Below are 60948 nucleotides of genomic sequence, written 5' to 3'. Positions count from 1 at the left end.
AGTGAAAAAGTGGGAACCCTGAAGTGAGTATGGGCGCACTTCCTGCTCCATCAACTCTGGCTTCAATTCTCTTTCTATTGAAAAAAAAAACATCAACATCTCTGTCCGTATCTGCTGCTGTCAGACTCTAATATTCTTCACTGCAAATTTCTCTGATCTGGCCAAGATTTTAAAACTTATGTCACATTATTCATCTTCTTTTCAGATTTATTATTGACTTACTACTTCTGAGATGCTTAATTCTAAAGAATTTTAATTTAGACCTAAAAGTCTGAGCAATTCTAGACTATTCTAGGGTGTTGTAAAGTCATGGAAAATTCACTTAAGGTCATGAAAGTTTTAATTTTGTCAACGAAAAAGTAAGAACCCTGAAGTGAGTATGGGTGCACTTCTGGCTTCATCAACTCTGGCTTCAATTCTCTTTCTATTGAAAAAACACCCAAAAAACACCTGTCCATATCTGCTGCTGTGAGACTCCAATGTTCATCACTGCAAATTTCTCTGATCTGGCCAAGATTTTAAAACTTATGTCAGGTTATTCATCTTGTTTTCAGATTTTTTATTAACTTACTACTTCTGAGATGCTTAATTCTGAAGAATTTTAATTTAGACCTAAAAGTCTGATCAATTCTAGACTATTCTAGGGTGTTGTAAAGTCATGGAAAATTCACTCAAGGTCATGAAAGTTTTAATTTTGTCAACGAAAAAGTGGGAACCCTGAAGTGATTATGGGTACGTTTCCCATCTCCATCGACTCCAGCTTCAATTCACTTTCTATTGAAAAAATGTCACCCCTCTCTCTGTAACTGCTGCTTTCAAGCTTCTCGTTTTGGTCTTAAAATGTTCATCACGGCAAATTTCTCTGATCTGGCCAAGATTTTAAAACTTATATCACGTTATTCATCTTGTTTTTAGATTTATTATCGACTTACTAGTTCTGAGATGCTTCATTCTAGTCTAGAGGCAGTTTATTTTAAGATAAATTCAAGTAAAATTGATCTTCCTGCATGGACAATTTCACTACTTTTAAGTCATTTTCTGATTTATATCTAAAATGTTGGCCAAGCTTTTGTGCAGTGTATTAACCCGCTCTACATGATCTTGGGGTTTATATTTTATTATTTTGTCTGTAAATCATTTCCTAATATAGAATTTGGCTCCAAAATTCGCTTCTATAACTGCAAGAATCATGAGCTTCATTTGACTGGAGCTGAACGATATGGGTGACATCGCTTTTTTAGTCCATTTCAGTAGAATTTAATACATTTAATTTGTGATTTGGCCCTCGGTTACTTTTTACAGAAAATGTCGAACCCCTGAGTTACATAGTGCACCTTTAATTTCTATCATTTATTAAATTATAGACGTCTGTAATGCTCAAAATGTCTCCGAAAAACATGTATTATGACTCCTCTTGTGGTTTTGCCTCTCCACGGATCTGACTTGTAACTTGCATCTTTAATTCAAACTGAAAAATAACATCTGCCTGAGTTTATTCAATTTTGTAGAGGGACGTGGATCCTCTTTCTCTATTACTGTAAATCAATCTAATAACTCACAGCTAGATTGATTTTATGCTTCACCAGAAATGTTCCTCAGTGCATCTTTAATTGCTTTAATCGCTTGAGTTATTAGATTATGAAGAGGGACGTTGATCTGCTTTTTCCATTACTTTAAATCGATCTAGTTGATTTCATGAAGTTTTTATTTGATCCATTAATTTTTGGTTTTGTTTTTACACACATACATATATTTTTATAACTTAAAGCCAAAACAAAAACAAAATTGACAAACATGTAAACTTAAACTGAGGCAGAGAATTATACAAGGGAATCAATACAAGAAACTGAGGAAGTGGTTAAAAATAAAATCCTAATTCTTCTGTAATATTGAGTATTTTGATTGATTTATTGTTAGAAATACTGTTTAGTGTTTGAAGATACTTCTTAATGTCTATGACGTTCATTTTAAATAAGGACCTGGAATTGGAGAATTTTGATTTTTTTTTATAAATAAGTAGCAAAAAAGAGCAAGAGACAGTTTTACAGTTGTAGGGAGTATTATCTGTTACATAAGTTTGAGTTGCTGTACAGTTGTAGGGAGTATTATCTTTTACATAAGGGTGAGTTGTACAGTTGTAGGGAGTATTATCTGTTACATAAGGGTGAGTTGTTGTACAGTTGTAGGGAGTATTATCTGTTACATAAGGGTGAGTTGCTGTACAGTTGTAGGGAGTATTATCTTTTACATAAGGGTGAGTTGTTGTACAGTTGTAGGGAGTATTATCTTTTACATAAGGGTGAGTTGTTGTACAGTTGTAGGGAGTATTATCTGTTACATAAGGGTGAGTTGTTGTACAGTTGTAGGGAGTATTATCTGTTACATAAGGGTGAGTTGTTGCACAGTTGTAGGGAGTATTATCCGTTACATAAGGATGAGTTGTTCTACAGTTGTAGGGAGTATTATCTGTTGTCGTACAGTTGTAGGGACTCTTTTTTTTTTTTTTTTGTTATGTAAGGGTGAGTTGTTGTACAGTTGTAGGGAGTATTATCTTTTTCATAGGGGTGAGGTGTTGTACAGTTGTAGGGAGTATTATCTGCTACATAAGGGTGAGTCGTACAGTTGTAGAAGTATTAGCTGTTGTTGTACAGTTGTAGGGAGTATTATCTGTTGTTGTACAGTTGTAGGGAGTATTATCCGTTATATACGGGTGAGTTGTACAGTTGTAGGGAGTATTATCTGTTCCATAATGGTGAGTTGTACAGCTGTAGGGAGTATTATCTCATACATCAGGGTGAGTTGTACAGTTGTAGGGAGTATTATCTCATACATAAGGGTGAGTTGTACAGTTGTAGGGAGTATTATCTCATACATAAGGGTGAGTTGTACAGTTGTAGGGAGTATTATCTGTTCCATAATGGTGAGTTGTACAGCTGTAGGGAGTATTATCTCATACATAAGGGTGAGTTGTACAGTTGTAGGGAGTATTATCCGCTACATAAAAGTGAGTTGCACATCCGTACGGCATGAATTAGACTACGCAGAGGGATGTTGCTCCGCTTTTTCCCACTACTTTAAATCGATCCAGTAGTTTTCTTGAGGCTTTTATTTGAACCTTTTTTTTTTTTTTCCCCCTTATTAATCCTTACGTCCAGTCCTGTTGCGTCATCACGCCAGATCCGGAAGCAGGGCGAAGGGAGTGAAGCCAGGAACGTCCAGGAACATCTTTAGCGATTTTTTTTGTTTTTTCTGACAGGAGAGAGACATTATCAGAGGACCTACGCTCTCTCACGCAGTCACCACGTTTGGACCAGGCCTGCTCTTTGTACGCGGTATGTATTTTGTCATTTCCCTGCATTAAAATCGCTCCCGAATGCTGATTTTGTCATTCAATTGGCTTTACATTTGGACGCATTAGCTTAGCCGCAGCAGCTAACGCGTTGGAAAACTAGAACAGGAAATGCCATCGCCAGGTAGGGAGCCACATCTACAGCCAATTTCAACACGAATTTGCTTTTAATACACATTTTAGAGATTTAAACGGACAAAACATAAAGTATAGAACATTATTGAGACGTGTTTTTAAGCGTAAAAGACGAACAAAGCGCAGATGGGTCCAATTTGGCACGCTTGGCAAAATTTCATCCTTTGCTTTTCCAGAAATCTAACCATAATTCTTAATAAAAATGTCAAATATCACACGATTTCGATTTAAATTCTTGCTAATGATTCATAAAATAATCTACAATATAATAAAAGATGAAAGAAAATGTGTGTAACAATTACTGGAATAGATCTATCGGTTTTTTTTTTACGCAAAATACGCAATAAAAACGTGAATTGTGCATTAAATTTTTTCCAAATATGCAGTTTTTTGCCAGATTATAAACGTGATATTTTTACTATTTTTTATTATTTTATAACAGTGCCGTTTACAGTGTGTTTTATTGTATTTCTTGATGTAAATAAACGCGTAAAACTGTCAAAATTGCATTGCGTAAAATTGCGTTGGATTTTTAATTGATCATTTCTCGTTATTGGTGTTTATTTCGTAGAATATTCTGCCTTGGATTAGTACAGAAGGGCGTGGTGCTGCCTGGTGCGTGTTGTTAGAAGAACTCCTAATAGTTTTGTAACTTGGGGACGTCGCTTCCTGGTTCTTGGTTTTAAACTCTGGTCCGACCTGAGGTGAATAAAGAGCCACGTACGAGTGTGTGGAGAGACCCGAGGCAGACCCACGGACAGACCCTCCTGATCCTGAGTGAAAAAACCACAGCACAAAGAGGGGAAAAGCTGAGTCAGGGCTTTTGGTTCATTGAAGACATGCCAGATACACAACAGCAGTGTGCCAGTTCTGATGTGAGGGTTTAATGGCTTACGAGATACAAAAGCACGCTGTCAAGTAATGATTTAGGCATTTAAATTATTTAAAAAATCAAAAATATAACCCCGTAGTGTTGTCAGGATGCTAAAATGTCAAATTATTTCGATATAATGGACTAAACTTGACACTCAGTATTGATTCTGATGCCACAATAATCATAAAAAGCACTTTATTTAGACCAGGCATGTCCAAACTATGGCCCGTGGACCAAATGCCACCCTCGGACAAATTTTGTTTGGCCCTCACGCTTCCAGGCGAATTGGCCCAAATTACTTGTCATCAATTAAAAAATATCCTTTTACGGCAAGTTTTTTTTGAAAATCTACCTTGATAAAGCTAGTATTTAATATTTAGGGTGTGGTTTTGAGGATCTTAGCATGATTAAAGGACTGATGGCTCATTCTTACATATTAAACATGCAAATATTAAAATTATTCACTGTATTGATGCCCAGTCTACAGCCCTCGATTGGCCCTCTGCTTCTTCTGTGTTTAGATATGTGTCCCTTGATGAAAAAAGTTTGGGCACCCCTGATTTAGACAACAGAAGGTGATTTTCAGCATTAAATCATAGTATTTTCTTTTATATTTCCACGTTTTCTTGTATCTGTGTAATTCCTCAATGGTCCAGGTAGGTTCCATAGTGGTCCATGGGCATATACTAGTCTTATACTTGTTCTAATACAGCTCAAAATCATTCTAAAGCTTCAGGAGAGGTTTATTTATGTCCTGTGTATGCGACTTTTTTAGTATTAATACCTGCTCAAATGACTGTGTACTTTCTATAGTTTTAGGATTAGGATATTAGCTTTAGGTATCAGATTTTTGATACTTTTGACAACTCTATAAACCAGCTCTTTCCAACCTTTTTCATTTCGAGTATCTCCCTAAACTCTGACATTTCTAGGAACCCCTTGTCAATATCTGCTCATGATTCTTTAGTATAATGAGTTACTTAGACCATAAACCAGACCTGGGCATTGCACAGCTCCATCATTTGGAATTACAAAATAAACATATTTTTTTATCATTTTACCTCATACATGGACTAAAGCTGCATTGTTTTTACTTAGAGGTGTTTTTTTTTTTTTTTAATGACCTTTCTGTAAAGCAACCTCACTTTTTCTTTGCTTAGTCATAATATAAACTCTTACCATCTCGTCAAAACAATGCTATTTACTGCTTTTGATAAAGAAATACAATTAATATTATGCAGAATAATATAAACAACTGCCCACCCTTGCCATAGACCATAAAACAGGGCTTCTCAAAATGAGGGTGCACCAGAAAAAAATGCCATGGATAAAAAAATAAACAATTTGTCAAATATAAATATTATTACATGAATCATCAGTGGCAATACCTTTGTACCATTAATAATAACAATTGCTTAGTTATGTACATATGGAAATGAGAGACCTGACAAGTGTTTAATTGAAGTCAAAACTTTAAGGCCTTAATTTGGGTATATACACCTTTTATTGAACAGTGCTGGATGCTGTTTCGCTTTTATTATTGTACTGAAAGCACGTAAATATCATGTAAATACAATAACAATAATCCCAGTTTTATCCCTTGTCCCAGTGCGTTTGGTGTGAGGAGAGACGATGTGGCGGGCCGCAGTCGGACAAAACGTGAGCGTGAATTTGGACGACGGAGGAGACGACTGGGAGACAGACCCAGACTTTGAGGTTCGGCTTTTGATTTAAGTTAATTCTTACAAGGATAAATAAATAAACACTGGGATCTAGTAACGATGATTGTTGGCTTGATTTATTTTTTATTTTTTTGGAATCAGACTAAATCAAATTAAAATCAAAAAGCCAAAATCTTTGTTGTCTGACTTAACTGACACTTTCATTGTCTCATTATTTCAGAAAAAAGACTTGAGGTTTCATAAATTTGCTTTGGAATTTTCACATATTTTAATATTTAAATTTAAAGCAGCACTCTACAACTTTTTAGAGGTGGCACGTCACATGTATGACTCTGTGGAAATGACATTAAAACCATACTTTAGAACATTTTCCATGGAGATTGAGGAGGTTTTTAGGCTGTGAAATAATAATATAGCCAAAAGTCGACAGGAGGAGGGGCCCCCATGTTGAATTGTATGTGTCTGTGTTTTACCATTATGTTTTAAAGACTGTGTTCCTTCATTGTAGCTATCAGAAATACTAAACTTATTTGCGATTTTCTTCCAGAACGATGTCTCAGAGAAGGAGCAGCGTTGGGGGGCAAAGACAGTGGAAGGTTCAGGACACCAGGAGCACATCAAGTGAGTTAAACTTTCCTCTCATTTTTATACAAACACTCATCCGATTTTCCCTAAACCTTTGTAAAATCCTGAGTCGTGTCTTACGTGTGTTTTTTTTTTTTTTTTTTTGTCTCAGTATTCACCATCTGCGTGAGACGGTCTCCACGGAGCACACCAAACTGAAGGAGCAGGAGCTGGACTCTATGCCCAAAGCCTCACACGGATACGGAGGAAAGTTTGGAGTGCAGCAGGATCGCATGGACAAGGTAAAAACATAAGTGAGATTTAAAAGAGCATTGATTAACTTTTCTGGTAGTGTCCACCACCTGCTTTTCTTCATGGAGATATTATTGCTTTGCCTGGAATGCTTCACAGTATGATATTAAAGCTTACTATTAGGGATCAAATTTCAATGCAATGCAATATTCGATATAATATTGAATCGTTTGATACTGATCTCACGATCCGATACACATGTCGATATGCGCACTGTGTTGTCATTTATTTTGGTCTGAAAGAGAAACGGTTATGGCAGCATCCTCCTCAGATGCATCAGAAAATAGCTTTATAGAGATTTACAGCTGAAATATTTTAACAGAGGTTGATTTTATCTTTCAGTCACTTTTTATTTTACGTCAATAAACCCAGGAATGACAAAAATATTCACTTTTAAATACTTTAGAATCACTTTTGGCTTCACATTGGCTTATCTTCACTGAATAAAAATTCAGAGCTGTAAATCACTAAACCAAACGAACCATCTATCATCATGGAGACCAAACCTGACCAAGTTACAGGTCAGATCTGTGGAGAAGCGACCCTGCTCACAATCAGACTGCCTGTTTTTGTAGGTATTTTTGAGCAATAAAACCATCAGTGATTGGATAAATGTAAAGTAGAGCTGTTTAATGTCATACTGTGGAACATGCCAAGCAGAGCAATGACATTTCCAGAGAAACAAGAAAGCGACGGACCCACTGCCAAAAAGTTACACAATGCAAATGCACTTTAAAGGATTTGAAACAGTTATTTTTGGATTTAAATATTGTGCTTTATAATGTTTTCAATGTATTTAATGTGTAGGAAAAACCAACCAGGGACAGGAGTTTAGACTTAGTACTAGGAATACACTTTACAAGTATCACTATATCAATCCAAAACCAATACCAATGTACTGAAACTTCTCTAGTCTCTATTATAAAGAGCTTTACATTGACATTATTATAAACTGATCCTAAACTGAACTATATGTTTGAAAAATAAACCAAATCAACTAAAAATGTACTAAAATTGCAATTTTTTGAGAGATGTTTTTTTTTAAATTGAGAATTCATACTTATTCTTCCTCAGTCACTATCGATTTATATCAGTATTTTGTATTGATTTGGCCATCACTACAGAGAAACAGTTCTGAAGTTTTTAACAATGGACCCATTATAATTATGATTATCTATTATTAAGTTATTTAAAATCAGTGCGACAGTTAACAACGAACAAAATGTAAAGTAATGATCTTTGTATGTGAAAGGTTTATTATGATGCAACGGAAAAAACTCAAAGTATGACACCTTTATGCATAGTTTTTTATTGTAGGGTTTGTTTGTCTTGAGCACATGTTGTATGGCCTGAGTTGCCCGTAAAGGTTTTATTGTCCTGATAGTGAGTGAGTTTATAACATCGTCGTCTCTGCAGCTCTGTCAAAAGTCCCTCCTCATTTGTGTTTATATAAATAGCCTGAGCCGACTTTTCTTTTCCAGTGTTGGCAGCACATTTCTCTCTCTCCTTTTCTCTTTTTTTTTTCTCTCTGTCTCTGTCTGTCTCCCTAACCCTGCTCTATTTTTCTCTCTCTTTCTTTTTTCCTCTTTTTTAGTCTGTCTCTTTTTCTCTTTCTCCTTCACTCTACCTCTTCTCTCTCTCGCTGTGAATGTGATGACAGGGTTTTATTTCTATCACACTGTGTTAATCTGTGATGAGTCAGAGGCCTGTGTTTCCCCCTACACTTGAGTTTAATCCTCTCGGGTCATTTAACCTGCTCATTTGTTTATATTTGTTTATATAACACGTATAAATACATGTAAGTACCTAAATAAAGACTGACTACTATTTTTTTGGACACTGAAATTGCACTTTTGTTTCTTGATTTTGTAACATCTCGTCTGCAGCTCTGTCAAAAAGTCCCTCTGGTGCTTCAGTTGTGTCGTTCTCTCTGTATCTACCACTCATTTCTCGTTTATTCGTATTTATTAGTGTGTTTATATTGTGTGTTTTCAGTCTGCGGTGGGTCACGAGTACCAGAGCAAACTGTCCAAGCACTGCTCCCAGACAGACACTTCTAAAGGGTTCGGAGGGAAGTACGGAGTGCAGGCGGATCGTGTCGACCAGGTATTTACAGGCTCATTTAGATCACACATTTCTGTATTCTTCTTTAAATGAATTTGATTTTTTAGAGATGGCATATAGTATGTTTTTTCACTATATACACTACTGGTCAAAAGTTTTAGAAAACCCAGATTTTTCCAGTTCAATTCAAGTCGTGTAAGTCCAATGAAGAGCTTGAAATGGTGCAAAGGTAAAAACTGAACAGACAGGTTAAAAAAAAAGAGAAAAGTTAACAAAACACAAGTCCAAGCTCTGACAAAACTACCTCAGGAAAAAAGAACAAGCTGGTAAAACTTGAAAACATGGAGTGTCCAGCAGCAGCACAGTGTCCAGACTTAAACCCCTTCGAGTTGATTTGGGATGAACGGGACAGAAGAGTGAAACAACCTACAAATGCCACACATTTATGGGAACGTCTGCAACAGACTGGGGAAGAACTTTCTGAACAATATTTGATTTCTATTGTAAAAAGAACGAGCTACAAGTGTGTTCAGCTGTTATATCTGCCAAAGGTTGACACTTTCATCAATTAAAAGTTTAGAATAGGTTTTGGTCAACAGGAAACTGTAAAAAACCTGAAAAAGTGTGGTGTTCTAAAACGTTTGACCGGTACTGTCTATTTGTAGCATGTATGGTAACCAGATACTCGAATACTTTTTCCCTGTAGGTCAAATTACACAGGAACTGCTGAGAATCGTGACTTTTATTAATTAGTGGCTCAGAGGAGAGAGCAGAGGTCTCGTAACCTGAAGGTCAGAGGATAGATTCCCGCTCATACCAAGATTGATGGTGGTCGGAGGGGAGAGAGGGAGAAGAGAGGAGATAATGTCCACTGTCCTCCCACATGTAGAAGGATGGAGAGAGAGAGAGTAGAAAAGAGAGAAGGAAATGTACAGAAGGATGGACGGAGAAGAGAAAGAGACTAGAAGAGAGAGGATAAAAAAATCCACTCTCCTCTTACAGATGGAAGGATGGGAAAGTGGGAGAGTAAGAGGTAATGTCCACTCCTACAGAAGAAATGATGGATGGAGAGAGGAGAAAGATAGATGAAGAGAGAGAAAAGAGAGGAGAAATTGTCCTCTGTCTTCTACAGACAGAAGGATGAATGGAGTGAGAAGAGAAAGAGAAGAGAGGAGGAGGTGATGTCCATTCTCCTCCTACAGAAAAAAGGATGGAAGAGAGACTAGAGAGAGAGAATGCATAAAGACGAAGAGAGAGAGAAGAGACTAGAGAGAGAGAGAGAGAGAGAGAGAGAGACTAGTCTCTCTTTCTTGTCTTTATCTAGTCTCTCTCTCTCTAAAGTCAAAAAGAGAGACTAGAGAGAGAGAGTAGATAAAGAAGAGAGCGAGAGACTAGAGAGCGAGAGACTAGAGAGCGAGAGACTAGATAAAGACAAGAAAGAGAGAGAGACTAGAGAGAAGAGAGAGACTAGATAAAGACAAGAAAGAGAGAGACTAGAGAGAAGAGAGAGACTAGATAAAGACAAGAAAGAGAGAGACTAGAGAGAAGAGAGAGACTAGATAAAGACAAGAAAGAGAGAGACTAGAGAGAAGAGAGAGACTAGAGAGAGAATAGAGAGAGACTAGATAAAGACAAGAAAGAGAGAGACTAGAGAGAGAGACTAGAGAGAGAGACTAGAGAGAGAGACTAGAGAAGAGACTAGAGAGACTAGGGAGAGACTAGGGAGAGACTAGAGAGAGACTAGATAAAGACAAGAAAGAGAGAGACTAGAGAGAGAGACTAGAGAGAAGAGAGAGACTAGAGAGAGACTAGAGAGAGACTAGAGAGAGACTAGAGAGAGACTAGAGAGAGAGAGACTAGAGAGAGACTAGAGAGAGAGAGACTAGAGAGAGACTAGAGAGAGACTAGAGAGAGAATAGAGAGAGAATAGAGAGAGAATAGAGAGAGAACAGAGAGAGAATAGAGAGAGACTAGATAAAGACAAGAAAGAGAGAGACTAGAAGAATAGAGAGACTAAAGAAAGAGAGAGACTAGAGAGAGAATAGAGAGAGACTAGATAAAGACAAGAAAGAGAGAGACTAGAGAGAGAATAGAGAGAGACTAGATAAAGACAAGAAAGAGAGAGACTAGAGAGAGAGACTAGAGAGAGACTAGATAAAGACAAGAGAGAGACTAGAGAGAGAATAGAGAGAGACTAGATAAAGACAAGAAAGAGAGAGACTAGAGAGAGAATAGAGAGAGACTAGATAAAGACAAGAAAGAGAGAGACTAGAGAGAGAGACTAGAGAGAGAGACTAGAGAGAGAGACTAGAGAGAGACTAGAGAAGAGACTAGGAGAGACTAGAGAGAGAGACTAGAGAGAGACTAGAGAGAGACTAGATAAAGACAAGAAAGAGAGAGACTAGAGAGAGACTAGAGAGAGAGACTAGAGAGAGACTAGAGAGACTAGAGAGAGACTAAAGACAAGAAAGAGAGAGACTAGAGAGAGACTAGAGAGAGAGAGAGACTAGAGAGAAAGAGAGAGACTAGAGAGAGACTAGAGAGAGAGACTAGAGAGAGACTAGAGAGAGACTAGAGAGAGACTAGAGAGAGACTAGGTAAAGACAAGAAAGAGAGAGAGAGACTGGAGAAGCGAGGAATGTCCCAGACAGAAGGAACCCCTAACCCTAACCTTTGTTAAAATCAGTCTGCCCCAGGACAGCTGTGGCTACATTAGTACTTTACCAGCCCAGAGTGTGAATGAATAATAACAACTCTCTCTCTCAAACCACATTACACAGTCTAAGTCATTATTAAACACATACCTATCTGTTCTACTCAGACTGTGTCAAATGTAAACAAAGGTTGTACCAGGACAAAGTACAACTGCGCCTGAATTTAGACGATTATAACAACAAGATTTAAGACGCAGTTTTTAAGCAGTAAATAAAAATAATTAAAGTAAAGTAAATAAGTGAATTGTTATGTTTTACAAGACAAAGGCAGTTTTTGTTTTCCTGACTGACCCATCCTTCTCTCTCTCTCTCTCTGTGTCTCGTTCCAGTCGGCTGTGGGCTTTGAATACGCTGGAAAAACGGAGAAACACGCTTCACAGAAAGGTACTGTCTCAACACGTCTGACATCCAAAAACACCTGCACACGCTCACACTTACAATTCTCTGAGATCTGTGACATTTCAGCACAAAAGTTTGGATGTTTATCTGTATTTATCTTCTATATTTCCATGATTATTTGCATCGCAGATTAACACTGTAGGTCTGAAAACTATGAATGAACAAACTAACCAGTGTTGGATCACTGCTCCGCACGCTTGGCATTTTTTGACCCTGACGAGGCGCAGCTGTGAAGTGAAAACCATTATAAGATTATCGAGAGAAGGTCAAGGGTCTGGAGCGCTGTCAACAAAGCCAGAGTCCTGCACGGGTCCATGTTTTGGAGACCCGCGCCCGTGCAGTACAACACCACACGCGCCTGTTTACCCGTGGTTATATCAAAAGTTAAATCTGCACCCGCCCGGATACCTGATAAATCGTGGTCAAGCCATTAAACCAGGACTATACCAGGACTATACCAGGACTATACCAGGACTATACCAGGACTATACCAGGACTTTACCAGGACTTTACCAGGACTTTACCAGGACTATACCAGGACTTACCAGGACTTTACCAGGACTTTACCAGGACTTTACCAGGACTATACCAGGACTATACCAGGACTAAACCACGATTGAACGTATGGTGTGTCATTAGCCGATTATAAATATATACATGCCGTAAACTGCAGAGACGATCTCCGGGACTGGACCGGGACTGGACCGGGACTGGACCGGGACTGGACCGGGACTGGACCGGGACTGGACCGATGTTATTAGCATAAATATAATACACGCCGCAACTGCCATGTCGATCGCCAGGTCTAAATCAGGACTAGACCAGGACTGGACCAGGACTGGACCAGGACTGGACCAGGACTAGACCAGGACTGGACCAGGACTGGACCAGGCTGGACCAGGGCTGGACCAGGGCTGGACCAGGGCTTAACCAGGGCTTAACCAGGTCTAAACCAGGTCTAAACCAGAAGTGAACCAGGACTTAACCAGGACTTAACCAGGTCTAAACCAGGTCTAAACCAGGATTTGACCAGAACTGGACCAGGTCTAAACCAGGTCTAAACCAGAAGTGAACCAGGACTTAACCAGGACTTAACCAGGACTTAACCAGGTCTAAACCAGGTCTAAACCAGGTCTAAACCAGGTCTAAACCAGGTCTAAACCAGGTCTAAACCAGGAGCACATTCGCCGGGCCAATCGCCTCCGCTGATGGTTTTATGTAATAAATACACTAAATTCTCTCAGTCTGGTCCATCGTTCCGGGAAAAGACCTGGAATGGCACTTGTTTCCAGGGCCACGTTTTTTTTTTTTTTTTTCTCTTGTTCGTCGTTCATTTGATTCACCTGATTCGCACGTAAAACTCCAGAACGTTAAAACCCCCCCATTTCAGCAACTATTTCTGGGTACCCGACAGGACCCGATGCAGGACTCTGAACAAAGCAAAAGGAGGATACTATGAGGATTTTGATATGACATAGAAATATTTATCTAATTCCACACATCATACTTCTTATATTTGATGTTTTTTTGTTGATATATAAAATTTTGAAAGTGTTAAATGTAAATAAAGGCATAAACTGAAACATAATTTGTCGTGTCTTTGTGTGATTTTCAGACTACGCGACTGGTTTTGGCGGGCGGTACGGCGTTCAGAAGGACAGAGTGGACCAGAGCGCGGTGGGATTCGATTATCAGGGAAAAACTGAGAAACACGAATCTCAGAAAGGTTTGTTCACACTAACTTAGACTTAGATTTAGACAAACTTTATTGATCCACAAGGGAAATTATTTGGACACATCTTTATCCTCTGATACTGTCTGAAAACTGCTCTAAAAGGTGCAGGGAGAGAGGGACCTGCTTGTTTCTATGGACATGTCATTGCTCTGCCTGGAATATTCCACAATATGACATTAAACAGCTCCACCTCACATTTATTCAATTACAAGTGGTTTTATAACTCAGATATCTAGAAAAACAGGAAAAACAGATCTGACCTGTAACTTGGTCTGGTTTGGTCTCCATGATGACAGAAAGGTTTAAAGCCATACTGTGAAACATTCCAGACTAAGCAATAACATCTCCATGGAGAAAAGCATTTGACAGACCCTCCACTAGAAAAGTTACACAATGTAGCATTAATACTAAGTGGAATTAAACACTAAATAATTTTTTTTAGCTATAAATCTCTGCACATGCTGTTTTAATAGCAGTGTAATTCATGTATTATTCGTTTTTCAAAATAAAACAAAAAATAAGAAAACGAAAAAAACAACCATTTTCTTCATTACCGAGATCAGATTTAGTCCTGGTGTAGTCCTGGTCTCAGTCCCAATCCCGGTCTGGTCCCGGTCTTAGTCCTAATCACCCGACAGTCTACATGGGTGCACCTCCGGGCCTGTCCTGACACTTAGTTTACAGTCCGGGTTCAGTCCGGGTTCAGTCCGGGTTCAGTCCGGCATCACAGTTTAAGTCACGTAAACGCGAAACAACCATTATCCGTTTTTTTCCATTATTCATTTAAACACAAAATCGAAAACTGAAAAAACAAATCGTTATCTGTTTTTTTCATTTTGGTTTTGGAGACAAATAATGAGGAAAATAGTTGTTTTTTTCATTTTCTTATTTTTGGTTTTATTTTGAAAAACTAATGATCGAATGATACATGGATTCATTGTCTACACTGATTAGTGTTTTTAGGCCAATTTTAGCGCAAAATAAGTACATTTCCAGCTTTGTCTTCAAAAATTAGGTTCACAAAAGCTGAGAGTGTGCTGCCCCTGGTGGCCACTGCTATTTCAAGTACTACATGACATCCCTCAGGACTGTCCTGATCACAGCCACGTGCTTCTGATACATTTCTGATGCACTTCCGATAAAATATTTTGTCGTTTTTACCCGCAAGTGTTCTCGTGTAAACATGCCCTTAGTCCTCGAGGTACTGCCCAGTTTAGCGACTCTATTTAAAATGTTGTTGTGGGCGGAGTTTATGTGTCTAATTTTAGTCCCACTCTAATTTTTTGTCTTTTTGAAATCCGTTTGATCACTTGAACTCTTAATTTGACATGTTTCTAACCTGAAATAATGCTTACTAGAAATAAATAAATTGCTTTGACACGTTTTCAATCTTGACACAAAAAATATTATTACGTCTAGTAGAGGATGCATGGACTGTAAATAAGCAGTTTAAATAAGGTCGAAAACAATAGCTGCCTGGTGCCAACAGTACTTGCAGTCTTTATTCTCTTAATAGGAAAAACATGTCTTTAGGGGTATGTTCTTGGCTCAGACACTTGGATGATTTAGACAAGAGCCGTCCTGTTCCAGAGGTTTATTTTTGCTTTAAGTTTTGTGAGTACAGCCCCACTCAGTTCTTATACTAAAAACTTGATACTCAATACTGATTCTGTAATAATAGTACTTTCTTTTATATTCCCATGTGCTCTTATCGATTTTGTATCTGATTTTCGATGCTTTTGACAGCCCTAGTTCATTATTGACCTCTTTTATTTCAGATTATTCTAAAGGATTCGGAGGGAAGTTTGGCGTGGAGACGGACAAAGTGGACAAAAGTGCTGTGGGCTTCGAGTATCAGGGAAAAACAGAGCGCCACGAGTCCCAGAAAGGTAAAGTATTTCAAGGTATTTCAAACTGCAGTTCCTCACTACAGGTGTGTGTTTAATGCTGTTGTCGTCCACCCTGCTTCACTTCAGTTCAGTATTTTTCGGTAAAGTATACATCAAAACTGTTAGGGGTGGGATGAGATAAAATTTTCACAAGATGAGACATGAATTTGGGTCCATATTTTGACATTTTTATAGTAAATTGTATGATTCAGTTTACAAATTTGGCTCATTTTTTGTCAGTTTAGTATTGTCTTTTTTTACACAATCTTGTATTAATTTTACATCACAAGATTAGACTATTCTAATACTCTAAATTCTAAAAAGTATAAAGAGAAGGGGTGTGCAAAAATATCGATATATCGTATAGTTTAATGTGATGATACAGTATCGATATCATGGGCGGCTGTATCGATATATCGCCAAGAGTATTTTTTGGTATATTTTACAAAATTATTGTGTTACAGTGCTACAGTTTTGTTGCTTATTTAGAGGAATGAAACTCATTTATGCAGCACATTTGATATTTTCACTGTTTTGATGATTAAAATGTTTGTGTTTCATATGAATTTGGCTCAAGAAGTGGTTTAACAAAGATTTTTTAGTATCGCTGCCATGATTTAGCCTTTATTTTTTATTGAACTGAACCATTTTGAAATATATCAAATCGAAAGTGCACTGTATTGAGTTATGTATCGTATCGTGGCCAATGTATTGAGGTATGTATCGTATTGGCAACTTCTTCGTGGTACCCAGCCCTAATAAAGAATATTCTGATTACAGAATATTTCTGATAACAAAACAAATATGCAGTGATGATATGGTTTGTTTAATGTGGCTATTTCTGTGAATTTCATGGAAACGTATAAAATATTAGAGATTGGGAGACCAAACAATCACATCGCAGCATTGAGGTTTGTGCAGAAGCCAAAAGCCAAAACCAAAACAAACATGACGACACTTGCAGACAAGCTTCAGCCAATTTTAGCATCAATACAGACTATTTTGGTTAACGAAAATGTGCAGAAGGTAAGAGCTTTGTGCGTTTGTGGATGTCTGTGCTTTTCTCTCAACTGGATGTAACTAAAGTTTGATTTTTTTTTGGGCTTGTTTCGCTGTTGTGACGCTTCTGCCATTCAGATTCAAATAGTCGTCATGACGCTGCACGTTTTCTGATCTCCTTCAGCGAGAGCCGTTCCAGACTGAGCATGTGTAGAACTCAATTCAGAATGACACACATATGAATCAGGCCTGAGCCAGGTTAACTTTCCCAGATTAAAGATTAAACATTAATTACCCTTGGCCGTGCTGTTCTTATCACAGTTTTTTTTTTTTTTTTAGTCTTGGTTTAGATCCACGCCCAGACCTGGTTTAAGTCCGGACTTGCTCTGGACCTCGTTGCTGTGTTGCAGAATCCTTTCACTTGTACAGTCCTGTCTCGCATTCCTGTCTTTGTGTCTGTGCCCAAATCTAACCCGAAATACAATACACAACAATACAAAGAGTGAACACTGCGGCAGTCAGCTGGGAACAAGCATAAACAATCAAAATAATATTAGGATATATACAGGAAAACATACTTTAATAGAGGTAAAACTCGTTAATTTGTACACCACAGTCCAAGCAAAAAGTAATTTTAAGTGCTTTCTAGAACAACAATGCTTTACAGTAAGGTGGGGGATATGCCAAAAGTTTTGTATCTCACAGACAAACGTTAATGATCCACAAGGAAAATTATTTGGACTCGCACATCACTAGGGCTGGGTGTCATTAAGAATTTGTCGATACGATATGATATGATCTCGATACAGCGCTCTTTCGATTCAATAAAAAATAATCGCTAAATCATGGATGTGATGCTAAAAGTCTTTGTTAAACCACTTCTTACAAACATTGTAATCATAAAAACAGTGAAAATGTCAAATGTGTCGCATAAACGAGTTTCCTTCCACTAAACAAGCAACAAAACTCAAATAAGGCATAATTATATAAATGTATAAATGTACAAGTAAAACAAAAAATACAGAAATCAAGTAATACAAATTTATCCAAGTTCAATATTTTCTGCAGTTTTGAAGGTGTGTATAAAAGCTTTTAATGAAAGTACACAGAATATTGTTGCATCCCTCGTAACTACAACTGTCTGCTTCTTATGAAAGTTGTTGAACTGATTGAAATTTAGTCCAAATATAAGGTTTTCTCAGTTCTATCTGATCTAAAATTACTTTCTCACTTTTTCATTACTTAATAAGTACCTTTTACTTCAGCCTAAATCCTTTCAGTCATGATCTATGGGATTGTAGTCTATGGTTTGTTTTTTGTTTTGTAGTGCTGCAAAATGACCAAATAAACTATTACTACTACTTTGATTCTAAAATATACTTTTCTATATCTGTGCTAGTTAATATTTTAAAGGCATTGTTTCTGTTTTCCAGATTACGTGAAAGGTTTTGGGGGTAAGTTTGGCGTGCAGGCGGATCGTCAGGATAAGTCTGCTCTGGGCTGGGACCATCAGGAGAAACTACAGCTGCACGAGTCTCAGAAAGGTAACGCGATTTATTTAAGTTTTACACTAAGAAAGGTTTTGCACGTTTGATTATGAATATTTGGAAAATACAGGATTCTTGTAGAACTTGGAAATGTTTTTGGTTGTGACAAATGTATGTTTTAACTACAGATGATATAACGTAAAATATATATAGAGACAAAACTGAATTCATTTGTTTTTATTTGATTAATTTAAGAGGATGGTGTATATACATAGATGGATATAGATGTATATAAATACTGTTTTGTGTATGTTAATAGTTAGTTTAAAGCCTCATTATGTAACTTTTAACTGCCCAAAAATAGACTAAAATAAAAGTTTTTTCGTTATGGATGTGTTTTTTCTACTGAAAAACTTGAAATAAAAACATGTGTACTTACTCTGAGCGGGTTTGCATCTCCACAAACCTGACTCACAATTGGCCTGCTCGTTTCCATGGAAATGTTGTTCCTTTGGCTATAATATTCCGTAGTACATCTTTAAACTATATATATCTCAATTTTTTTAAACTTTAACTACCTCTATGTCAGGAGTGTCAAACTCAAATTCACAAAGGCCAAAATTAAAAACTGGGACCAAGTTCGTGGGCCAAACTAAATATTTAATGAAAATTTTCAAAAGCATTTGGATGTTTTCTCTTCTTTAGTGATATGTAATGTTAAACCTTTTCTTATTAAAATAAATGTTTAATAATAGTTTTGCTTAAACATTGAATCCAGAACAAGCAAAATATAAAATAATAACAAAATTTTAAATGTCTGTATAGTCGATCTGTAGCCGGTGGGCAGCTCTAATACATGTTTGATATGAGCTCACGGGCCAAATATAATTATATCATGGACCAAATTTGGCCCCCGGGCCTGAGTCTGACATGTCTGTTCTTTGGAATCATGCGGCTGACTTTCCACAAGCAGAAAGTTGCGTACTGGGGCTTTAAGTACATATAGGCTTTTCTTTACCTTATGTTTTACTGCTGATAATGTATTTTAATAATTAAATAATGTTATGGTTTGGATTTGTAATGTTTTTTATTTTATTTTATTTTATACAATTTTGAGAAGTCACAGAAGATTTTGATGCTATAACCCTTTGTAAACTCTTGTGTTCTGTTGCCTTGACTCTTCACGTCCTGTTTTTCTGATGTGGTTGAACTGTGGTGTTTTCTGTGGGTTTTTTCAACATTTTCACTTCCTCACATCAAGTGCTATAAAAGTGAGATTGATGAGTTCCTCTGAAAAACCAAAAGCCAATCTGTAGTTTCACTTCCTCCTCTTGTCTTAGTCTGATACTTACACGGGGTTTATAACTTGGGAAGGTTTTGCGATAAATTTAATAATAGAAGAATCTTAAACCATCTGCCAGTCTGGGGGGATTCTGTCTTAATCCATGTTTAATACATATTTATACTGACAAATGCCTTGATACGGGTGGATAAACTGATCACTAAAGTGTGAAATCTCTTAATCGGCCTATAGCTCAGGGTTAAGTCAGAGGAAATGTTATCAAACAGAAGAGCTTTACAACCACAAGTCAGGCTAATATTATGTGTAAGGATCATGTTCTTTAAAGGTCCTATATTATATTATGCAAAATTGACTCCTGTGAGCTTTAAGACATGTTATAATGTTGTTACCTCATCAAAAACGTACCGTATTTTTTGGGCTATAAAGCACACCAGATTATAAGGCACATTAAGCGAAACAAAACAGTCAGATAAGTCAAACTTTTGTCATCTCATTCACAATAACTCGAAGCATTGTTCAGTTGTAACACATAAAATACAAAACAATAGACTTTTTCAGTTCATTCCTCTTCCACAAATCCATCAGATTCTTCATCGTCACTGTCTGAGTTTAACAGTTGGGCGAGTTTGGCATCAAGCCCGGATCCCTCTCGCTGTTATTTAGCTGTTCAGTGAGGATTCTGGCCTTCGTCAAAGTTCGGACGACACTTGAGACTGATCCCTTAGCCCAGGCGTCCACGATCCATTGGCAGATCGTTGTGTACCTCGCCTGGCGTTGCCTCCCTGTCTTGGTGAATGTGTATTACTTCGCGAGGCTCCTGACTTTGGTCGTCGTAATGCTCAGACAATCCATCAAGCGGTGCGGCCTCGTAGCTTACCAAAGTCGTACTAAATCATTTTGACAGATTTTTGAGCGTCGTGTACCACATAAAATCAGGTTGAGGTCAGTCACAACCAGAATTAATACATAAGGCGCACCAGATTATAAGACGCACTGATGATTTTTGAGAAAATTAAAGGATTACAAGTGCGCCATATAGTCCGAAAAATACGGTACTTGAGAGTTGTGTTTTGTTTCATTTCCGTCTACATCTCAAAGCTCAAAATGCTCTGCTCCACCTTGTGATGTCAGGAAGTTAACAGCTCCTTTTACATTTTAGTTCGGTAGAGTTTGGCAATTCCAGGGCTGAAATCATCCAAATGATTTTTTCACAAGGCGGAAGCGAGTGTTTTTTGTTTGAGAGAAGAACTCAGCCTAAATATGCAGAGTGTGAATGAAAGAAAACACAACTCTTTTTATATATATATATATATTAAAGACAATAGAATATAAAACTTAACAAATTACAATAATAAACATAAAAACAAAACACAAAAAATTTAAACAATATTTACAACAAAACTCCCCACCCCTAACCTACCCCTTCCCCCCAACACACACACACAAGTTTAATTAAATAAAACAAAAGTAATGTGGGAGCTTAACCACACTGCCTAATTTATAATAAAAATTAAAAAAATTGTTCCTCATTTTTCCCCCCATTTTTTAAAATAAACACTTTTAGTCACTATACGTAACAAATAGTTTTTTATCACCACCATCTAGTGTTGTAGTCAAGACCGCACTAATCAAGACCAAGACCTGTCTGAGGCCACAGGGTCCTGAGACCAAGACAGGACCAAGACCAAGGCCCATAGAGACCAAATCAGGACCATCTTTGCAATTTTTTACACTTATTTGTATTTTTCTGTTAATTTGGTACACATATATCATTGTTTTTATACATTGATCTCCATTTTATCACTTGTCAAGTGTCAGACCTCGAGACCGAGACCAAGACCGAGTCCAAACGCAGTTGAGTCAGAGATGAGACCAAGGTCACAACAAAGCAGTCTCGAGGCCGGTCTCTCGTACTTCGACACTACCACAATCATTTCCTTTCATCATCTTTTACTGTTTACTACAATCTCAGGAATGTTTTGTGATGAGGAAACAACATTATAACTATAACAGATCAGAAAATAGTGTAATATGGGCCTTTTACACAGATTGTTCACCTTTAAAATCCAGTCTCATCTCATTTAAACATCTGTCCACTAACTTGAGTGTGTTTCCACGTGGCTCCTGTGTCTCTCACCGTCTGTCTCTGTGTATCTGTGTGTTATATGTGTGTGTTCACAGACTATAAGCGTGGTTTTGGAGGGCGTTATGGGGTAGAGACAGAGAGACAGGACCCATCGGCTTTGGGCTTTGAACACAAGGAGAAACTGTCCAAACACGAGTCTCAAACAGGCACTCACCTCCGCTTAGATACTCCCCATGTACACGCCAGGGATGTCAAGATAACGATTTATTTCAATTTACAGGAAAAAGCAGAGTTTACAATTACGCTAGTCTAATTTCTGACTCCCTCAATAAAAAGAAATTGGCAAAATATTATAATAGATTGATAATTTCATTAGCTGATCACATATTGTTATAGATTTTTAGTTTTTATTTACATATGTGATTAGGCTTATGTTATAAAAAAAATTCGTATCAATCTGTGTGTCATTTGTTCATTGTTTTTCAATATAAAACCAAAAATAAGAAAATGAAAAATTAACTATTTTCCTCATTATTTGTCTCCAAAACCAAAATGAAAAAAGAGAGAACGGCTGTTTCCCGTTTAAGTGACTTAAACTGCGATGCAGGACTGAACCAGGACTGAACCAGGACTGAACCAGGACCAGGACTAAGACCAGGATATAGACTGGGACTGAGACCAGGACTGAGACCAGGACCAGACAAGGATTGAGTCCGAGATCATGACCGGAACTGAGACTGGGACCAGGAACATTACCAGGAACGGGTTTGGGAGCAGGTCGGGGAGCAGGTCGGGGAGCAGCACCGAGACTGTGACCGAGACTGTGACCGAGACTGTGACCGAGACTGTGACCGAGACTGTGACCGAGACTGTGACCGAGACTGTGACCGAGACTGTGACCGAGACTGGGAATATTACCGGGAACAGGACCGGGAACAGGACCGGGAACAGGACCGGGACGGAACAGGACCGGGAACAGGACCGGGAACAGGACCGGGAACAGGACCGGGAACAGGGACAGGATTGAGACTGAGACCAGACCAGGACTGAAAATGGTTCGTTATCGTTTTGTTATTTTTGGTTTTATTTTGAAAAACGAATGAATGAATGAATGATACACGGATTCATATCTCAGACACATTTTCATTTAGGTGAATTATTGATTTTTAGTCTCAAAAATTTGGACGCACCCTCTCATTCAATGTTTTGTTTTGGGGTTTTTTTCCTTTTATTTTTACAACTTTTTCCAGTTATTTTTACTCCTTTCTACATTTTCATATACGTCTGTAAGATTTAGCAAAGAAAAAGAGAAATAACTGTCCTAAATGTTTTTTGTTTTGTTGAAATATGTAGAGTAGTAAACATAAAGAAAAAAAAAACATTGAATGAGAGGGTGACTCCAAACTTTTGACTGGCAGTTTATGACAAATATTCGAGGCAAATTATATTAAAAAAAAAACAACTGACTAACATTCATAGTACATTTTCAGTTCTTGTTTCTCAAATGGATTATAATTACTAAAATGGAGTAATCCTGACATCCCTCCCGTTAAAGACAGACCCCGTGACCCTTGACCTCTGACCTCCTCTATCTGAGCGACGCCTCTGGCTGTGCAGCTTGTATTTGAGCTTGTATTGGCCTGTGATCTGTGCTCCACTTTTTTCCTTCTTTTGGCTGAGCTTGAGCAATGAAACCTCCACATTGGCTTTTCCACAGCTCCTGAACGCAAACAGCAAACAGACTCTATAGATGCTTTTGAATTTTGGAGTATTAATGTTTTTATTTTAGTTAATGTTACACAGAGAGTAAAATCTGTAGACTTTATCCATTCTTGTTGAGTTCTGACTAAAAGGTGACCTATGTAACTTTTCTGGTGAGAATTCCACTACTTTATTGTCCCTATGGAGATAATATTTTGTATTGAGAGATCAACGCTATTAAATTAAACTTATATTTTTAATTTTCTTATTTATTTATTAGTAAAGGGACAGCACATATTAATGTAAATATGTAAAGATTATTGCCAGCGTGGCTCATTTCCATCTTCAGTCCCTCGGCAGGTTCATGTAAAATCATCTACAGGCCAGAGAAAAGTACAACAAGAATCACACAAAAGTACATAACACCAGCACACTCACTGTACATACAAAATAATTTCAAACAGTTCATTTGGAGTTCAAAGTCAAGAGTTTAAGAATTAAACCAAGAGTTAAACCAACAACCTCTTAATATAAAATTTTTTTTATCTGGTTAAACGTGGTGATATATTTGGCCATTGAACAACCGCTTTTTTAAAGTTTTAGAAAATGCTGCAGTGTTGAAAGTTACCGTATATATTTTCAAGCATTTATTTAATAACATTAATTATTTAATAACTTGAATAGGGCTGGGTATTATTAAGAAGTTGCAGATACGATACATACCTCTATACATAGGTCACGATACGCTACATATCTCGATACAGCGCACTTTCGATTCGATACGGTTCAATAAAAAATAAAGGCTAAATCGTGGCTGTGGTACTAAAAGTCTTTGTTAAACCACTTCTTGTGCAAAGTGAATATAAAACACTAACATTTTAATCATCAAAACATTGAAAATGTCAAGTGTGTGACATAAACAAGTTTCCTTCCTCTAAACAAGCAACAAAACTGTAGCTCTATAACAAAATAATTTAGTAAAATATACCAAAAAATATTCTTGGCGATACATCAATACAGCAGCCCATGATATCAATACTGTATCCTCACATTAAACGATACAATATGTTGATATTTTGATGTTTTTGCACACCCCTATGTAACAATAACAGAAATATCATGAAATTGTATTGTCAAAAGTCTCACAATAATATCTTGGGCCAACACAATATATCGAGTTGCAAGTCTGTTCTCTTAAATAAATAGTTGTGTTGCAGCAATAGCAAAAAAAAACAGAGTGAACTACATAGACCATGATCCTTTGCTCCATTTAAGTGCAGACTACAAGAAGAAATAACAGTTCTAACACTTTTAAGTCTTAGTTCTTTGGATCAAGTCTTGTCAAAGCATTTTAAGAGGAAAAAGTCGCATATTCACAATTTTATTAGCCTCCACAAAATACAGTATCTCAATAAATATTGTACCAAGACATGCATATCGTGAAAATATACAGAGATAATATTTTGTATCGAGAGATTAGCACTATTAAATTATAACTATATTTTTCAAGCATTTATTTAAGACCTTGAACAACAAGTATTCTGTTAGTGGGGTTGCCTCTCCACAGATCTAACCTGTAACTTGGATTTTTTATTACTTATTTTTCTATTCTATTATCATAACTTATACATATATAGTACATTTATATAATTATGCCTTATTTTACACCAGTTTCTTGCCATTTCTGCTACTTATTTAGAATTTATTATAACCATTTATATTTTTACTCTTTGTTATTATAGTATTTTGTGAGCTACTGTGTTCAGATAATTTCCTTTGTGGATCATTAAAGTTTGTCTAAGGTTTGTCTAAGTCTAAGGATAGATAAGGTTAATGCTTAATTGAGGCAAAGCAATAAAATCTCCATGGAGACAAGCAGGTAGCAGACCTTCTACCAGAAAGTTTACATAGTGCACCTTTTAATCATACAAAGATTTCTATATCATATTGTTGATTTTCTTATATTGTGTTATTGCTGCGTAGATACAGCGCCCCCTGTTGTTCTCTTTTGTTTGTGCATGAAGCTCTATGTTCAGACCAGTGCTTTATCTGTCCAAGTCTCTCCTGCAGCATGATTATTTTGTTAATCAGATAGAAGATGCTCCCAGCCTCAGTGTATCCTAAAATTACTTTGTCTGAACTTAAGACGGCTACAGTCGAGCTCAATATTCCTGTCTATTCAAGTCCTTTCTGGTTCTGGAAGTACATTTTCTATTAATTTTTCCCATAGACTTTTGAAAAAATGTAAGTATAAAAAGTTTGAAGGCATCACAGAGGATAACCAGCTACGTGGTAACTAATATCCATAACGCTGTAAAGTCCAAAAAGCTAATTTAAAACGCAAGATTCTGTTAAATATTTTAATAACTTAGCAGAGGTTTATACTAGTGTTGTAGTCAAGACCGCACTAATCAAGATCAAGACCAGTCCAAGACCACAGGGTCCCGAGACCAGGACAAGACCACAGGGTCCCAGGACAAGACCACAGGGTCCCGAGACCAGGACAAGACCACAGGGTCCCGAGACCAGGACAAGACCACAGGGTCCCGAGACCAGGACAAGACCACAGGGTCCCGAGACCAGGACAAGACCACAGGGTCCCGAGACCAGGACAAGACCACAGGGTCCCGAGACCAGGACAAGACCAAGACCAAGACCTCTGAGGGTTGAGACCAAGACGAGATCAAGATGTTTAAAGGTCGAGACTGAGACAAGACCAAGACCATGACCCATCGAGACCAAATCAAGACCATCTTTGTAATTTTCAACATTTATTTTATGCTTTATGCTGCAGCTCCTGCACACAGATGCAAGTTTATTGCTGACAGCAGCGGCCATAATGAAATATGATCACACTCTTTGAGTCAGACCTCGAGTCCGAGACGAGACCGAGTCCAAGCGCCTTCAAGACCTAGACCAGACCGAGTCCAAGCGCCTTCACGGCCAAGACGAGACCGAGTCCAAGCGCCTTCACGGCCGAGACAAGACCGAGTCCAAGCGCCTTCAGGGCCGAGACGAGACCGAGTCCAAGCGCCTTCACGGCCGAGACGAGACCGAGTCCAAGCGCCTTCACGGCCGAGACGAGACCGAGTCCAACGCCTTCGAGACCGAGCGAGGCGAGTCCAAGCGCCTTCACGGCCGAGACGAGGCCGAGTCCAAGCGCCTTCACGGCCGAGACGAGGCCGAGTCCAAGCGCCTTCACGGCCGAGACGAGGCCGTGTCCAAGCGCCTTCACGGCCGAGACGAGGCCGTGTCCAAGCGCCTTCAGGGCCGAGACGAGACCGAGTCCAAGCGCCTTCAGGGCCGAGACGAGACCGAGTCCAAGCGCCTTCAGGACCGAGATGAGATTGAGTCCAAATGCGATCAAGTTTGAAATGAGACCAAGACCGTAAAAAAACGATCTCGAGTACTATGACACTAGCTTATACAGTTTGAGGAACAGCTTTTAAATAATATTCTAGGTCGTGTGGTCATTAGTTACCACAGAGCTGGTTAACCCTGGTCAAGCTTTCAAACTTTTATAATCATTTTTTGGTTTTCGTGAGTTCTGTGAGGAAAAATTAATGTGAAATGTACTTCTGGAACCAGACGGTGGACGTCACTGTTGAGCTTCGTAGATCAATAGTTCTGCATCCCCCTTTAAGTTCAGACAAAGTGTGGTCCAGATTTTAAAAAGTGAAAATATCTGATTTTTGATTTTCTCTTTGTTTTCAGATTATTCTGTTGGATTTGGGGGGAAATTTGGAGTCCAGAATGATCGCATGGACAAGGTAATGTTTTGTTGTTTTTCCCCATATATTTGAGCAAAATGTGTGTTGTCCCAGGACAGATATATTGTATAAGCAGCTCTTGAGGTCCAAATAAGTCTGCTACGTGCTTTCTGCTTCTAATTTTAAAGCATTTTATTGTCTGGGAATTGAGAAGTGCACGGTTAACATGCTAGTTGTTGCTGTTAACTTAACCATAATGGCAAAACTCCACTATGGTCTATGAAAGTTGTGAAAAATCCAAATTAGGCTGCTCTGAATGCATAAAGTAAGTGAGAAATAACTTTGACCACTATTTAAAATACACTAGTTCTGTTTTTTACATTTTTAAGATGGTAAAAATCAGGTACAGCACCTTTTTAAGTGTATGTATTTTAATTTAAACTTTGTGTTTTGCTTGTTCACAGAGCGCAGGGACATTTGAGGATGTGGAGAAACCTGCTTCCTCCTACCAGAAAACCAAACCTGTGGAGGCTGGTGAGTGTTTGGGCTGAATTATAAGAGAAAGAAGATCGTATTCAGTGAAATATTAGTCGAATAAGCTACATATATAATAATAATGATATATAATTACACAAATTTATGCTTTTTAAGTTGTTTATTTGAGAGAAAGATGCAAATGCCTTAATTTAACTAGGACCAAAATTAAACTAAAATAGGAAAAATACAACAAATTATTATTAAAATCTGCCTTTTTCATACTTTTAAAGGTGCAGTATGTAACTTCTCTGTGTTTAATCTGCCACCTACTTGTTTCCATGGAGATGTTATTGCTTTACCTTGAATGTTCCACAGTGTAGCATTGAAATAATCTTGCTTATGTTTGACTTTCACTCCTTGGAAAAACACGCATTCTTATTGTGAGTGGAGTCCTCTCTTCACAGATCTGACCTGTAACTTGGCCTGGTGGTTGCACCTGCTTGTCTCCATGGATACATGAGTTGAATGCCATACAGTGGAACATTTTAAGCAAATCAATCACATACCGTTAGGGCTGGGTATCATTAAGAATACGATACGTACGTTGATACAGTGCACTTTTGATTTGATACGATTTGATACGATATATTTTAAATCAATTTGATACAAAATAAAGGATAAATCATGGCTGTGATACTAAAAGTCTTAGTTAAACCACTTCTTGTGCAACGTTAATATGAAATGCGCCAATTTTAATCATCAAAACAGTGAAAATAAACAGTTTTTTTTTTTTTCTCTAAACAAGCAACAAAATTGTGCTGTAACAAGATAATTTAGTAAAATATACCAAAAAATATTCTTGCTGATATATCGGCATATATACAGCAGCCCACGATATCGATACTGTATCTTAACATTAAACAATACGATACATCAATATTTCGATAATTCTGCACACCCCTAATACCGTGGATACAAGCAGCCAGAGGTGCGGACTTGCAAGTCGTGACTTGGACTCAAGTCAGACTTGTCACTATTTTTAGGGCTTGAGACTTGACTTGATAAAATGGACTAAGACTTGGGATTTGACTTGGACTTGAGGCCTGTGACTTGAGAAAACACGAGAAGCACTTTTGAATCTGAATTCTGAATATTCTGACTGTAATTATTCACACTAAGATCTTGTCAAACCATTTAAAAAAGGAACAATTTGCATCTCTACAAAATTTAGCATTTTTACAACTGTTATACTCAATATATAATATACTATAATTTTATTTTAGGTATAATTTATCTTAAAAATCATATAAATTGCAAAAATCTAAACTGTATTTGGTACTTTGGTTTAAAGACTTGAAATGACTTGAAGATCAAAGCAGACGATTTGGACTTGACTTGGACTTATGGACCAGTGACTCGAGACTCGACTTGGACTTGCTTTGTCTGTGACTTGGGACTTGACTCGGACTTGAGGTCAAAGACTTGAGACTTAACTTGAGACTTGCAGCGAACACTGACTTGGTCCCACCTCTGCAAGCAGGTGACCGGATATTGATGAGAAAAGTTTCATACTGCACCTTTTTAAATCTCAAAACATTTTCCCAAACTGATGACAGACTGAGGAGCCTTAGTGAGATTCTAATATGTCGATATGATGGTAATGGTGCTTAAAAATCCCATTCGTTTGTCTCCAGCCAGCAGCAGCGCGGGCAACATAAAGGCTCGGTTTGAGAACATCGCCAGACAGAAAGAGGAGGAGGACAGGAAGAGGGCGGACGAGGAGAGGGCCAGACGTCAGGCCCGAGAGAAGATGGAGCAGGAAGAACAGCGCCGCAAAGTCCAACAGGCCCCGAAGACGCCGTCCCCTGTGCCCAGCCCCTCCCCTCAGCCGGAGCCGGAGCCAGAGCCAGAGCCAGAGAACTTGTATCAGGTACACGTCATGATAAGTACTGTAGCTGTAGTGTTGTAACCAGTGGTGTAGTGGGGATTTTTTAAGTGGGTGTATGCGATTCGTGATGTCATCGCTGTGATGAATCCCCCCCAAACAAATATAAAGGCACCCAGTAAAAATCAATAATGTTTGATGTTTTGTTTTTTTTTATTCAAAATGATGCGGAATCATGTTATTAACTTTAACGCCGTTCAGGATCACCTACAGAACATGAATCATAGATGACAACACATGAACCAGGACTGAACCAGGACTGAACCAGGACTGAACCAGGACTTGAGAGCGAGAGAACCCCGAGCCCATGGAGCAGGGTGTCCGCAAAGCGCGATCGGGCGACGTCTGCGCTTAGCCCCATGGGGCACGGAGCTCTGTGACGGTCTTTTCACCTGCAGTCACCCGACGGTCTACATGGGCGCACCTCCGAGCCCGTCTTGACATTCAGTCCTGTTTTAGTCCTGTTTTAGTCCTGTTTTAGTCCTGGGTCAGTCCTGTTTTAGTCCTGGGTCGGTCCTGGGTCGGTCCTGGGTCGGTCCTGGGTCGGTCCTGGGTCGGTCCTGGGTCGGTCCTGGGTCAGTCCTGGGTCAGTCCTGGTCCCTCATGTCTCAGGTCACTATAGGACAGTACTGTAGATATCATGAGTCTATGCAGTTTGTTTTCTGTATTGCCAATAGCTCCGGTTTGACATTTTAAGTTGTAGGCTATTTTATTTCCTGTGGGTGGACGGCGTACCCCCACATACCGCGTGCCACGTCCACTACACCCCTGGTTGTAACGACAGTGATATAAATACCTACTTCCTCCTTTTGCAGTTGAAAATTGGGTAATGCCTTTTGAATAATTATTTTCCACGAAGCTTTTTACTTTTTTTAAGACGAGATGAGAGGGGAGCTTTCATCAACAAAAAAGTTGTGAAATGTGACAAAATAGAGTAGGAATAGGAATATAAACGTTGTGTCTTCTTCAGAACATCCATGAGGTGGAGGAAGCGTCTGGGGAGAACGGACAGGAGCACATTTACGAAGCAGATCCTGAACCGGAGAGGAGCTACCACACAGAGGACAACACAGCTACAGGTGAAGAGAGTTTTATCTTTTATTCCTGCTACGGTTCTGATAAATTGACTTATTATATCTTGTGTATCTGATTGAAAGTTTAATATTTAATATGTTTTTTACAGAGACTCCACAGTACGATTATGGAGAGGACCTGGGGATCACGGCAGTGGCTCTGTACGACTACCAGGCCGGTCAGTTTCTCTTTCTGAATATATATTTCCTATTAGGATTTTCATTTTAGGCAGTATAACCCAATCATGATCATACATAGATGGATATGCTGATGGAAATAAACAGATGGAATTAATACAAATGTGTCTGTAAGGCCTGGTTGAAGTCCAGTTATAGTCAAATGTGAAAAAATTGCAGATAGTTTGCAATATAACACTGAAATTACCCCATCTCATTTGATCTTGGAATCTAATTAAGGCCGGTCTTGGTTTCAGCATTTGGATGGGAGATCTTTATTTCGTCATGGAGATTTTATTACTTAGTTTACTTAGTTTGAAGCATTCTTTAAAAGTTAGAAGGCGAGAGTAGTTCATCACGTGTGTCTGTTTACATCCACACAGCGATCTAGTTCCTGTGGACTTTATCACCAGCCTTCTGTGCATTAACATCATGTATCTGAAACACAGTTTTGACTCTTATGTAAACTAGAAGTGCAGAGCTCTGATCTTTTGAACACTTAAGAGTCAAAGTGAGTGGTTTTACTGTAGACAGGAAACAGCTGATGTGCTCGTGCTCACAACTTTATATCCTGTGGTCTGCAGACATGTCCCACTGCAGTCTTTGTGATCAGAGATTTTAAGTCTCATCAGATTCTGTTGTGTGGACTTTTTGTTGCACGTTTAAAAATCGTTGAAGCCCGAAAGATCTTGTGTGTGACCTCCTTTAGACAAACAGTATTGATCTACAAGGGAAATTATTTGGACACAGGACACAGTAGCTCACAAATACCAGTTATCACAAGATAGAAAAAATGATATGATATACATAAAGTGAGTTGATGTACATCTTTATGGAGTATGACATGAATGTGGTCTTGTATCTCTCAATCACACATCTCCATGGAGACGAGCAGGTGGCAGAAATGTTACGTAAGGCACCTTTTACCTTGTTCCTCTGTTTGCAGCTGGTGATGATGAGATTTCCTTTGACCCTGACGACATCATCACGAACATCGAGATGATCGACGAGGGCTGGTGGAGAGGAGTCTGCCGCGGCGCTTACGGTCTGTTCCCCGCCAACTACGTGGAGCGGCAGTAACGGCGCCCCCTGCAGTCCAGACTCCCCCCCTGCACCCCTGCACCACATCTGTGTGTCTGTCTCCTTCATGTTTGAGTTCTAGCGCTAAGACACTGTGAGACATCCTCAGGTCTCCACATGTTTCCGCAGTAGGTAATTTAAAAACCTGGGCTAAAATCCAGCTTTAATTATGTTTTTAAGCTCAAATAATTTGCAGTTTTTTCTTTGCGTATTAGGGATTTTAATTTTCACCAAAGACCAGAGTGACAAGATAGAGAGACGTATGTTTTCAAATGATCATTTTTGGAGATTTTTCCGATATATAAACCCAATTTCTAAAAAGGTTGGATCAATGTGTAAAATATGTTAAAAACTAAATATTTAAATCATTTCTTGTACATATCAAAGCATTTATTGAAAGGACAAATGCTTACACTAGTATTTTTATAGTAATGGAGACTGTATACAGATCAGGGGTCTCCAATCTGTAGCTCGGGATCTACTGTAGCCCACATAAAATCAATTTGAGGTCAGTAAGCACAATCAGAATTACCGCGTTTTTCGGACTATAAGCACCAGCCAAAAAATATGTAATGAACAACAGACTGTTAACGTCACACATGAACAGTTCTTTAGATAACTATAGCATAAACAACAGAACAGAACAAGTTTACCAAACTCTCCATCTCACTCCAAATCACTAAATCCATTCAATTCTTCATCCTCGGTGTCACTTCTGAGCAACTCCACGACCTCCAGAGGTAAACAGAGCGCCGCTTCCTCTTCTGTGTCGCTGTCGTCAGACTCAGCATCAGTTCCAGTTAGAATTATTCGGGTCTTTCTGAATCCCGACAGGATGGTTTCGGTGTCACTGAAGTCCAGGCTTTGTCCATCCATCCAGTGACTTCCAGGAAAGTTGCCGTGAAGCTGTGTTCTCCATCCCCGCTTTCCGCCAGTCCCTCACAAGTTTCTCGCTCACTCCAGACTTTCTTTCTGCTGCTCGATTACTGTTTTTAGCTGCATATTTCACTACTTGCAGCAGGACAGGAGGCTCTTTCTGCAGGAGACATGCGCAAGTAGACAGTGGAACAGGAGCAGCAGAATACTGACACACAAGACTAGAGCCTCTTGCGGCTGTTAGTGTGAAAATTTTAATGTATAAGTCGCAGGAAACACCCAAACCATGAAAAAAAGTGTGACTTATAGTCCCAAAAATATGGTAATACTTAAAGCGCACTGTTCGATTTTTGAGAAAATTAAAGGATTTTAAGTGCGCCTTTATAGTCCGAAAAAAACAAGTAGTGCGCTGAATGACTCAATTTGATGAACTACCATTGTAAATTTATAATTTTGGACGCCTAAATCAAGAGCACTAATAAATACAGGTAAAGGTTGTGTTTTTATACGTATGTAGCTGTTTCCCATCTAAGGCTTTCCTTATGCTTCAAGTTTCTTATGAGCGCTAAAATGAGTAGCTCTTTGGCATTTTCTTGTTATAACGATGGCTCATTGGAAGAAAAATGTTGGAGACCCCTGATATAGATGGACATAGCTAACCTGCCTGTCGTGACTTTCCAAATACGAAGTGCGCGGGGTGGTTCCTTTGACGTCCGGCTCAACTGACTTCTCTTGAAAAACCGTCACCCCTCTCTCCCTCTCTCTGTAACTGCTGCTATGAGCCTCGTCATTTTGGTCTTAAAATGTTCGTATTAACCCGCTTTACTTCAGTATTTTGTCTGTAAAACCAAGATATGAACATGAATAACAGACCAATCAGGTGCCTTCTTTCCCCCAAAGGTTTGATCGACGACTATCACGGTGCTAAGAACTCGCCAAACTAGTGATGCGTGCGGGAAGGGCGCAACAACCTCGCTCCTGATTGGCTCCTTGGTTGCGCGCTCCGATTTCCAAATATTCGAAGATAAGCTGCTATAACCGTAGCCTCAATGAGCTTCGTTTGACTGGATCCGATCGCCGTGGGTGACGTAAAACTCGCTTAGTCCGCTTCTTTATTCAGTCTACGCTCGCTGCTTTTCTCGTAGAGGGTCAAATCAAGCGCTTTTTTTCCGTGGAGATGTTAGTGCTTTGTCTGGAATGTTTCTATCTTGTCAAAATCGGGCAAAGTTACAGGTCAGATCAGTGGAGAGGCGACGCTCAGAGTCAGAACGCCTGTTTTTCTAGGCATTTTTGAGCTATAAAACCACTTGTAATTGAATTCATGCAAGGTTAAAGCGGTTTAATGCAATATTTTGGAACATTTGAAGCAGAACATAGACATCTCCATAGAAACAAAGAAGCAGACGGACCCCCGATCGAATAAAAGTTACACAATGCACCTTTAATTAATATACATTTTATTATGCAAACTGCTTTTTTTCAGATTTTACACATTGTTCAAACCATTTTTAGAAACTACAGTTGCGCAAAAATATAATATAAACAACTCTACATTTCCCCCGGATGGACCAATGTTTTGCGAAGCTCTTCCTGGTTTTACTTGCGCCAAGTTTGCTATTAAAACTGCTGCACTTAAACTTAAAAAAAGACATGCTTTTTTTATATATTTACCCATTCATGTGCGACTTCAGTATATCATAAGTTAAATCGTGTATGCATAAGGGGCCAATAATGTGGACAAGCTCAAAGTACACTACATTTTATATTTTATCATTGTTATAATCATGTACAGAAAGAAAACGAGTCGATAAAAAGTGGATATAGGCTTCCTCCTCGTATTTTGCTGAATGCGTTTTCGTCTAGTGTGATGATTGTCCCATGTTCAAACTGCAGTGTGTGGTGGGTTACAATGGAAAAAAAAAAACACTATTAATGACTAAAATATTCGGGTGGATAATAAAGAAATGTTGTATTTTGATAATAATTTTAAAGTGTAGCTGCATCCTGTTCTGTGTGAGAGTGAGTTTAATAATAAAGTGTCCTTTTCAAATGATTATTTTTAACCGTACCTTGGTTCGCTCCAGTCACACATTACAGGACATGTTCATCTTTTTTATTTGAATAAAAAATTGGAAAATATAACTGAAGGTGTGTGGTTGTGTATTTTAAGATGGAGGGGATCTGTCAATGATATTATTTTTAAAGGGCCCATATTATGCGATTTTCTGAGCTTTGGTATAATGTTTCTTAATCGTTTTGTTTCGTCCACACAAGTTTAACGCAAAAACCCGTCAGATTTAGGCGGAGTTCTTCTCTCAAACTAAAAACACTGTTCCAACTTGTGATATCATGTTGTAACACAAGAAGTGCTTTACTGTTTTTAAACTCCAAACTTCATTTACTAGAATCATTTTTGAATCATTTCAGCCCTGGAAATAACCATTCCCTATAGACCTTTTTCACAACGGTGAACAAAATGTCCCAATGTCGGGTAAACGTCACTTCCGGTTAAATGTCTTACGTATTTTCCAGCAGCTTCATAAATCTGCTCCATCACCAAATCTTCAACCAACAAGGTCGACAAAGTATAAACATTCTAACGTGAAGAATTTATCCATATAAAGTTAAAGACAAAAACGTAAAGGCGAACAACAATGAGCATTAAAAATCGATTTCATGATGTAAATATTCAGTCCTTCAAAACAGCTGAAAGTGTTGTCACAATACTCATATTTCAATCTCGATTTTGATACTAAGAAAGATTTGATACTCGATACCGATTCTGATACCACTATGATAATTGAAGTGGATCCCTCTGCCACCGCTCCACAGTGTATTATTTCATTTACATTAAGTTAATGACGGCACACATAGTTTTAATTACATTTCTTTATTTAGACTCATATTCTAATTTGGGCACACGCGTTTTAGTTAATATAAGTCTGAATTATCAATTGCACGATTTATTTTGTTTGAGCAAACATGGAGGATCCTTGGCGGAGACCGTCCACGTCACACTTAAGTTTGTTTAAGGTGACTTTATTATCACTTATTATTTTCTGTATTATACGTATTTGCCCTCTTGTTTCTTTGATTAAGTTAGTAGTTTTAGTTAATAATTTAATGTAATTCCTCTATCGGTGTTCAGTTTTAGTTGGCCCACCCCTGTTCTTTGTCTGGTTAGTTTTGTTCTGTTCGGTTTGATTTGATTTACCCCATTTGGGCCCTTTTTTTTTTTTTTTCATGATTTACCTAATTTGAGTTTGTCAAATTACATCTTTTTTTTTTCTTTTTTTTACTTGATTAAATTTAACTTTTTTTACACCCTGCTGTCCATATGGTTGTGAATAAAACATAAGTAACTTGTTCACTCAGACTGATTCTACAATTAAAAATCGATTTCATGATGTCGATATTAATGTAGACGGAGAGATTTGTGCAGTTTAAATGCTAAAGATGAAATCTCAACATCTGTAGTATTTAAACAGCACAAATCTGCATCATGAAATCAATTTAAATTTAATTCTAGACTCAGTCTTGAGTTCTCAAGTTACTTATTAATGAATTACTTATTACTTCTGTTTTATTCGTGACCATAACGTTAGTTTTGATCAGTAGTTCACTAATGCGTCGTCGTTGTTCGCCTTTAAGTTTTCGTCTTTCTTACCTTGATAGTTGTGGATAAATTCTTCATGTTAGAATGTTTATCCTTTGTCGACCTTGTTGGATGAAGATTTGGTGATGGGGCAGATTTATGAAACTGGTGGAAAATACGTGAGGCATTTACACAGATATTTTGCAAACGTGTCAAGGAAACAAAACACAACTCTGGGTATGTTTTTGAGGAGGTAAGAACATTATTCAGGGTTCCCACAGTCATGGAAATCCTGGAAAAGTCATGGAATTTTAGGATCTCTTTCACGCAACTACAACGTTCTGTTAAGTTCTCATGAGGCTGTTAAGATTATTTCGTAACATCTGCGCCTTTTGTTTAAAAGAGACGACAATAAATTCACTGACAGTATTTTGAATGTTAAAAAACTATAATCCCAAACCATAAGGTGAGTGGAAAGGGTTCACATTTCATATTTAGCACTACAACTCTGATCAATTCTACACATGTAGGTGCTGTAAAATCATGGAAAATTCACTTTAGGTTGTGAAAAAGTCATGGAAAAGCATTGAAATTTTGTCAGTGAATAAAAGCTGACTAAAGGCTCACAGGAGTAAATTTTGTGTAATATAGGACCCTTAAAGAAAATATAAAAAGGAACCTGAGTTGCCAGAGTCTTAACCTGCAGATGGACGACACATACATGTTTTTCTTATTCCCAGCACTAGTTCATGGTCAGGCCGCGCCTCATGAGAAAGCTCAAAACTTCAAGAATTCACTGCGAAGGAAAGGCTGGGATTTGGGTAGTGTCCAGAGAGAATCCCGTCTGCTCATCTTCATGTTATTGTGCTGTTTGGAATGTTCCACGAAATGGCATTAAGCGTATTTATCTCTCATTTATTCAAAGACAGCAGGATTTTAACAAAACTTTTAACAATATCATCTCCACGAGGACAAGCAGACAGCAGACTCTTTAAGTTTTCCGATTTTAAGTACAATACCTTTTAACTTAAGCTTTATCTTCCTGTGTCTTAGTGTGAAACGTTGTCTCTTCCGGCTCTATCTTTAGCGGAGCTGGAAATAGCCTGAACAGAAGGTGCCTGGGTTCGACAGCTGTGGTCTTCGTGTGTTTTCACTGAAGGAACTTTCCTGAAGTAACTTTTCTACAGTAACATTTTTAATACATCGTGTAATATAATGATCTGTTCAACCTTTTAGTGATAATTGAGTAAAAAAAAAATATATATATATATTGTTATGTCCATGGGTTTCTGAATGACGAAAATAATGTTTACTTCAATGATCAACAGTCCTCAAAATGGCACCACCGTATGACAGGAAGCTGAAAGAAGTGTTGTCACGATACTAAAATTTCAATCTCGATTTTGATACTGAGGAATGGACTTGATACTCAATACCAATTACAATAAAAAACACTCATTCTTTAGACAATAGAATGTGATTTTCAACATTAAGAAGCACTTTTTTGTACTACCATGTGATTTTATATCAGAAAATTAAATACTAATCGATACTAAAACTCAGAGGTGTACAAAAAATCAATATTTCGTATCATTTAATGTGATGATACAGTATCAATATCATGGGCTGCTGTATCGATATATCTCCAAGAATATTTTTTGGTATACTTTACTAAATTATTTTGTTACAGCTCTACAAGTTTGATGATTAAAATGTTTGTGTTTCATATGAACTTTGCAAAAGAAGTGGTTTAACAAAGACTTTTAGTATTACAGCCATGATTTAGCCTTTATTTTTGACTGAACCGTATTGTTGTCGAAGTTTTCAGCTTGTCCAAGAAAGGGTGGAAGTAAAAGGCTGGAGACCAACTGGAGTCTTAAGCAGGAGAAGTTTATTTACCATCAATAAAACGGGCCTGGGGGGACTTGCTTCCAAAGGAGGAGTTTATAAAGCAAGTGTGGTGAGACTATGAAGACCAGTAGACACCGGTTGGACAACAATATGCCACAATTTAGATAAAGTTATACCAATGATATGCCAAGGTAAGATCATAGTGTAAATATAGCTTTTTTGAGTCAATGTTAAACTGAGGTGTATGTGGAAGATAAATTACTTAAATTCTCTTATAGGTATCGAATCAAAAGCTCACTGTATCGAGATATGTATCGTATCGTGGCCTATGTATCGATATATGTACCGTATCGTGGCCTATGTATCGAGATATGTATCATACTGTGGCCTATGTATCGGGGAGGTACCGTATCGTGGCCTATGTATCGATATATGTACCGTATCGTGGCCTATGTATCGAGATATATGTATCGTATCGTGGCCTATGTATTGATATATGTATCGTATCGTGGCCTATGTATCGAGATATGTATCATACTGTGGCCTATGTATCGGGAGAGGTACCGTATCGTGACCTATGTATCGAGATATGTACCGTATTGAGATATGTATCATACTGTGGCCTATGTATCGGGAGAGGTACCGTATCGTGACCTATGTATCGAGATATGTACCGTATCGAGATATGTATCGTATCGTGGCCTATGTATCGAGATATGTATCGTATCGTGGCCTATGTATCGATATATGTACCGTATCGTGGCCTATGTATCGAGATATGTATAGTATCGTGGCCTATGTATTGATATATGTATTGTATCGTGGCCTATGTATCGAGATATGTATCATACTGTGGCCTATGTATCGGGAGAGGTACCGTATCGTGACCTATGTATCGAGATATGTACCGTATCGAGATATGTATCGTATTGTGGCCTATGTATCGAGATAGGTATCATACTGTGGCCTATGTATCGGGGGAGGTATCGTATCGTGGCCTATGTATCGAGATATGTATCATTCTGTGGCCTATGTATCAGGGGAGGTACCGTATCGTGGCCTATGTATCGATATATGTACCGTATCGTGGCCTATGTATTGATATATGTATCGTATCGTGGCCTATGTATCGAGATATGTATCGTATCGTGGCCTATGTATTGATATATGTATCGTATCGTGGCCTATGTATCGAGGTATGTATCGTATCGTGGCCTATGTATCGAGGTATGTATCGTATCGCGACCTATGTATCAAGATATGTATTGTATTGTAACCTATATATCGAGACATGTATAGTATCTGCAACTTCTTAACGATACCCAGCCCCACTAAAACTTGAATCAAAACTAGACACTCATTTGAGCAGGTATCGATACTAAAAAAGTCACATTCACAGGACGGAAATGAAGCTTTCCTGAAAATCTTTAGAATGATCTTGAGCTGCATCAAAACAAATATAAGAGCACATAGACTAGTACACCCCCCTGGACCACTGAATAAAAAAGAAAGTACCATGATTAAATGTTAAAAATCACATTATAGTGTTTTATTAACATCGTAGTATCAGAATCAGTATCGAGAATCAAGTCTATCCCTTAAATCCAGTTGGAAATTTTAGTATCGTGGAGCACTACTTTGACTCAAACTACCTTTTACTGCCACTACCTGTACTTTTATTTTGAAGTACTCTTACTTGCATAGTATTTTTGGCCTCTCTGCCCCCTCTTCACAGGAGGAGGGGTCACTAAAGTTATTTAAAGCAGAGAGCTCCAGTAAGTTCTCCAGCCTGGACACATGCTGAAGCAGGATATAAATAGGCCTAAAGTCACTCCAGAAGCTACAGAAGATACAAGCCACTATTTACTACTACTACAACTATTACTTCAACTGGCTCCTATACTTCAACCTGTGTACTCGGATTACTACAACTACTACAAGAATTTGAATATTTAGTGTCCAGTTTTGAGTTTAGTTTAGTTACAGTTGGATCATTGAGGTTTTTGAAGTTGTTGAGCGATGGCGAAGTGGGGAGAAGGCGACCCCCGGTGGATCGTGGAGGAACGAGCAGACGCCACGAATGTGAACAACTGGCACTGGTGAGTTTCATAGTTACATTATTGACTATTACGTTTTATAGTGTCTTTGTTTTTTTTTCTTTTATGATCAGTTTACTCTCACTTCACTGTTGTAGTCGCAGGTTCTGTCACACAAAAGCCCGGTGGTCACTAGTTACATAACATGAGGACTTAGTTTTGACAGTGATAGACATTAGGATTCGTTCGCTCGACGGTAGGCGGGTACTTTTTTATTTAACCAATCGCTGCTATTTGGTCGTGACATATGTAAAGCACCAAATCCTGTAGGAAGAAGGACAATAACGTCTTTCCCCTTGATAAAATTCATCAAACATTCTCTTTGTTCCGGCTTTAAATCCTCGATCTCGGGAATCGTTGACAACACAGAATGTCTGTCTTTGTCTACATCAGGGGTGGGCAAACTTTTTGACTCGTCAGCAACAACGGGTTCTAAAATTTGGCGGAAGGGCTGGACCAGGAACAGATGGATGGAGTGTTTTGGTAATCCACCTCATAAGAGAAAAAAATAACATGTGATACGTAGAAATTGAAATATCCCACAACTGAAAGTCATTACAAAGCATTGCAACAAAATATCCGTTTTTCAAGTCCCACGGTATTTACTATTTATTGTAATGCCTTTTAAAACACTGAAAATTATTATTATTATTATTATTCAAGTTTGTAGGGCCATATTAAAAAGATTAAAGGGCCGCATATGGCCCCCGGGCTGTAGTTTGCCCACCCCTGGTCTACATCCATCTCGACACTTTCTTTACTGTTGTGCTGTTTCACAAAAAGGACCCAGACAGGTGTGACGAATTTGACATCACGGCTTCAGAGCTCTTCACTGATTGGCCGGTGTGCAGTCTACAACTTCTGGGGTTCTTGTAAACTGTCCAGTGTATTCTGATTCCTGACCAAGTTGCTGGAGAGAAATGAAATTATGAAATGAATACCTGCTTGTCTTCTATAAGATGTTATTGCTTTGCCTAGAATATTCCACAGTATGGCATTAAGCTATCTATCTCCATGGAGACAAGGAGCAGGTGAAGGCACCAGGCCAAGTTACAGGTCAGATCTGTGAAGACAATGATATTTGATTTATAACAATAATATTGTGTCATACTGTGTATTATACGATGACTCTCCGCAGACAAGCAGGTGGTGGACCCCCTACCAGAAAAGTCACATATTGCACAGGGGTGTAACGATATCTAAATCTCTCGGTACAATATTATCACTATATGCCTCTCACAGTATAATATTTATTGTGATATTTTGGAGAGGCTGATATATAATTGTAGATAGGACACATTTCTGCTTTTAAAATACCTTGAAAAGATTTTGGTGTGAATTATTTCCATCATAATTCCAAGAATTCAAGTCAAAAAAACATGAAAAAAAGCACTGAAATGAATCATGGGATATGTAGTTCCCCATGTTGTTACTATAAAACCATACATTTAAGCAAAGGAACTTGTAATTCGATATATTGTGACAGGCCAATATATTATTGTGAGACTTTTGATGATACAATATCACATTATTTTGGTTATTGTTACATCCCTAATATTGCATCTTTAAAATGAAATACAAATATTATTTTACAATTATTATTTTTTTCATCAAACACTGTGTCAGTTTCTTCCTTTCAACTTGTACTGCATGTTTTCAGGCCAGGATGTCAATACAAGGTGACAAAAAATCCTCTATAAAATGTTTTGAGCAGAACTTTAACTCCACACAAATCATGTTTTATGGTGGTATTAAGTATTGTATTGCTTGTTTTTATTTATTTATTTATTTTTAGTTTTAGTTTTAAATTTACACAATAGAACATAACATTTAACAAAATACAATAATCAACATAACTGAATACACATACCGACACAAATTTAATTAAATAAAACTAAAGTAATGAGGTATTGCAGTATTATAACCACACTGCCAGGACTCTTATATTGATATTTTGGCCAGTTTATTATTTAAATTCCTTCTCTCTCTCTCTCTTCTTTATATCTTTAAATGATTTGACTCGTGTGATTGCAGGACGGAGCGTGACGTGACAGCCTGGTCGGAGGAGCGTCTGAAGTCTCTGCTGCAGGAGGTCAGAGTTGAGGGGTCAGAGGGCGTGTGTCAGGTGACCGACGTGAGCAAACTGGAGGGAGAGGCCTGCATCAACAACCGCAAAGGAAAACTCTTCTACTTCTACGAGTGGGTCATCCGCGCCTACTGGACCGGTCAGAACCCGAGCCTGGACCAAACCAAGGACCTTTACTAAAGCTACACTGTGTAACTTTCATGGAGTTGGGTCTGTTGCCTGCTTGTCTCTATGGACATTTTATTGCCGTCTTAGGAATGTTTTACAACCAAGGTACAAAGGCACCCAGCTCAGTAAGAAAGCAGGTTTTTTCAATTTATTTTCTTAACAATACAAGTAATGACATCAGAATGAGACAAGAAGGTGCCACACCCTCCCACCAGAAAAGTTACACAGTGCACCTTTAAGCTTTATTTATATTTGTTTTAGGGCTGGGCAAAAATTTTAAAAAATTAATTGCGATTAATGAATTAAAAAGTAAAGTATAGTGCACTTTTATTGGAAATGTAAATGAAAGAACCAAACATTTGTTGTGCAAACAGCATTTCTTTCAGAGGGAAACCCTCAGAGCCTTCAAGGTGTTCCAAAGGCTCAAGAAAAAATCTTGAATGGACTTTTGTACTACTAATATATTTTTTCAATAGTTTTTATTCAGTTAGTAATAAACACAACACTAGTAATAATTTCTAGATCATTGTTATAAACTTGGACTGATATTTCTTGGGAAACAAAGGGTTAATATAATGAAATGGAAATGGACCAATCACAGTTTTACTTCCAGTGGCATCTGGGTAAATCAGTGACTCCCTCTGCAGCGCTAAAGAAACAAGCTCAGCTCAGAGCGCGCGGCTGGTCCGGCCGGAGCCCGCGGCTCGCGGAGGCTTGTTGCATCTCACGTGGTCAGAAAAAAGTGAAAAAAGTGTAAAGAAAAGATGTCAAACTTAAAGAAACGCTCGCAGTGGACTTTTTCAAAATAAAAAACAGTGAGAAACAGATGTTTACAATAAAATAAATAAATAAATTATAAAAACTGCGTTAACGGCATTAAAATAATTGTCGGCGTTAATGACTTAATTAATTAATGCAAAATTAATGCGTTAACGTGCCCGGTTTATATATATTTATTTGTTTATATGAATTTATTAAGGATCCATAGTACATATCCAAAGGGAAGGTGAAGAGACTTATGATATTCTTCTTTTTCTTCAGGAACGGCCAAGACTGGAGTGAAGTACAGAGGGACCGTGGACGTGGCCAATCTGTCCGACGAAAACGACGCAGACGACCTGGACGTGAGTTATAATTATAATGATTCCTTACACACTTACTCATGCACTTTGCAGGATCTCTATCACGCACACAGCACATTCACAATTCTAACAGATCTACTTTATTTTGTGCTCAGATTGATTTTATTGAGGCTTAATTGAACAAAACCATGTGTGATGTTCCTCTGTTCCTCAGATCTCTGTGGCGCTGTGTGCAGACCACCCCCCCACTCCTCTGGTGCAGCTCATGAAGACCAAAGGCATCCCTGAAGTCCGCCGTGCCCTGGACAACTACACCAAACAGCTCAAGACTGGTAAAGGACTCTATTACATACTGTACTATCTACTGTTGTAGTACTGGCCTCGAGACTGCTTTTTTACGGCATTTGGTATCGGTCTTGTCTTGGTCTTGATGGTGCTTGGTCTTGGTCTTGTCTGACACTAGACGAGTGTGCTAATATTTCATAACGGCTGGTAAATGTGCAGAGGGTAAATATCAGTGTAAAAACCAGTAAGATCATGTAACTTGAAAAAAAAAACACACAAAAAAACCCCACTTTCTTCACTTTGAAGTAGTTTCCTGTAAAGGGCCACTGGAAGTCGGATTAAAGAAGAGGTTCTCAAACTGTGGGTGAGAGGCGCAGAGTGTTTCAGTGCAGCACAGTTTGCTTGGCCTATTTTAAACCTAAATGAACATTAACCAAATCAAATGGAGATATATTTACAAAAAACATTGATATAAATGTGCCAAAAATAACTGTAAAATACAAATAAATGTAGAAAATTACAAAGATGGTCTAGTTTTGGTCTCGATGGGCCATGGTCTCTGTCTTGTCTCGGTCTCGACTGTCAGAGGTCTTGGTCTAGTCCCGGTTTCTTGGACCATTTGGTCTCGATTAGTGCGGTCTAGACTACAACACTAGTACTACCTCAACACTTCTACTTCTACTCTGTACTATTTACTACCCTGCAAGAGGAATTTTCACAGTGACTATTTCTTAGTTCACAAACTCACAAATCCAAATCTTGAACCCCTCACACACGTTTGAGTCCATCGACCAAAACAAACACAACAGCAGTAAAGGACTAACATTCCCTTTCTCTCTCTTTCCTCCCCCCGTTTTGATCAGAAGATTTTGTTTTTGCCTGCACTATTCACTCAAATAAATTTGGCAAAAACTGGATGCATCAGCTGTTTCGACAATTGAGACACTTTCCCCAGTCTGTTAGTCTGGATATTAAATTATTTCTGCTTTACACTCTGGTCCTGTCAATAATTTAAGTGCTCGTTCCCTGTTACAACTTACTGTATTTCTTCTTCTTTCTTCAGAGTTCAGTCAGGGGATGATTCTGCCCACGGCCAATGGACCAAAAGCCCCGCCCCCTCCAGCTCCGAGCAAACCACAGGTGCAGAGTAAAACACAGGTACGACCTTATAGGATTTCTCTAAACCTTTACTTATTTAATCCTAAACTGTCTTTATCATCTGATCTGACGTCTAAATCTGACTCGTGTTGACAGATCAGCTCCGCTCCGTCCAGTGGCGCCACCTGCAGTGCAGCAAAAACATCGACAGGACACATCCAACTGAAGGAGACGTTCTTCACCACACCAGACGAAGTGTACGCCACCTTCATCAGCCAAGACGTAAGGGACATTTAAGGCTATTTAAGGGCAAGAGCTTCAGAATGATAAAGATTTTTGGACCTTTGCCATAGTGATTTAGCCTGATTCATTCACATCGCAGCATTAGGATTCGTTCGCTCGACAGTAGACAAGTACCTTTTTATTTAACCAATCGCTGCTATTTGCCCGTGATGTCTGTAATGCACCAAATCCCGTAGGAAGAAGGGCAATAACGTCTTTCCCCTTCATAAAATTGAGCAAACATTCTCTTTGTTCCGGCTTTAAATCCTCAATCTTGGGAACTGTTGCCAACACTGAATGTCTGTCTTCATCTACATCCATCTCGACACTTTGTTTACTGTTGTGTTGTTCCACAAAAGGGACACAGACAGACGCTTGAGTTTGACGTCATGGCTTCACAGCTCTTCTCTGATTGGTCGATGCATGGCCTACAACTTCCGGGGTTCTTGCAAACCATCTAGTGCAGGCGTGTGAAACATACGGCCCGGCAATTATATTTTCTATTAAAATCTTGGTAATTTTCTGCAGTGTTTATCACAGCAGCGTCTCCAGCGTCTCTGTACGTGGCCCCTCCCACCAGAGAAGCACAAATGAAGACTTGTCTCTTTCCAAACGCTCTTAAAGGATGATCATTTTGACTGTTGACCGTGACACCCTCATCAAGTTTCAGGTTGTTCATAATATTATAATATTTTGTAAAAGAGTTCATTAGTTAAAAAAGATTTCTGTAATAGATTTGCGTTTCTCTGCACAAATATTTGTACTTATTGTTATTCTTATTGTTTTTGGGGTTTATATGACATGAGTTTTCTGATCCGGCCCCTTTGGGATCAAAGTAGGTTGGATATGGCCCCCGGACCAAAATAAGTTTGACACCCCTGGTCTGGTGTATTCCCATTTCTGACCTAGTCACTGGAGAGAAATTAAATTGAAAAAATGTTACACATAATCCAAGGTGGTCAATAACAAAGTAAATTTACTACAGGTTTTGAAGATCTGTACTCTATATATCATAGTTGAGCACTTTAATTTGACTCCACTAGCCTGATTCATCAGCCAGTTTTACTTTGTTTCACTTCGTAGAAACCGCCTGACCTCGCAGCTTTAGATTTCATTCACTCGACAGTAGGCGGGTACTTTTTTTCATTTAACCAATCGCTGCTATTTGGTCATGATGTATGTAATGTGCCGCTAACGCAACCAACTGGTATATTAAGATTTTCCCAGATCCCATAGGAAGAAGGACAATAACGTCTTTCCCCTTGATAAAATTCAGCAAACATTCTCTTTATTCTGGCCTTAAATCCTTGATCTCATGAATCGTTGACAACACTGAATATATGGCTCTTCGCTGATTGGCTGGTGCCCGAACTTGCACTTGCTGGGTTTTTGTAAACCATCTAGTGTATGTAGATTCCTGACCTAGTTGCTGGACAGAAATGAAACTGAGTGGAGACACTAGGTGGCGCCAGCCTGGCTATGACTTCACAACATTAGAAAGGCAAATATAACACTTTCTACTTCACTACAGCCCTAAAAAAATTGTTTAGAGGTGCAGCATTCTACGTTTTCTGTCTCATTTAAAGCCTCGTGAAGCTCACTCCAGAGACTTGAATTGCGCAGATGTTTACAGACTCACAGTAGAAGGTCTATAAGCTCTATAACAATGCTTGACTCTCTCCTCTTCCTCTTCATCTTCAGTTTGTGCAGATCTTCACTCGTTCACCCGCTCAGGTCGACGCTCGTAACGGAGGAAAGTTCCAGCTCTTGGACGGTTCTGTGAGCGGAGAGTTTGTGCAGCTGGTGAGACACAGACCGTGATAAAAACACACAGATATTTAACTGAACAATCTGACCAAGCAGAAAGGACTGGCTACTCTATATTATGTACTGTTTCTGTGTCATTGGGCAAGACAGTTGATTGTATTTGTCTCTGCAGGTTCCAGACAAAGGCATCGAGATGAAGTGGAGGTTCAGGTCTTGGCCCAAAGGTAAGTGCGTCCAAAGTAGGGCTGGGTATCGTTAAGAAGTTGCCGATACGATACATACGTCGATACTTAGGCCACGATACGATACATATCTCGATACAGTGCGCTTTCGATTCAATATGATATACAGTGGTCCCTCGTTTATCGCCGGGGTTATGTTCGAAAAATAATCCGCCAAGTAGTCAGTTTCATTTTTACAATTATTATACATGTTTTAAGCCCGTAAAACCTTAAAACTTATTGTTATTTTCCTGCTTCTTTATGTAACGAACCGAAGACTAATTTATTATGTAATGCGCTACAGCCGGGTAACTTCTGCCTTCCTTCAGCGTGTTCAGAAGTCCAAATTTTTGTGCGATGGTTTGCATCTTCCTTTGTCTTTTGGGTGTGAACACAGGAGCCTTTGTTGGTGCAGAACATTTCGACGACATTGTGGGTTTTGTCGAGGAGAAAACTTGCAAACATACAGCACTTCAGACTCACACTGCTAGAGAACGAACATTTATGTAAATTTTTCAATCTGAACACATTCGGTACTGTACAGGAGACACAACACAGAGGAGATTGATTAACAAAGGTCTACAGTTCCTTAGCCAATCAGGATGCAGGGGGAGGAACACAATGCACGTTCATACACTGTAAAAAAAAAAAGCATGCAAAATTATACCAAAAAAATCTGCGAAACTCAAGACCTCGAAAGATGAACCACGTTATAGTGAAGGGACGACTGTATTCCAAATCCATTTGACACAGTTCAATAAAAACAAAGGATAAATCAAAGCTGTGGTACTAAAAGTGTTTGTTAGATCACTTCTTCTGCAAAGTTCAATTGAAACACAAACATTTTAATCATCAAAACAGTAAAAATGAGTTTCCTTCCTCTAAACAAGCAACAAAACTGTAGCACTGTAACAAAATAATTTTGTAAAACACAGCAAAAAAATACTCTTGGCGATATATCGATACAGCAGCCCTCGATATCGATTCTGTATCATCACATTAGGCGATTCAGTATTGATATTTTGATATTTTTGCACACCCCTAGTCCAAAGAGGCGACTATTTCAAATGTTTCCTTAAATGTTACACCACTGACAATGAAAACTCATCATCTACTCTCTTCTTCTTCCTTTCCTCTTCTTTTTCTCTCGCTCTTACTCTTTTGTCTTTCTGTTATCCCTCTTTCACCTCCTCTTTTCCTCTTTCTCTTTCTTCCTCTGTCTTCACCTCCCCTCCTTCTCCTCTCCTTCGCTCTCTCTTCCTACTCCATTCCCTCTCTTCCTTTCACTTTTTTCTCCTCACCTTCCTCTCGTCCTCTCCTTCTTCTCTCTCTCTCTCTCTCTCTTAGACCACTTTGCCACAGTGATCCTTCTGTTTGAGGACAGAGGGGGAGAGACGGGTCTTTCCGTGGACATTCAGGGCGTCCCCTCCGGGTCTGAGGACAGCACCCGAGAAGGCTGGAACCGCTTCTACCTCCAGGCCATCAAACAGACTTTTGGATACTAGAACTGCTCAATACAGACGATCAAAAACGCCGGAAATTAGAAGCACTCACGACGGCAAACTCCCACAAACTCCCACAAACCAAGGACTATTTCGCCTCCATGCGCTGCCTGAAAATTCTGAGAAAAAGAGGGGGTATTATGACTTTTTTTTTCTTTTTTACCACATTGTAACGTTCTTTCCTCATCACAAATGCCTGAAGAAGTGTTAGATCTCCATAGATGATCCATGGATAGGGCCTGGTATCATTAAGAAGTTGCAAATACAATACATATCTCGATACATAGGCCACGATACAATACATTTTGCGATACAGTGCGCTTTCAATTCAATATGATTTGACACGTTTCAGTGAAAAATAAAGGCTAATTCATCATTGTGATACTAAAAGGCCACTAAATCCACTAAGTCTGTGCAAAGTTAATATGAAAAACACCCATTTTACTCATCAAAAAAGTGAAAATATCAACACAATTGCAGCTCTTACACAAAAAATATGGATATTTCAATATTTTTGCACACCTCTATTCGTGTACACTACCGGTCAAAAGTTTTAGAACATCCTCATTTTTCCAGTTATTTATTGCATTTCAAGTTGTGCAAGTCCAATGAAGAGTTTGAAATGGTGCAAAGGTAAAAACTGAACAGACAGAGGTTAAAAAAAAAGATAAAAGATACAAAACACAAGTCCAAGCTCTGCCAAAACTACCTCAGGAAAAAAGAACAAGATGGTAAAACTTGAAAACATGGAGTGTCCAGCGGCACAGTGTCCAGACTTAAACTCCATCGAGCTGGTTTGGGATGAACAGGACAGAAGAGTGAAAGTCAAACAACCTACAAGTGTCACACATTTATGGAAACTTCTGCGACAGGCTTGGGAAGAACTTTCTGAAGAATATTTGATTTCTGTCGTAAAAAGAACGAGCCACGAGTGTGTTCAGCTGTTATATCTGAAAAAAACTGAAAAAAGTGTGATGTTCTAAAACTTTTGACCGCTAGAGTATGTTTGAATAATCTAGCGATCTCTCCTGGTCTCTTTTCAAATCTTTGTTATGGTTGGCTGTCCAATACTCAGCCCAAAAGCCTACTTCACTCACGCTCCCACATGATAATTCCCATAAATATACAAAACGTTGATGCAAAACTGTACACAACAACTTCACAAACCTGATGCGATGTGCTGTAGTTTCATTAGCGGGAAGCACGGTGTTGGGGTAAACGCTCTGGAGGGGAAAGAGCAAAGAGCAGGAACAGACTCAGAACGTTGTTTTTGCTGAATATAGAGTTTTCAAACATGGTGATCTAAATATGTTATGTGTTATCAGTAGAGGTGTAACAATAACCGAAATATCGTGATATCGTATCGTCAAAAGTCTCACAGTGATATCGTTTGCTGTCACAACATATCGAATTACAATTTTCTTTGCTTAAATTCATTGTTTTGGTGCAGCTACAGCTAAAAACGGATGGAACTACATAGACCATGATCCTTTGCTCTGTTTCAGTGCAGACTTTATGAAGAAATAACTGTTATTAAGCGCTTTTTTAATCTTAGTTCTTTGGATTATGACAGAACCAAAGTCTTGTCAATGCTTTTTTAAAAGGACAAAGTAGTATATTCTCAATTTGGTCAGCCTCCACAAAATATCGCAGTAAATATCGTACCGAGGGATCCGGGTATTGTTACATCCTTAGTTATCGTATAATCCTAACCCCACAGAAGTAAAATACCCCCTCTTTTAAGTGAACATTAGTTGAAGTCATCTCCCAAAACAGACAACAACGCACACAAAGTTTCTGTCTTTGCATCTTTAAAAAAAAAAGTATTAAGATATATATTTTTGCTTGTATTATCTAACCTGGCAGCCTGGCCTTGCTTAACCGTATAAATCAAGATTTCTTTATTTTTTCAGTTTTAACTTCAGTTCATTTCATCACACTGAGTGATCCACATGTTTTTTTTAAATACACGTATTTTAAGTTAAGCAAATACAGGAAACTAGAAAGCTTTTTGTAATCATACTTTTTTCGCTTTACATTATAACAAAATAAAAGGCAAAAGGACGTTTCTTCTGTGATGTAATTTACAAACAAGCCACTTCATTTTCTGTTCTTTGCAGACATCTTTTAAACACAGCTGTATTGTACATTTATTTATGGTATTTATTTATTTGTCTTTTTGTAATAATAAAAGAAAGAATATTGTGATTTCCTGGCTATTTTAGGACTTTTATTTGTACTTCCATATGAGTAAATGTATTCTATTTGGGATCTGTTGTACTATTTCTATATGATTGTACATTTCTTATGATATATTAGTTAAACAAGTTGCAAGTTTCAACCTAAAGTTCTTTACCAAATGTACAGATTGAAGTTAGGTTAGAAGGAGAAGGATCAAAGTAAAACAGAGAACATTTCATTAGATCAGGTTTGCTCAGTAACAAGACAATGACACAAGTATGAAAAACTTGGGGTTTGGGAATGGGGAGGAGGGGGTTTAAATGTGGCATTTGTACACTTGTATATTTTTTGTGGCATTTTTTGTGTGGCCGTAAGACCACAATATTAAAAAAAAAAATCAAAAAAATTTAATAAAATATATTTGGAAAAAATAACAAACATCACGAGCCCCGTCACTCTGGAGTAGTCGGTCGGTTACAGTAGTATTAAAATAGATCCTTTTTAATACTCGTCTCTAACCTCTGAATGTTTGGACTCCATCGCCCCAAACGGCTTTTTTTAGCTTCACGTTGGCCCACATCTATATCTCTTTTCCGTCTCCGTTTTTCCTCTGCATTTGACCCATCCATCGGCCGGTGGATCCGAGCGCGTCGTGGGTCAACCGCGGGGACCTTTTCTCCGATCTCGGTCAGGAGGAGTTCTTGTAAACAAAGCGGCTCGAACTGTAAACAACATTAGTCCTAGTTTAAAAATCACTGACCCAGATATTTTTTATAATATTTTGCTTTCTGCTGAGTTAATGCTTTTATAAGATTGCCATTTTTAGATCCCATATTATTTATAGTTTTCCGCCTGAGCCCTCTGACCCGGATTGGCATTGGCTCGTGAAAGAGGAGTAGGTGCGTATTGGTAATCTAAAACTTTATAAATATTGACTTTTTGAATGGTTACTTTAATATTTCTGGAGCGAAAATGGACCAAAGAATGAGTTTGTGGTTCATTTTGAGGACATCTGGTTAGTGTGTCTTGAGCCCATTGAGTTTCTAGTTTCTCAATGTGGACCAAGAAGGTCAGCTATTAATACCGCTCTATCTCTCCACCCCTCTCCCTCTCTCTCTTTGAAAATACCTCCCCCCCAAAACACACTCATGTATCCTGTCAGGGGCAGGGGACTAAGCAGCACAACTTCCTCTGTATTAGTTTAGCTCATTTAAACTCTCGTCTTAATCCGCAAAACCCGAAGAGCTCCAAACTTAAACCGTGAGTAAATGTTTGTCTTCTCTCAAGTTAAAGCTGACATATTTTTTAAATACACTGAAAAGAAAAGGTTGCTGGATTTGCGCAAAAAAGTTCTGGAAAGCGGTTGCATGCAATAAAATGTTTAGGCTCTGAAACTTATTTTGATCCTCTCTACACATATTTTTCTCCGAACATGAACGTCACTTTTTCATGTTGATGAAATTTGATCAAATCATGCTGAATATGCATATTTATCATATGTTGCCTTATCCTGAAATGTATAAGTATGTATAATTTAATTTAATTGATCTAATTCTGTAAAAGAATACAAAAACAGTCTTTAGTTTTCCACAGTTCTGTATTGTCTTGAACAGAATCAAACACAAAGAGAGCACAGGGACAGAGACACACAGTTTGGAGCTGGACAGTGTGAAGATTTATTCCAGTGAAGAAGCTCTGGTCTCTGCCTGTGGACACAGAATAACACATGATGATCACATTCTGATGATCTACTCTGTTGTACATGTTTAAATACATTTAAAGCACTTATTAATACAATAATGGACCAGAACAGAATCACAAGAACATTAGAAGTGTATCTGCAGAAACAAAACTCACCATGTGCTGCTTTTCTTCCTCTAAACGCAGTAACAGGGAGGGCATCTGGTATAAAGTCTCCTAGTGCCACATCACCCTGTAGAAACACGAAAACTGTTTCAATAGAAATACATTTTCAAAAATGTGTTTAAAATCATTTTAGTTGGTTTACTTACTTTGTTCATCTGTGCTCTGTGTTTTTTTGGTTCTCAAACATCTTCCTTTTTCCTGAAACATCAGATTCATGAACTTCCCCACAGCTCCAGCAGAGCTCTGGACCTAACTCTTTGTTTGTGGACGACTCTGGAACAAACACATTCAAATCTTAGTACAACTGTCACACTCTTGTAGATGGACAGTCAAAAACAATTTGTTTCAAGGAAACAGTCCTTACATTAACTCAAATTTCAAATAAAACACCACAAACATGTTTTAACAATGACGACATTCTAGGCCAGAGAAACATATAAAATCTTTAAAAGGTTTTACCTCCAGATCAGCTCTCATAATCCTCCTGCTCCACACTGTGTGTCCTCTGCTCCTGTATCTGTCCTGTGTCCGGCTGCATTTGAATTTTCCCTCCAAAAAATTGAGGAGGAGAAATCCAGAGGGAGCAGCCTCACCAGAGATTATAATAAAGTCAAGTTTCCTCAGTCTGATTAAAACATGCAGGTCTGACATCGGCCACAATCAAGTGACCTTTGTAAGATTTAAACATGCTGGACAGAGAAATGTAAAAAAGTCATGTTATTGTTGTCAAATTTGTTTTGCAATTTGAACAACCCCTCTTGGACAATTTTTTCAGTGTAGTTAAGAGACACATGGTTAGTTTAAGACTCAGTTGTTGGTATTGGACTAAAATGGGCCACTAGAGGGCAGCGTTTTTGACATTGAGCTGTACTATAGAGACTAAACGAGAACCAGGAAGTGAAAAGTGTAGTTTGTTTGATTTCTAAAGCCTTCTTGGTCACCTTTAGACTCCACTGTATATTTCTCAAAAACTTTTCTACACTTGCTCCATTGTGTGTTTACAAAAAGAGCTTCAATGTTCACAGGGCTTTGGGTTTGTAAAATTGTGTATTTTTGGATAATTAAAAGGTGCACTCTGTGACTTTTCCACTGGAGATGGGTTCTGCCACCTGCTTGTCTCACTTGAGATCTAATTGCTTTGCTTGGAATGTTCCAGAGTATGGCATTGCTGCTTCCCATAGTCTGGCATCGCTAATGTTCCATACATAGACTGTATGTATAAATGGACATAGCTGAACCTATAGACGCCACAATCCAATTTACTTTCTATTGAAAAAAACCCCCAAAAAAAACATCTGTGACCGCTGCTGTCACTCGTCATTTTGGTGTTATAATGTTTGTATTTACCGGCTCTGCATGATCCTGGGATTTTATTTCAGTATTTTCAATATAAATCAACATATGAACATTAATAACAGACAAATCAGGAGCTTCTTTCCTCGAGGTTGCTCTGGTTAGTGAGACACAGTGTTACCTTCAACAGCCTGATCTCATCAGGTCTCAGAAGCTGCGCAAGGGCCGGGTCTGGTTAGTACTTGGATGGGAGACCTGAGAGAATCAGGAGCCACGGGGGGCTTCAGTCACAAAAACTGTTGTGTCCTTAGGCAAGACACTTCACCCACATTGCCCCGTATGAAAGTGCTGTGTGTGTGTGAGTGATGATGGTGGTCAGATGGACCGATGGTGCTGACTGGCATGGCAGCCTCGCTTCAGTCAGTCTGCCCCAGGGCAGCTGTGGCTACAGTAGTAGTTTACCACCACCAGGTATGGAGTGACTGAATAATAATCTGTAAAGCGTCTTTGTGACAAAGGCCTGTGAAAAGCTCTATATCAGGAGTGTCCAAACTTTTTTCATCAAGGGCCACATATCTAAACACAGACCAAGCAGAGGGCAGATCCAGGGCCGTAGACTGATGCTCAATACAGAGAATAATAGAATGAATAAAGACTGATGGCTCATTCTAATGTGTTAAACATGCACATATTTCAAAGATCCTTAAAACCACACACTAAATATTCAATATTAGCTTTATCAAGGTAGATTTTCAAAAAACCTGCAGTAAAAAGTTCATTTTTAATTAATGCAAGGTCATTTGGGCCAAGTCACCTGGAAGCCTGAGGGCCAAGAAACATTTGTCCGAGGGCCGCATTTGGCCCACGGGCCGTAGTTTGGACATGCCTGCTCTATATGAATAAAAAACGTACGTACTTACTTATACGCTCGCTCCTGATTGGCTCTTTGGTTGCTATGATTGTCGCAGTCGGAATTCCAAATATGGAACTCAGCTCTAAATTCATCGTATAACTGCTAGCCTTGATGAGCTTCATTTGTCTGGAGCCGAACACTGTGGTGACGTCACACACTTTAGTCCACCTCTTCACACAGTCTGTCCTTAAACTTGTCTTTGTTCCAGTTCATCTCTTCTATGCGCGGTCTCTCCTGATGTGACCTGTTGTTTTGACTGTGGGCGTCACCTGTTGTTGTCTCAGTGGAGATGGAAGTTCAAAGCCGTACTGTGGAACATTCCAGACAAAGCAATGTCATCTCCATAGAAACAAACAGGTGGCGGACCTTCTCCCAGAGACAGTTACATAGTGCACCTTTGGGAGAATTAAGACCGACTTCCGGGAGTGGAGGGAGATAGGAAAGGTTAAAAAGGGGTTTCTTTTGTTATTCAGGAATATTTTTGATGAATTGATTATATTGAAGCAAAAAGCTCAAAGTTTCACACATTGCAGTAACGACAGTGTGTGTCAAAACATCACCACCTGTAAACTATGAGACAGTATAAAAATACATAGACTGTTCTACATCCACTACATGAAAATAAGTGATTTCAAAATGTTGAGTGAAGGCGACAACAATGAATGTACTGATGTTTAAAGAGGCTGTGTACTGTAGTGATGTTGAAATGAAGCAACATGAAGCACTGAAGCCTTCCATCCATTTGCTCGACTCTTGAGCCGATGCTTCAAGGTGCTTCATTTGCTCCACGGCGCCATCAAGTGTCCAAAAAATATATATAACAGGCAGATTGAAAATAGAACAATCAAGATGATCATCGAGGTTCTGATAGAAAGATTTATACTGAATAAATGAATGATTAAATATTTGAATGTTTGTGATTTCAACATAAAGTGTGAGTGTATTAACCTGGAGTCTGTGTTCATGATATAAAGGTCGGGTTAAAAGGAAAAGTAGGAACAAATTGGAGATAGGGATGTAATGTGACTGTGCTTGTGTTACTACTTTATGTCTGTGCTTATGCCACAATAAGGACGGTAAAATAGGGTCATTTTATTCATTTTTATTTAAAAATATCAATTTCTCCACAGTATTTGGACTCAGATGGTTTCTTTTTTACAGAGAATTTCCCCTGCTTTAAAAAAACTTTCACAGCGCACAGATAAATAGGCATGCAGAGAAAAGCCACTTGCTGGCTTGAAAAAAAAAAAAAATAAAATCTCAAATAGAATGTACCAAACTCACAATAACCCAAAACCACAAAATGTTTTGGGGGAATCCGTTGCGTTTCACTGGCCCTAATATTTCGAAACGCGCCAAATCCGCGAACCACTTCCCGAAGCAGTCACGTGGTAGAGCCGGGCAGCGAGGCTTCGGATGTCATCATTTTTGGCTCCTCCCCCAAATGAAGCGAGCCTCGACACGCGCTTCACAGAAACACCCCCTTCATTACTCGACACAGGCTTCGAAGCCTCGGCACATCTCGGAACATCACTAGTGTACTGTCGGCATAATTATAAAGCATTTTTATTGTCCAGGAACTAAGAAGTAATATTGCTGCTCTGTTCATACTAGTTGCTGCACTAAACTTTTTTTTTTTTTTTTGCAGACTTCTGCCCCCTGCTGGTGATCATGGCGACCGTGTCGTTTGAGGACTACTCTCTGTACAGTAACCTCTCTGATGACGAGCTTCTGCAGCTCGCCATAGAACGCAGTCTGGACGAATCCCACCAATCACAGGCCCCGCCCCCTCAGGAACCCCCGCCCCCTCAAGAGAGCCAGCCAGTCAGAACGTCTCGCACCAGGCAATACCAGAGTGCGCCTGCGGTCAGAAGGAACTCCAGCTCCCATAATCCTCCGGTGCAGGAGCACGCTCACTACAGCTCGCCCAACCCGCCCAGCGAAAAACCGCCGGACCCGTAAGACCAGTGTATTTTCTTTGATTTTACCGGAATATCAGAAAGGAGACTGGTAATGTCCCTCTGTCCATGCTCGTCTCCATGGAGATAATATTACTTTGCCTTGAATGTTCCACAGTATGGCATTAAACATATCCATTTTGCATTTCTATTCATTTAATGTGTTTATATTGCAAAAAATTTACCATGTGCAAGCTCACCTCTCCACAGATCTGACCTGTAACTTGGTTTGATGGTGTCGTCTGCTTGGATCAGTTTAACAAGGCCACACTGTGGAACATTCCAGCCAATGCAATGATATCTCTATGGCAACAGGGGCGGCGACAGGGGGGTCTTGATGGGGCACTAGCCTCCTCTAGAATACACCTCAAAATGTTCTATTCACATTTACGTCACAAACCACGAAGACATTTGGAAACAGGCGATGACAACTTCCAGTGTAGTTACTATTAAGAAGTTGCTGATACGATACATACCTCGATACAGTGCACTTTCGATTTGATACGATTCGATACGATATATTTCAAATCGATTCAATACGGTTCAATTAAAAAAATAAAGGTTAAATCATGGCTCTGATACTAAAAGTCTTTCACTTCTTGTGCAAAGTGAATATGAAACACAAACATTTTAATCATCAAAACAGTGAAAATAAATAAGTTACCTTGCTCTAAACAAGCAACAAAACTGTGCTGTAACAAAATTATGTAGTAAAATAATCCAAAAAATACTCTTGCCGGATACATCGGTATAGCAGCCCATGATATCAATACTGTATCATCACATTAAACAATACTATATATCAGTATGTCGATATTTTGATATTTTTGCACACTCCTAATAGTTCGTGACACTGGGCTCGCTGAACGACTGTGATCAAAGCCACTGAAGTAAATGTGATCAGCGGTAAAATAAAGACTGTATATTTATGTGCTGTTTGGAATCATCTTGAATTCGGTGCCCTCATCTTTTCGTTCGGAGATGTGCGTCAGTGGAGAATTTATGAAACTGAAGTATGGTTGTAATTGTTGATTAGCCGAACATAACGGAACGCTAAAATGACATGGAGATGAAGAAAACTTTTCTCATTTTTCTTAGATTTTGTTAGATGTACACTACCGGTCAAAAGTTTTAGAACACCCTCATTTTTCCAGTTATTTACTGCAATTAAAGTCATGCAAGAGCTTGAAATGGTACAAAGGTAAGAACTGAACAGACAGAGGTTTAAAAAAAAGATAAAAGACACAAAAACTACCTCAGAAAAAAAGAGCAAGATGGTAAATTTGAAAACATGGAGTGTCCAGCAGCACAGTGTCCAGACTTAAACCCCATGGAGCTGGTTTGGGAGGAACTGGACAGAAGAGTGAAGCAACCTACAAGTGCCACACATTTATGGGAACTTCTGCAACAGACTTGGGAAGAACTTTCTGAACAATATTTGATTTCTGTCGTAAAAAGAGCGAGCCACGAGTGTGTTCAGCTGTTATATCTGCCAAAGGTGGACACTTTCATGAATCAAAAGTTTAGAATACGTTTTGGTCAACAGTCAACGGTAAAAAAATGGAGTGTGGTGTTCTAAAACTTTTGATTGGTAGTGTACTTTTGCGAACAGAGCCCATCGGAACTCAAACACAACAGACTCCAGGCACCCCAAACAAGTAGAAAAAGTAAAAAATCGCACGAAGAAAAATATAGTTAAAAGGCCTTTATTTGAATGGCCAAATTCAACATGTTTCGACCTTAACTGGTCATCATCAGGGCTTAATTAAAACAGAGTATGGGCGTGGCCTTCAAGTAAAACACATCAACCAATAGGCGCGTTTCAACTGACGTCATTGTTATTAAAAGCCCGCGTTGCTGCTGGGAAATATTTTGGTCGGAGGCAAGAAACACGATAGCGTCAAACACAGTGCGTAACCTCACGTATTTATCCCCGATAATGGTAAATTCCTGCATTATCGGATGCACAAATAGAAGCACGGAAAAAAGAAAATGTCTTTCTCGTATTTTGAGTGAAAAGAACCACTAACGGTGAATTAAACGTCTTTCAAACATTCGCAGAGCAAACGTAGAAGATCCTAACAAACCGTGGACTCCAACAAGTTCAACAACACATCGAGACTCTTGGAGGTTTTCATCTTTTCTGCTGTGAATGGCCCAGGAGTTTCCACCAAGTCATTGTGGATATCGCCAAAGTGAATATTTGTCCAGGTAGTTGGCGATTCTGACCAGAAATTTGGTTTGGTCCACCTTTTGTCGGGGTTGAAAAGGGTGATTTGGCTCCGTCGATGCTTATGACCAATTTCTGGTCAAATGGTCTTGGGTCCTCTGCCGTTAGAGTGGATAAATAACCGGGATCAATACCCTTTACGTGCTTTCTCGCTCCGTCCGTCATGTTGAATTAGTGTTTCTTGCCGCCGACCAAAATAATTCCCAGCATGCAACGCGCGCTTTTGTCAACAATGAAACTCACCTATAGCAGGCTGGAGTCGATCCCGATCTCGAGCCCGTCTGAAGTTGTCATCGCATGTTTCCAAACGTCCTCCTGGTTTGTGAAAGCGTGAACAGTGCCCATAGCTCCTCCAAAGACTTTAAAATGAGGTGACAATAAAAAAAGTATCGCTTATTAAATTTATAAATCACTACAGGGGCTGAGTACATGTGAACTTGTTTACAACAGTGAAGCACACATGGTAAGGAGGTGGGGAGGGGGGCTCCATTGATAAAAGCCTCCGCATTTACACGTGTGCACCCACAATGAAGAACTCTGCACTTCCAAAAATGTCTGGCGCTGCCCCTGGATGACGACAAGGGAAGGCGAAGGGAAGTCCCTCCACCAGAAAAATCTCATCCTTAAGTTTCATGCTCCGATTTCTTCCACTAAACATGTGAAATTGGATAATGTGAGATCATTTGATTTTGTGACATTAAAAATTGGCTAGTGTCATAAAATACATTTAGCAGCGAGCTCCTTAAATGTTGTTTTCGAAAGGGCGTCTCTAGAGGAGCCAAAATGTGTAGAAATCCAAAGTAGTGAATCAAATAAACACTATAATAAGACAAATATAGGTATAAAGATTTATGATTTATGAGTTAATTCACTGTAACTGGACAGAGCAAAACTTAAATAATGCAAAGATTCTGGTATTTCTGAAGACATAATCGACACAAAAACACAAAAACAAATCATATCTAAAGTTAATTTCATATTGACACACATAAAAATAAAGTTTTTGTCACAATAGTTTAGACTTGCTCACAGTAGGAAGAGAATTAAACCTTTTTATCCCCATGGAGACCAAACCAGACCAAGTTACAGGTCAGATCTGTGGAGAGGCGACCCCGCTCACCTTCAGAATTCATGTTTTTCAGTTTTTCTAGGTATTTTTGAACCATAAAACCACCTGCAATTGAATAAATGTAAAGTAGAGCTGTTTAATGTCGCACTGTGGAACATTTCAGGCAGAGCAGTGACGTATCCATAGAAACAAATTAAACAGATAATGCACACCAAAGTTCTTGTAGAGGTATAAATGCAAGGAACAGCAAAATAAAAGTGAAAAAAACTGAGATGGTCGATGCCCAAAAGCTTTTTTATTATTTTTAAGTTACGTTTTGGCAAAAAAAAAGCATTAGATATTTTTCTTGTTTTGGACCACAGTGCACCGTGTCCATAGAAACAAGACGTGACAGACCCACAACCAAAAACTTACATACAGTAGTGCACCTTTAAATACATTTTTAAATATGTTTTTGCTTCAGTATCTGTACTTTTACTTAACAAAATGGAGTACTTCTTCGACCACTGTGGTTTTATCTCGGTAATAACCAACTGACCCAAGAAATACCAGAAGACGTATGTTTTATCCGTTAACACTTTGACTGTCATCAGACACTCTGGATTTCAGACATAGTAGCCTAGATATTTTTTATCTGAATTGGCTGCTCTGCTTGAGCCTGAGCTTGAGTCCACACGATTAAACTTTTATACCAATGAGACCAGAATGTTAAAAACTCACTGTGGAACTTTGGAGAAGGAGTGTCCACCACCTGCTTGTCTCCATGAAGATGTT

General features: G+C 38.6%; 3 protein-coding genes across 4 annotated transcripts in view; all 3 read left to right on the top strand.

The window, feature by feature from the left end:
- Nucleotides 1–3187: 3187 nt before the first annotated feature.
- On the top strand, nucleotides 3188–33082 carry LOC110158168 (src substrate protein p85). Of its 2 annotated transcripts, XM_020922604.2 has the most exons (16): nucleotides 3188–3332; nucleotides 5968–6074; nucleotides 6588–6661; nucleotides 6777–6906; nucleotides 8912–9022; nucleotides 12024–12078; nucleotides 13709–13819; nucleotides 15607–15717; nucleotides 18150–18260; nucleotides 21688–21798; nucleotides 27008–27063; nucleotides 27468–27537; nucleotides 29175–29410; nucleotides 30396–30504; nucleotides 30609–30677; nucleotides 31622–33082. In XM_020922604.2, the coding sequence occupies exons 2-16, from the start codon at nucleotides 5991–5993 to the stop codon at nucleotides 31753–31755; spliced, it is 1572 nt and encodes a 523-aa protein (XP_020778263.1). In that variant the 5' UTR covers nucleotides 3188–3332; nucleotides 5968–5990; the 3' UTR covers nucleotides 31756–33082. The 2 variants fall into 2 exon arrangements, with proteins under 2 accessions (XP_020778263.1, XP_020778264.1); XM_020922605.2 differs by lacking the exon at nucleotides 21688–21798.
- A 7014-nt stretch (nucleotides 33083–40096) lies between these two features.
- LOC110158179 (activator of 90 kDa heat shock protein ATPase homolog 1-like) lies at nucleotides 40097–51047 on the top strand. Its single transcript, XM_055154649.1, has 9 exons — nucleotides 40097–40176; nucleotides 42208–42398; nucleotides 43469–43551; nucleotides 43724–43841; nucleotides 44858–44952; nucleotides 45049–45174; nucleotides 46876–46977; nucleotides 47114–47165; nucleotides 48510–51047. The coding sequence occupies exons 1-9, from the start codon at nucleotides 40097–40099 to the stop codon at nucleotides 48665–48667; spliced, it is 1005 nt and encodes a 334-aa protein (XP_055010624.1). The 3' UTR covers nucleotides 48668–51047.
- A 5286-nt stretch (nucleotides 51048–56333) lies between these two features.
- The window catches only part of LOC110158181 (ankyrin repeat and SOCS box protein 2-like), a 17832-nt gene continuing 13217 nt past the window's right edge, over nucleotides 56334–60948 (top strand). Inside the window, exons 1-2 of the mRNA XM_055154349.1 lie at nucleotides 56334–56460; nucleotides 56566–56875. Of these exons, the coding sequence (XP_055010324.1) occupies nucleotides 56334–56460; nucleotides 56566–56875 (437 nt within the window). The remainder of the gene's footprint in view (nucleotides 56461–56565; nucleotides 56876–60948) is intronic.

Source organism: Boleophthalmus pectinirostris, unplaced genomic scaffold (assembly GCF_026225935.1).
Source record: "Boleophthalmus pectinirostris isolate CB_2022bp ecotype Guang Dong unplaced genomic scaffold, ASM2622593v1 HiC_scaffold_19, whole genome shotgun sequence".
Lineage (NCBI taxonomy): Eukaryota > Metazoa > Chordata > Actinopteri > Gobiiformes > Gobiidae > Boleophthalmus > Boleophthalmus pectinirostris.
Note: the sequence above shows the minus strand (reverse complement) of the source record. Positions and strands in the feature narration are given on the sequence as shown.

Excerpts from the sequence above, each read along its gene's own strand:
- LOC110158168 (XM_020922604.2), top strand. The coding sequence starts at position 5,991 with ATGTGGCGGGCCGCAGTCGGACAAAACGTGAGCGTGAATTTGGACGAC. Across the intron at positions 6,075-6,587 it reads AGACAGACCCAGACTTTGAG|AACGATGTCTCAGAGAAGGA; the intron begins GTTCGGCTTTTG and ends ATTTTCTTCCAG. Across the intron at positions 21,799-27,007 it reads CAAACACGAGTCTCAAACAG|ATTATTCTGTTGGATTTGGG; the intron begins GCACTCACCTCC and ends CTTTGTTTTCAG.
- LOC110158179 (XM_055154649.1), top strand. The coding sequence starts at position 40,097 with ATGGCGAAGTGGGGAGAAGGCGACCCCCGGTGGATCGTGGAGGAACGA. Across the intron at positions 45,175-46,875 it reads CCACCTTCATCAGCCAAGAC|TTTGTGCAGATCTTCACTCG; the intron begins GTAAGGGACATT and ends CTTCATCTTCAG. Across the intron at positions 47,166-48,509 it reads GTTCAGGTCTTGGCCCAAAG|ACCACTTTGCCACAGTGATC; the intron begins GTAAGTGCGTCC and ends TCTCTCTCTTAG.